Below are 69,370 nucleotides of genomic sequence, written 5' to 3'. Positions count from 1 at the left end.
AGCCATCTTTAACAGTCTTCTCGCTGAATATGATGTATTCATCACCTCTATCACAACAAGAAAGGATGAGTACATTGTTGCAGAAATGAAGGCCCTTCTTATGGCTTAATCATTGTGGCATATAATAAGAGAGAGTCTATTTATGCATAAGTCAATTACTTTGTGTTTTTGAGATCCATCTCATGAATCTTATCTTTGGGTGTGACCTCGTAGACTAGTAATGTAACATCCCTGCTTGAAGCCTCCATTGGACCCTTACACCTACGGAATGAATGACTCTTATACACGAGTACGTCACTCTGGCTGCTTCATGGACTGACGATTGACCCTACAGACCAACACGAGTGTTTCTAGCGTGCTTTGTCCTCTCTGGCACGCTTCCTGAGAAAACTTCTCAGGAGATCACCCATCCTGAAATTACCCTAGGTCAAGCATGTTTAACTGTGGAGTTCTTTCGTGATAGGCTACCAAAAAATAAGATGCACCTTGTTGATATAGGTAGTACCAATCAATCCATTTAAGCCATCTTTAACTGTGTAGTCCCATACCTACACAATCTCAGAATCATCCCACTTGACCTTTCCCAAGCGATGTGGGATTGTACATCTTACCCGGTATTTCTCCTTACGGATCACGGGACTACTGACTGTCACAAGTAACAATCTGCAAGGATTATAGATATCACGTACAAAAATCTTGTGTGTTTTTATTTTTTTGCACTGTTTCTTTTCTGGTTTTTATTCTGTAGTTACAATGTTGTGTTCTGTAGTTACAAAATAACTATTTTAGTATTACATTTATTATTTTGCATTTAATTAATTGATTAATTAAATAATAAATTAATAATATTATAATACTGAATTTTATAAATAATATATATTTTAACAACTTTAATATGAGATAAATGTAATTGAGTAAAGATAAAATACTTAAGCACATAGTAATAAAAAGATAATAATAAAAAGAAAATAATGTAGATTTATATTTCAATTTTAATATCTAAATACAATAAAAATTATTAACTATAAAGTCTAAATTTCAATTAAACACTATAACGACCAAACTTTAAATACAAAATAGTTTAACTCATAAATATAATTTATATAATATATTATATACAATTTTATTGAAAAATTTATAAATTGGTTTATTCGTGTTAATTGGGCGGTTTAAAATAATTTTCAAACCGCTCAATTTATTCATTGGACGGTTTGGATTTTCTTTGTATTATTTTAGATTGTATTTTTTATCGATTTATTCAGTTTAGTTTGGGTTGTTTATTTGGTTTTGACAGTTTATAAATTATTTTGAACACCCCTAATGTTATCATTTTGAGTTCAGAAGGTATAACAATGCATATGTCATAATTGTTGACAAAAATCTTAAATATCCCAACTCAAATACAAGAATTGTCATGTATATTGCATTTTCTATTTTTTTTTTACGTTTTTTTTTAGATTATTTTTATTTTTATAAAAGTTGTTTCTATTTTAAGATTATATTGTTTTTATTTCAAAATTATGCTGTTTCCATTTTATAAAAATTATTTCTATTTTAAAGTTTCTATTTTAAAAGTTTCCATTTTAAAATTATATTGTTTCCATTTTTATTAATAAATAAAAAATTAATTATAAAAGTATAAATAAAAAAGCTCTATACAAATATCCATATAGAATATGTAATAAATTAAGATTTTCAATAAAGAATTATATTAATACTCAGTAATTGATGTAAATAAAATTACTATAACATTTCTTTCCCATTTTATTTGGTCCAAAACCCAAAGGAAAATGCAATCAAGGAGGGTATTATGGTAATTTTAGTGATGATGACCATTGAGATTTTCTATTAAAGTTGGAACAATATGCGGGTCGGGATGATCCTATTGCTTCTCCTCTTTCTCTCTCTCTGTAAACTTTAGAGAAAACATTATTAGTTTAATTACTTGACAACAAAGGTATGCAACTAACTCACATTCTTTATGGGCTTTGTTTTGGATCAAAGAGTTAGAAAAATGGATTATGCTTGACTCTTTTGGGAGACTAGTCCTATAACTAGTGTATTGTCCCTCTCGAAATCTTCTAACACAGAAGAAGAGGGGAAATAATCAGCACCGCGTGATCTATTATTTTCAGTTTTCTTTTTAAGAAAGAAAAAAGACAATAATAAAACCTATACAAAAGAAACAAGGGGTTTTGGCTTTGTGAAGCTGAACTATGAAAATGAAGAAAATAGTGTTCATTTGTAGAAAATCTTTAGTTTTGGTTTAAAAGGAAATGAGTTTTGTATGTTTTATTTTTGATTTAGGTATGCCTAATTTATTTTTGTGATTATGATAGATAAAGATTCTGCACATTAGTTTGGGTAGTTTAAGATTTTATTTATTTTCTCTGTATCCATATATGTTAGTTTAAGCTTTTATTGGGTTGAAGTGTTATGCATTAATATATATGTATATGTGTTTGTTCTTGTTGTATTTGTATACACTTACTATGTAAAACCTTGTTTTTAAATACTTTTAGGGAGTGAATATGACTAAAACAAATACTACTAAACATCCTTTTATTTTATCAAGTTAGAAGAAGACACTATTAATTTTTTTTATTATATTTTTTTTAATACTGTCTATGGTCTTTATATAATGTTTTATACAGTATATATACACATATATTCTCTATCTAATATATTTATCTTTATTTTCAGATAACCATGTCTTGGCTGCGAAAAGCAAATTATGAAGGTTAGTTTTGTTTGAAATTAGCCTAAATAACATGTCTATGTATAAATATGTCTATATATCATATGAACAATATGAAAGAAGAAGATGGGAGTTGTGTTGTTGTATTAATTTCATAATTTTCTTTTCACTCTCCAATATATATTTTTTGTTGTGTTTGTTTTTGAATAATTAATAATTATCAGACAAGGATGAGGTGGAACAAGTTGTTGCAGAAGAAAATGCTGAGTTTATGAGACAGATTGTTGGTGAAGTTACAAATGATCTTAGGGTGAGCTTTCATCACTACTAATAATCAATAACAATAATATATAGAGAGTTTTATTTTATTTCTTTTTCTAAATAGTGTTTGTGCCAAAATAGTATTTTTATTATTATTAATTTGTCTTTGCAAAATAGTTTTTTCAACCCACTTTGGGAGACATCCTCCAAATCTTTTGATACATTATAGAGAGATCTTCTTAATTATGTGTTTTGTGTTATACTTAAATTTTGGAAAATGGTTAAAGTTTAGATTTTTATGCATTAAACTGAAAAAATTCAGAATCAATATACATAGTTCTTTTTATCAAAAAACAATTATAAATAAAATAGGTTTTCCTAGAGTAACACTAGAAGAAAAAAAGAAAGTACTCACTCTATTTTGACTGTATTTGCTATGTATATTTTATTTATCTTAATTTGGTTGGTTTTAAGTACTTTTGAGTTGGTTCTAGCTAATACATAAATACACATTAAATCTAAACTTAACTAAGCTAAAAAGTAAATTACAAGATAAAATCCAAACCTATATAGAGGTAATTTTCAAAATTAAGAATCTAAATTAAATATTTATCAGCTTATAAATTGATTGAAGTTTTTATGTTTTTTCTTTGAGAAAAAAATGAAGGCAATTAAGAGCAGATTTGAGTTGATACTTAGTGAAATGAGAAGCTTGGAAATGGCTATGTCGAAAAAGAAGAGATACTCTCTCCGCTTTTGCAAGCTAATTGTGGATGAGTTGAAGCGTTTTGAGGATGAAGCTTCCCACATTAAGAACTGGTTTGGTGAGATAGCTGAGAAGGTTAGGCTAATCGAACAACTTCAGCCAGCCTTCATGCAACAAAATAACCACTTTTGATTTTAGAAACTAACAACTTTTGTTGTTTCTCACAAAAACACAACTTCTTTTTTGTTGTCTTTGAGGGAAAAAGAAATAAAGCTTCAACTTTCTTAAATTTTGTGTTGTAATACCTTGGCATGGTATGATGGTGTTTTGAAATGCCTATATGCTTTAAACATTGTTGATCTTTTTGTTACTAAAAGTTTTGAAATACTGTAGAATTATATAATCTATACGTGTTGAATTTTAAATCTTGATTATATAAGCTATATTAATTATATTAATGTTTTTCCTTAAAAAATAAGAATATTTGGGGTAAAAATGTCTAAACTTTCCTCCAAACAAATAAAATGTCTAAACTTTTTATCTAATAGGGATTGTTTAGTATGTTATATAAGGGTCTTATTGTATTAAATAATAAATAATATTATGTTTGGATAAAGTAATGTATTGTATTAATTATTACGACTAAATTTTTTTTACAATGTATGCTGTATTATTTAATACATAACAAATAGTCTATGTTAGCTTGTATTATAATATTTACTAGGGGTATTCACGGATTGGTTTGGTCCGAATTTTTATAGTTTTTGAACCAAACTAGTATAATGGTTTTTTGAATATTAGAAACCAAACCAAAAAATTTCTCAAACCAAACCAAACCATTAAGAACGGTTTGGTTTAGTTTGAACCCACGGTTTAAGTGGAATTTATAATTATTCATATTTTTTAAGTAATTATACTATTTTTACTAAGTTTTTAATTTTATTTTTCAAAATATATATATTTAACATGATAAGTAATAGATTTATAACATATAAATAATGATATAAAAATATTTTCAAAAGTCAAACATAACATAAAAATTCAAAATTCATGCAATAAAAAACTTGACACACAAAAAAGTTCTAAATTATACATATAGTCATATATAAAATATATATACAAATTAATTATTTATTATAAACGGTCCGGTCCAGTTTAACCGTTAATTATTTATTTCGAACCGCAACCGAACCATTACGCCATAAACGGTCTGGATTGACCAAACCACCAAAAACGGTTTCCCCGACTACGGTTTATAATGGTTCGGATTGTAGTGGTCCGGATTTAAACCGCAGTTTTTCGGTTTATATGAACAGCCCTAATATTTACAAAGGATTCGGGATCAACACCAATCTCAAACCCGGACTCGGAACACAGACCTGGGACCCGGACACGAGACCTAGACTTGGACCCAAATTTGGGACCCATACTTGGACCTGGACCTAAGACCCGAACTCGGACCCCATACCTAGACCCCGGACACATGACCCAGACCCGGACCTGGACTCGAGACCCAGACCCAGACCTGGGACCTAAACCCGAGATCCTGACCCATATCCGGGACCCAGACCCAGACTTGAGACTCGGGACTCAGACCCGAATTCGAACCAGGACTTGGGACCCGAGACTTGGATCGGGACCTAGACCTGGACCCAGACCTGAGAATCGCGACTCAAGACCCAGACCCAGGACCCGAGACCCAAACCCAAACTTAGACCCAAGACCCGAATTCAGACCAAGATCCAAACCCGCGACCTGGACCCGCGACCCAAACTCGTGACCCTAGACCCAGAACCAGACCCAGACTCATAGTTGGTGTTGGGGTCAAGTGTATTGAAAATATATTATAACTATACAAAATTTATTAATACAAGTCAATCCCAAAGATAGTATTGTATTAAATAATACTAATACTAATACAATACAATATGGCATACCAAACAAGCCCTTAGTGTGCTTAATCTCGCATTCTAATCTCTCGAGGCTGTCAAATTTTGGTGATGTCATCTCTCTCTCTCTCTCTCTCTCTCCCCCCTTTATTCCTTACACCACACATGCCTAAGGCTACTCCATCTCACACCTAAATGTCTTTCACTTAATTCAAACACACTACCTAACCAATTCCACATATTCCCCCTATAAATAAGGAAGCTTTCATAGATTTAACACTTGGCTAAATTTTCGAAGTGTTAACCTCACTTCCTGAATGTTCACCCTAAAAAGTGTGATATCAAGGGAACATACGGCATATGCAAGGTTGTTGGAAGCATGCACGCCTCTTGAGGAACAAAAGTACAACATGTACGGGTAGTGGGGATGCTTTTTGTCTTATTCAGAGTATCCACTGACACCCGACCACCACTTCTCCACTACCTGCCTATCATGCTGATCTTCATAGTACAAAAGGAATTATGCCCCTTACTTTAGGGACCACATACACTTCAGAGCCTCTGAAGGTACAAATATAAATAATTAGTTTTGAAATGTTATAAGGGGTTCTTAAAAATTATTTGTGAAAGAGCTTGAAAAATTAATAGAACAATGCAATATATCTCATTCTGAGTTCCTTAACTTTTTTAATACATTCTCTCTAAGTTATTTGCATTTTATTTTTTCTAATTATTTAGTTGACGAGCTCTTACCGTCAATAATTTGGCGCCGTCTGTGGAAACGACAAGGCACAAAGCTACGTTGTTCCTTGAAATACACAATCATCATTCAAAGATGCTAAGGCGTTCCTGACATCTTCGAGACATCGAGGTCCCCGTATACAAAAATAAGCTAGTTGCTTGCAGGAAAGTTCACCCATTACCCCCTCACTGAAGTTGCCCAAGACTCAAAAAATCCAGACGCTAAAAACCAACCACCTCTAATAGGCAAAGATGCAAACCAAGGTGAAACACGAAAAGAGCCACCAATTCAGCAAGATGGGTTAATAATGTCAATCACTTCGTTGGAGGGTGGAGACTCCCAACCCCTGTGGCGACCGTCTCCAATAAGACACCCCACAAAAGAGGTCTCGATAGACATGAGAATCTCACGCCACAAGCCCGAAAAAGAAAATATAAATATTAAATTATCGTTCCATTTTTATTTGTTATTAGACTGAAATAAAATATAAACAACGCAGAAAATAAGTAATAGGACATAAATACAATATAAGTACTATAAATAAAAAAAAAAAATAAGTATCATGTTTGGAATTTAAATATGATGCATGAACACACTTAGAAAAACACATAAAATAATTTAAAAATTCCACGATAAGATTATCCAAAAATTAAAATTCTACCTTAGGGTCGGTCAAATTAATATCAAATAATCTACAAGACTTGTTCTTGTCTTTATTAATTGCAATTAAAAAACTCATATTTTTCTTACAAAATAAAGTATCGTTTATTTGGTCAAGTTATGTCCCCTAATGTCAAAGACACGGACATGACTTTGTGAGTGTAACTCATTATTTTAGATTCCATGACTTAACATAGTAGCGTCACCTTAAGGGTCGGTATCGCACTAAAATATATCCTTTTGTCCTATCCATAAAGGAAACCAATCTTGACAATGTATGGTTCAACACCTTCTTTAGGAGGACAAAAAATAAAGCCCTCTCTCTCTCTCTCTCTCTCTCTCTCTCTCTCTCTCTCTCTTCGTAACTCCCTTATCTACCCCAAAACCACTTCTCACTCTCTTTCTTTGTCTCTCTCTCTCTCTCTCTTTGTAACACACACTCTCCCCAAAATCACTACCACCATAACCACCACCACCACACCAAAACTCAACCCTAATTCCTTCTCTCCCATAATCATAACCACCACACCACCACCCAACTCTTCTCTTCCACAACCACCACCACCACCATTACAACATACCGAAACCACCACCACTACACTATCCCACTGAAACTCCAATGCAACCATCACCACCAACACCATTATATTTCTCAGATTTAAATCTAAAAAACACAAAAATATCCATTTAACCAGATTTATATCCTAAATTATTAAAAAAATAAAAACAAATTTGGAAAATCTATCCACCAAGTTGTGATTTAGAAAACAAATCGAGGGAGGACAATTGAGATCTCTGCGGAGAACGACCGAGATCTCAATTTTATGGGGTCAGTCTACCATTGGAGTTGAGAAGAACCCAGCCCAGATTCAACTTGTCTCATTCCAAACTCGACCGGACTCAAGCTAGATCTGACCGCATCTCCTAGATTCAACAAAGACTTGAAAGAAGAAGAAGAAGATAAGAGAGAGAGAGAGAGAGAGAGAGAGAGAGAGAGAGAGAGAGAGAGAGAGAGAGAGAGAGAGAGAGAGAGAGAGAGAGAGAGAGAGAGAGAGAGAGAGAGAGGTTGATCAGGGATAACATGATGCGTGTCTGGTGGGTTCCATCAGCGACGACATCTGGTTGTAGAGCTCACCGAGGCAAAAAGAGAGGGAGGCATAGAGATGAAATCGTTTTAGGGTTTTTTAGGAAGAAAGAGAAGGTATTTTTTTTTATGGGAAATATAAGTTTTTTTAGTTTTTATTTATTATATTTATAAATTCTTAAATAAATTTTATAATATTTAAATAACTAAATTATTAAATTTTATGTGGATCAATAAAATTGTGTCATGTATACACTACATGTGTACAATCTAACATTATACATAACAACTAAATTTAGATGAAAATTAAAAGGGCATTTTTTCATTTTTACACTTCAAAACAGTTTTTTTTTTTTTCGAAATTTTACATAGAAACCCCAATTGCAACTAGCGCTGCAACTTAAATTGCAATAAAAAATCGTATAAAAACCCCTATTGCAACTAGCGCTGTAACCACTTTAGAAACCCAAACCGTAAATTTGAAAAAAAAAATTAAAAAAAATAACATATGGGATAATTCCCCAAATTAAAATTGCTAACAATATCGTAATTTTAGGGGTTTTGCTGCAAAAATTGAATTATAAGAATTAAGTACAAATAAAGTAAAAATATTAGTAGTTTTGCCATAATTAACTTTTTTTTTAATATAATTATACGTTATGTTTTAAAGGGTAGAAGATATATTTTGTTTAATTTTTTTGTTTATCTTTTTCTTAGAATCACTCTCTCCTTCTTTTCTCCCCCTTCTCCTCTCCTTCCATTGTTCTCTCCTTTCTACCAAACATATAGTAAATTTTGCTCTCATTTTACTTTCTTCCCTAAAATTTATTTTTATTGTTACCTCTACCAACATAGGAGTAGGGCTACAACCTACAATCATCCTTACATATTTTTGTGTCTATGGGGTAGTTAAAGAAAGTTAAAAATAATTGTACAATCTTTTCAAAATATTACAACTTATATTTAATTTGCACCTTTCCTATTAACAAAAAAAACTCATTAAATAATAACAAAAAAAATTATTTTACTTGAAAAAAAAGAAAAAGAAAATATTTAACACACAAAAAAAAAATAAAAAAATAAAAAGAATTATTTCCTTCCTCTCTCTCGTTCGTACACAAAATTGATTCGTTTGTTCCCATCTTGGGGAGTGATGAAGGCACTTTACCAGACCGTTTCATTTCGAAATTTCCATTTATACCCTCCATTCAAAACCAACATTCATTCCAAAAAAGAGTCTGGTCAATGAGGGTAATCTAGTAATTTCGCTAATCTGGTTCACTCTCCCCTAGTGACCAGTGCTGCGATTACTCAAAGGCTGCTCATGCAAAATAAACCATTTCCCTCTCTTTCTCTTCTCTCTCTCTCTCTCTCTAGAAATATACAGAGAAAAAACGGCACCTGAAACTACGAACAGCGCGGTCATTTTCGTCTCACGGTACGCCAATTTCATCTCAAAGTTGGAGAAAAAGGATTTTTGTTTCGTTTAGCTTAGCTCGCTCAAATCCATTTTGTTCTTCATTTTTTTGGGGTTTTATTAGGGTTTAAGAATCATGTGTTTGGACGGCTCGGGGAGTGGAAATTTTCGTCTGTAATGCTTTTTGTGTTTTTGCATTTTCTTTCTTGGTGATTTGTTGTCGAGGAAATGAAACTGAAACAACATTGGTAGCGAAACCAGTGGTAAAATGGCTTTTTGTTTTTGTTTTTGTTTATTTGGATGGAGCCTTTTAGTTTAATTTTGCGATTCTGAGGTTAAGGATTTTTTCACTGATCTTGCATTTTTCAGTTTCATTTTCTCTTTAACCAAACAGAGATGTTGTTTCTTTCTTTTCACGCTAAATGTCTTTTTGTTTGCAGGGATTTGAAGTTGGGGTAGTGCATTTGCTCCTAGTTAACTTTTGAGGTAAATGTCGAATAAGAACTCTGATGATTTTGCTCCTTTTTTTTCACCTTTCCCTCTTTGCATGTTTATTTTTAGGCTTTGTTTAGAATTCTGATTGATTTTTTTTTTTTGTGAGAGAAAATATACAGGAAAGTTGTTTTGCCAAAATTATATGATAAGACTTTATTTTTATTTTTTATATTTTTAAGAAAATATCTGTTCTCTTTTTTCATATATTTATAGTTGCTCCTATTGAAAAAGAAGAAAAAGAAAAAGAAATATATGTTTATAATTGTTATAAATTTTATAAAATTATATTTGATTTCTCTGTATTTTTTTTTTACCTAAGCGCTTTCTCAGTTGAGAAAGATGAAAGGAAATTTAGTTTTTTCTCTTCTTCTTTATTGTTTTATTAGTTTTTATATTTTGGGGCTATATAACACATTTTATTAGAAAATACGATTATATATTATGGAGTTATGAACCAAATACATTGTACTATCTTGCCTTGCAGTAAATGTTTTTCTTTTGTTAATATGCTTTCTTTGAATTGATTTTACTTTGTGTTATTAGATATGGAGGAAGCCGCCGAGTTCTCAGATATTTCTGATGGAGAGATTATTGGTATCAAATTTAGTTTGGCAAGTCACAAGGAAATTGTGAGTCAAGAGCAGTTCACTAGTTTTTTATTTCCATTTTTTACATTTGATTGGTTTATAATAGAACTTTCTTTGTTCTAATATTAAATATTGATTACCATTTTTTTGGGTGTAGTGTACAGCATCTGTTAGTGGGTCCTCTATTACTCATGCCAGTCAGCTTACAAATCCCTACCTTGGCCTTCCTCTTGAATTTGGAAGATGTGAGTCGTGTGGCACTTCTGAAGCTGGAAGTTGTGAAGGTGTGTAATGATTTATTCTCATTCTTGTCTTTCTGACCTTCTGTTAACAGAAAAGGTTTCAAAAGAATAAAATGATGCAGTTGATAAGTTTAGTTTGACATGTTTACCATGTCTTAGAAGAGAAAGTTCGTGCACAAGTGACAGATGATAATTTTATAGCATATTTTGCAAAAGTATCTCAGTACATTATGTATTGTTCAGGTCATTTTGGATATATCGAGTTGCCAGTAGCGATATATCATCCCAGCCATGTTAGTGAATTGAGGCGTATGTTGAATTTATTGTGCTTGAAGTGCTTAAAAGTGAAAAAGAACAAGGTAATACACAAATTTGTTTTTTTTTTTTCCTGTTATTTGCATGTTTCTTGTATGTTGATTGTAAGATTTTATTTTTATTATTACATGATTAAACTGTTGAGTAAAAAAGTAATTTTGTGAAATAGCCTCTTTTTTTTTTGTTATTGCTTCGTTTTGATACCGAAAAATCAAAATACACAGAAGGTTAAGTGGCAAAAACTGTAGTAGAATTTTGTTAGGTTCATAAGTCTTACAAGTGCATATTTTGCTGTACTTTTGGTACTCCAGTCATGAGCAGTTGTCCTGGGCTCTTTCATCTTATATATACATGTAATTTTTTGCAAAATTAATTGTTTCTGTGATTATATTGTACATGCTATAATCTTACTGGATTGATGCTTTACAGTCTCCTGCGAAGAATGTTGGTATTGCCGAGCAGCTATTGGGTTCGTGTTGTCCGGTGCGTACAAGTGGTTGAATTTACTTTTCTACTTGTTTTGATAAAAAAATGCTATAATTGCCTGTTCTAAACAGGTTTCAAGATTCAATTTACTTTACTACTTTGGGAGATACAAATGCTATAGATACATGTCATAAACTGTTTTTAAGAGGTTCTTGGTTATTGGAGTAAATTAGTTTCAATTTAAGAAGTGTATTAACTTACTACTCTTTCTTCACCTTTCATAACTTTTATCTTTTTCTGTCTTTTTTTTTTTAAACAATGTTGGAGACAAATCATCTACAAATTTGTATTGCGGATGTCTTACTTGAGACGTTCAGATGTGTCTGATCTTAGGGGTGTCTTACTATCAGTAACTCATCGATACTTTCTTCAAATGTTTTTTAACTGCGTTTTCATCTTGAGCAGGAAGCCACACAAGTCTCAGTCAATGACATATATAAAGATGGATATTGGTACTTACAATTGAAGGTACCATCTAAGAAAAGAGTTCCCGATGGGTTTTGGAAATTTTTAGAAAGATATGGTTATCGGTACGGGGGTTCTCTTACTGAGGATCTTCCAAAACGCACTTTGCTCCCTGACGAGGTTTGTTCCTGTTCTAATATTATGTGTTCTTTGCTTCTGTTATTTAGGTCTAGTTTTTGCTTGTTTATGTAAAGGGTTCACCTTTCATGTTCCATTAAGTTTTTTTGAGATAATGTCGGGTCCGTGAGGGCCTTCCTCAGTGATTCTGCTAATCCTATGCATTTTTCTGCAGCAATGATGTTATTGCATTGAAGAGCCTTATTAGAAGTATTATTTCATTTGTACCTTAAGAACAGCTTGTATATATTTATAAGTAACGAAGTTGTATTGTTTTTTTAACACCATCTTTTGTATTCTCTCTCTCTCTCTCTCTCTCTCTCCCCCCCCCCCCCCCCCCCCTCCTTTTTTTTTTTCTTACATACCTTTTAAACATAAATATATATGTATCTATACATATATTTGTTTTCCATTTTATTTTCTAAATAATAATGTTGACTCTTTTTTTTCTTGTATTTGAAGTAAAATTTTATCTTGCATACATGCTAATGGAAATATAAATGATATGATGTATGTCTTTGTTTTGTTGATTGTAACAGTTTTTGACTTTGTGCTTATGCTTGTGCTGGAGTGCAGTGGTGTTCTTTAGTTATACCTTTTTTTTTAATTGTTCGTAATTACTAACAGGTACTCGAAATAATCAAGAGACTTCCTAGTGAAACAATAAAGAAGCTTGAGAGCAAACACTTTTTCCCTCAATCTGGCTACATCCTCAAGTTCTTACCTGTTCCACCAAACTGTTTATCGGTACCAGAAATTTCTGATGGCATCACTATAATGTCAACGGTACGACAATTGCAATATAACTAAATTGGCCAGCTGATTCTAATTGTAGACCCATTTCTCTACCCTTTTTAATTAACTTTTCATTCCTGTACATTCTTTCTTTCTAGGATCCTTCAATGGCGATGCTAAAAAAGGTTCTAAGGCAAGTGGAAATCATTAAAAGTTCAAGAAGTATACCGAACTTTGAATCCACTGAAGTTGAAGCCAATGAGTTGCAGATAGCAGTTGATCAGTATCTTCAAGCTCGGGGTACTGTGAAGGCGTCCCGTGGCATTGATGAGCGTTTTGGTGTCAACAAAGAAGCCAAGAGCTCTTCAACCAAAGTATGGCTAGAAAAGATGAGGACCTTGTTTATCAGAAAGGGTTCAGGCTTCTCCTCTAGAACTGTAATAACTGGTGATGCTTATAAAGAGGTCAACGAGGTTGGTATCCCTTATGATATCGCCAAAGGAATAACTTTCGAAGAGAGGGTTAATGATCACAACATTAATTATTTACAAAATCTTGTAGATAATAACTTGTGCTTAACCTTTATAGATGGTTCAACTAGATTTTCCTTGAAGGAGGGATCTAAGGGGCATACTTTCCTAAGAACTGGTCAGGTTGTACATAGAAGGATAATGGATGGGGATATAGTTTTCATCAACCGGCCTCCTACTACACATAAGCACTCGCTTCAAGCACTGAAAGTATATGTTCATGATGATCATATAGTAAAGATAAACCCTCTTATTTGTGGACCATTGAGTGCTGATTTTGACGGAGATTGTATTCACTTGTTCTATCCCCAGTCTCTTGCAGCAAGAGCAGAAGTTGTGGAGCTTTTTTCTGTAGAGAAGCAGCTTCTTAGCTCACATAGTGGCAACCTTATCTTGCAGTTGGCCAGTGACTCTTTGCTGTCATTGAAGATGTTGTTTGAGACATATTTTATGGACAAGGTATCAGCACAACAATTGGCCATGTTTTCCTCATCTTCTTTGCCACAACCTGCTCTTTGGAAGAAGGCTCCTTTTTTGGACCCACATTGGACTGCATTGCAAGTTCTACAATCTGCTTTACCTGCTTCATTTGATTGCTCAGGGGACAGATTCTTGGTTAAAGGAAGTGAAATACTAATCTTGGATTTCAACAGAGATGTAATCTCTTCAGTCATTAGTGACATTGTGACCTCGATTTTCTTTAAGAAAGGTTCTGAAGAGGTTTTGAAGTTCTTCAATTCTGTACAGCCTTTGCTGATGGAGAACATTTTTGAACATGGTTTTAGTGTGGGGTTGGAAGATTTTTCCATTTCTTTGGAGGCCATTACAAATATCCAGAAGGATATTCAGGCTATTTCTCCTCTGCTGTTCCACCTTAGATCAAAGTATAATGAGCTGGTGGAGTTGAATTTGGAGAATGAAATTCGGTCTATCAAAGCTTCTGTCACGAACTTTTTTCTGAATTCGTCAGCTCTGGGAGATTTGATCGACACCAAGAGCGATTCTGCAGTTAACAAAGTTGTTCAACAAATTGGGTTTTTAGGAGTGCAGATGTCTGACAGGGGAAAATTCTACTCCAAGACTTTGTTCGAGGATGTTTCCGATCTATATAGTAGGATATATCCTCCAAACGTTGATTACCCTTCTGCAGAGCATGGCCTTATTAGGAGCTGTTTTTTCTATGGTTTAGATCCATATGAAGAGATGGTCCATTCAATATCTACTAGAGAAATACTTGTTCGGTCATCAAGAGGATTAACAGAACCTGGAACTTTGTTCAAGAATTTAATGGCTATTCTTCGAGATGTTGTCATATGTTATGATGGCACTGTTAGGAATGTTTGTAGTAACTCAATCATTCAATTTGAATATGGAACAAAGGCTCAAAATTTATATCCTGCTGGTGAACCTGTTGGTGTGTTAGCTGCAACTGCCATGTCAAATCCTGCTTATAAAGCAGTTCTCGATTCCAGTCCAAGTAGCAATAACTCATGGGAGATGATGAAGGTAGTTGATCCTTTTTGGCTATATTTGTGTTTTCAGAAAGAAGTTAATGTGATTATTTATTGTGCATACACATATAGTTGTTATTTTATTTTTGCTATGAATGAGCATGTTAGGCCTCCAATATGTTCTGCCTATGCAAATAATAAGTTACAAGCTCGGGGAGGGGGGGTTGATAGAAGAAAGGATTTTCTATGTCTGTTTTCCCTTGTTTTATTCTGTCTTGCTGTCTGCCTTGATTGTTGGGAACATTATTAAACGTTGGTGTTTGGTGTAAGGTGTAACTTCTGTTTTTCATACTTTGTCTTCAGGAAATACTGCTGTGTAAGGTCAGTTTTGGAAATGAGCCTACTGATCGTCGTGTAATCTTGTATTTGAATGACTGCTATTGTGGGAGAAATTACTGCCAAGAAAATGCTGCTTATCTGGTGAAGAATCAACTGGGAAAAGTCAGCCTCAAAGATACTGCAGTGGAGTTCATGATTGAGTATGTTAGACATTTTCCTTCAACTGGTTATTTTTTCTTTATCTCCTACACAGTTATGTTCTCCATTTATAAGTTCTTATACATGTTATTGAATATCTTCATTCATATGTCTTAATACCACTTCTCCTTTGCTTAACCTCCGCGCTATAATAATACGTGTTGTTTCATTTGGGGAAAAAAATCACTCTTTTATCTTCCATGTATAATTGCAGATAGTTCTCATTAAAGCATCAAAAAGCTTTATACTTGTGTTGGCATTCCTGTTAAATTTTTCTTGTGTTCATTTTACTAAGTTGAAGTCTCCCACAATTGCAACTTCTCCCCAAGTATGCTGCTTAAGCCTATTAACTCATCTTGAAATAGTCCTGTTAACTACAGGCTCTCAATAATTCCTTCTAGAATCCAGGGCTTAAAAAAATTAAAAAAAATAAAAAAAATAAAAAAAAAATAATTCCTTCTAGAATCCAAAACCATAATCATTGCTCCTGTATTTCCCATAGAGGGTAGAAATATCCATTCTTTGGATCTTGATTTTTAAGTACTCCTCGATGCCTATGTTTTTTTGTTTTTTTTTATATGTCAATATTTCACCCTTTTATTTTGATCTTGGATCAATAATACTAGAAATATTGCTGTTAATTTGGAAATTAAAAAAAAATTGTCCTGGGTTTTAATTAGTACACCACCTTTTGTTTTTATTTTTTTTCTTCTGGAGATGTTGCTTTCTCATAACATTTTGCGGGAGAAGCTTAATGGGACACCACTGTGCTTCCCTTTGCCAATTCTTCCGTTGCCCAAATTCTGCAGCTCCCTATTTTGTTTTTTGTATTTTTGCCGCATTTGACCCTTGGACAGGATGCACCGTCGCTTGTCCTTTGGAAATGATTATTTGTCATTAAGTACCACTACAAGAAGTAGATGTTTAAGCAAAGTTACAGAATATAAGATTATATAATATTGTTCATCAGGGTGTCTCAGTTCAACCTTCTAATTGTGCTCATTCTTTATTAGTTTCTTGTTCTTTGGTACAGTTTATTCTTTCTCCATAATATCTATTTGGTGTGTTGATTAGATAATTTCATAGACAGATATGTTACGTGACTTCTATTTGGCTTAGCCATCTTCTCCTAATTCCAATTTTCTTTGATTCACAGATATAGGAACCAGGATCCCTCTGGTGGGTGTGAAGTGAATGCAGGTCTAGTTGGTCATATTCATCTCAATGAGGTTGGGACCTCTTTCTTCCCCTCAAATATTCTAAATTTAAATAACTCCTACTAAACTTATAGAAAATGATCTTGAAGTTGCTGTTACTCAATTCTTGAGAGATGTGTATAAGTGTTTACTAACTGATGCTGTATTAAACAGTCGATGTTGAAAAGGATGAATATTGGTATCAATGAAATACTTGAAAAATGCCAAGAGAATATTAATTCATTACGGAGGAAGAAAATTCGGCAACATTTAAAGACAGCATTGTTATCTGTCAGGTAAGTGACCATTTGATTTTTTTGGTGTTTACCATATGTACCTGGATGAAGTAGAGGATTTTTTATGACTGCTATAGAGATGTTTATATTTTTGTGGACACTGTTGAAGTTTGTAGTTTTTTTTTTCATATGTGAAAACAGTAGCAACAAAGCCCTTAAGGCATAAATAGGTGCATAGAATAGAACTACTCAAAACCAATATCCCAAAATCAATGTAGAACTTGTTACAAAAAACATTCCCAATCTCTGTTAAGTGATACTTTCTTAATTAGTACGCTGTCGACTGAAAGGTGGGTGAAACATAGATGAGTAATTTACAGACCTTGTGTTACTGTGTTTTCGTTGCTCTCCTTTGGTTAAGATCTACACATGGAAGAAGATGATTATTATGTAACCCTAGCTTTATCGGTTGGAACTGCCAAGTTATATGATCTGATTTTATGCTTGCATCCTTGCAGTGAATGTTGCTCTTTCCACAAGTCTCCAGATGAAACATCTGAAGTCCCGTGCTTATTGATTTCCTTGAAGGAAGATATGAGTCTTACTTTGGAGGAATCTTCACAGATTCTTGCTGATTCTGTATGTCCATTTCTTTTAGGAACGGTTATCAAAGGTAAGTTAAATACTCCTTTAAAGTCTGCTTTTTTACTTTTTATTTGTTTAATTTTGTTTTTCTTGTTTATTTTACCAATGGTATGGATTGTTGATAACATATACTCAGTGGTGCATGCAACTTGACTAACTTATGCTTTAATCAACTAGGAATTTAAGTATTTAACTCTTGCCACATAAAATTCCAATTACACAATATAAGATAAAACCTAATCTCAGTTCTAGAATATAGCATTTGAAGATGATATGACATATAATTTTCTTTCTCCATCTAACAATAGAAAGTCTCTTTTAATATCCCTCCAAAAAGAAAAGAATGTAAAATGTAGAAAAATATATTCCATTTAGCTGATTTGGCATTGATTATTTTATTTTTAAATTCATCCAAATGCCTTCGAAATTGCCATGTGAGTACTAAACTACGGACCTGAAATCATTATGATTTCTCCCATATCAATTTGCCATGTTATTCTCCCTTTATGATTAACGAGAATTCTATATATTTAAGGCATTTAAGGTTTCTATTGTCTTTATACTTTCATCTATTTTAAATTTCCTGCTGCCTGCAACCTCTGAGGTCCCAAGTTTCGAGTCCTAGAATTTTATAAACCGTCACATTTGGATGGTCATTTATTTTGCATCTTATGAACAAGCATTTGAATATTAGGAATCTATCAAATGTGCAGGTGACTCCCGGATTTGCTCGGCAAATATAACTTGGATTAGTCCTGAGGCAACAACTTGGATAAGACATCCGCACATTTCTGAGAGGAGGGGTGAATTGGCTCTGGATGTTGTTTTGGAGAAGTCAGCAGTCAAGCAAAGCGGTGATGCATGGAGGATAGTCCTTGACTCTTGCCTCCCTGTACTCCATTTGATAGATACCAAGCGATCCATCCCATATGGAATTAAACAAATCCAGAAATTGCTGGGAATTTCTTGTGCTTTTGATCAAGCAATTCAGGTAATCTTTTGAAGTTTCTTCATAATCTAGTTCCATCTATCTTCAGTAGAGATTTTCCTGTCGGTGAAGTATGCTGAATCAGAAGTATACCTGGTGGGGGAATCTTTCCAACACTTTTCTGTATGTGTTTTTACATGGTTCTCCTTCCCACACATCTTTTTTTTTTCTTTTTTATTATTTTTGGTCCTCGCTGATCTTAACAATTGAGTTATTTGGTAAATTTTCTTTCAATCGACCTTTGTTTTGCAATCCTGTGAAATTACGAAGTTTATTCCATGCAAACAAATTTCCCTAAACAATTTCATTAATTCTTGGTTGTAGCATTGCCTTTTTCATGCTCACTAAAGGGTTTCATAAAAGTGTTAAAAAATGGTGGTTTGAATAAACTCTTTACTTATTGTTGTCTGTAACTTTGGTTTCCTTGTTGTTCTTTTGATTTATAAATACCGTCTTTGTATACTGTTAAATAAAGATAGGTAGCTCTGGACCAGTATTGTAGATAAGTTGGTTTCCTGTCATAATCACAATATTGCTTCATTTGCAGCGCCTTTCGACATCAGTATCAAAGGTGAGCAAGGGTGTTCTCAAGGAGCATCTCATCCTCTTGGCTAACAGTATGACGTGTCCTGGAAATTTGATTGGCTTCAATTCTGGTGGCTACAAGGCTCTATCTCGGTCATTTAATATCCAAGTCCCATTCACTGAAGCGACACTAACGGTAATAAGTTGAAATTGCTAGTCAAGTTCGTTGAACAGAACATAGTAGTAACACTTTTAGTTCTACACTTAATCATTTTACATTTTTGTTACTTGTTGTAGACACCAAAAAGATGCTTTGAGCGTGCAGCTGAAAAATGTCATACTGATTCATTGACAAGCATTGTTGCTTCATGTTCATGGGCGAAACATGTTGCTGTTGGTACTGGCTCGAGGTTTGATATCCTCTGGGACACAAGAGAGGTATTTCATAATTTACTGCATTAGTGTTTTAAGCTTTTATGCTATTTCTGCTAGCTTTTAGAATAATCATTCTGTCATTTTCTCTTCTGTTCCAGATGGGATTAAATCAAGAGGAGACAAACAATGTATATGACTTTCTTGGTGTTGTGGGTGCTGCATCTGGAAAAGAAACAACTACTGGGTGTCTCGGTGAAGAAATCGAGGAGATTATACTGGAAGATGACGGTGAAGTTTGTGCATCACCTGAGCTCGAGTTCGACCAAGACAAGCCAGTCTTTGAAGATGGTGATGAATTTAAAGATATTCCAGATGATGATTGGGGTTTCAAAGCTACTCAGGAAACCAATAACGATGATTGGGGTTTCAAAGCTACTCAGGAAACCAATAATGATGATTGGGGTTTCAAAGCTACTCAGGAAACCAATAATGATGATTGGGGTTCCAAAGCAACTCAGGATACTGATAATGGAGGATGGGGCAAGGTATCATCTGGTAAAGAAGATAGCTCCAATAGTGGGTGGAATTCCAAGTCGGCTGAAAAGAATGTTGCAACTGAATCCACCTGGGGAGCCGCCAGTTCAGCTTGGGACAATGTTTCAACAAAGGAAACAACTGCTTCAGAAGATGACAACTCCAATTCTAGTGGGTGGGGTGCAAAGTCTTCTGGAATGAAAACAACAGAATCTCCATGGGGCAAAAGCACATCTAGGGTTGAAGTTGATTCAGACAATACTTCTGGTGGGTGGAATGTCAAGTCGTCTGAGTCGAAGACAATTGAATCCTCTAAAATGAAAACAACAGAATCTGCATGGGGCAACAATGCATCTAGGGGTGAAATTGATTCAGGCTCCAACTCTGGTGGGTGGAATGTCAAGTTGTCTGGATCAAAGACAACTGAATCTGCATGGGGAAAAGATAAAGCAGGGGCTGAAGTTATGTCCGGAGATGACCGCTTCAAATCTGGGCGGGGTACTTGGTCAGGAGGGAATAAACGAAATTCTGAGAATGAAGATGTTCCCTCTAGAAAACCCAATGACAACAGTTGGGATTCCTCATCAGCAGAGCATGCTGGTGGGTGGAATGCCAATTCTTTTGGAGCAAACTCAACAAAATCTGTGTGGGGAACCGATAAAGCAAGTGTTGAAGCTGTGCTAGAAGATGACCGCCCCAAATCTGCATGTAATGCTTGGTCTTCTGGGACAAAGACTACAGAAACTGAGAGTGAAGATGTTCCCTCTAAAAAACCCAATGACAGCGGCTGGGGTTCATCACCAAAGCAAATTGCAGAAACTTCAGATGCTTGGCTGTCACCGAGTGTTGGAGGCAGTGCTGAAAAACAACCCAGTCAATGGGGAAAACAAGGTGGGGAATCTTTCAAGGAAGGTGGCGCTGGGGGTTGGGGTTCGGATGAAAAACAACCCAGTCAATGGAGAGGCAGTAACGAAAAACAACCCAGTCAATGGGGAAAGCAAGGTGGGAAATCATTCAAGAAAGGCAGTGCCGGCCCTGCCGGGGATTGGGGTTCAAATGAAAAACAACCCGGTCAATGGGGAAAGCGAGGCGGGGAATCTTTCAAGAAAGGCAGCTCTGGGGGTTGGGGTTCAGATGAAAAACAACCCACTGATGAAAATCAACATAGTCAATGGGGAGGCAATGACGAAAAACAATCCAGTCAATGGGGAACGAAAGGTGGGGAGTCATTCAAGAAAGGCAGCTCTGGAGGTTGGGGTTCAGATGAAAAACAACCCATTGATGAAACACAACCTAGCCAATGGGGAGGCAGTGATGAAAAGCAACCTAGCCAATGGGGAGGCAGTGATGAAAAGCAACCTAGCCAATGGGGAGGCAGTGATGAAAAACAACCTAGCCAGTGGGGAGGCAGTGATGAAAAACAGCCCAATCAATGGGGAGGCAGTGATGAAAAACAGCCCAATCAATGGGGAGGCAGTGATGAAAAACAACCCAATCAATGGGGAAAGCAAGGTGGGGAGTCATTCAGGAAAGGTGGATGGGGCTCAGATGAAGGATGGAAGATAAAGAAGAACCGTCCAAATAAACCTTGGGGTAATGAAAACTCAACCGTAATTGTACAAAGAACTGCAACAGGACAAAGATTAGATCTTTTCACAACTGAGGAACAAGATCCCCTCTCTCTTGTGGAACCGATCATGCTTGCCATCAGAAGGATCATGCATAAGGACGGGTAAAATTCTAACAGTTCATTTTTTGTTAGATTCCGATTTGTATTAATTTATTTTGACATTATTACATGGTTTCCATAGGTACAATGATGGCGATCCACTGGCATCTGAAGATCAAACGTATATAGTTGACAATGTCTTTGCTAATCACCCGGATAAAGACAGCAAAATGGGTTGTGGAATCGATTACATCATGGTATGTTCTAATTCTCTCCTAAATAAATTATGTTGTGTAGTATAATAGAATGAATATAATCAGAAAACACATAAACTTGTATAATTTGAAATGAAGTTTTTATTGTTTCTAATCTAATCAACTTTTTTCAAAACATAAAATTAATGATATTGCAGGTGAGCAAGCATTTCCGTTTCCAGGACACCAGGTGCTTTTATGTTGTCTTAACCGATGGACATAAAGAAGATTTTTCGTACCGGAAATGCCTCGAAAACTTAGTTAAGAGCAAGTATCCAGACATCTCAGAAGCTTTTAATGGAAAGTATTTTCGAAAACCTGGAGGGAACCGGGACCGGCAAACCACCCCTGAACAACAATCTACCCCAGAACAGTTTTCTACCCCGGAACAGAACAATTCCTCGGAACAGTTTTCTACCCCAGAACAGAACTCTACCCAAGAACAGCAGCAATCTGAGGTTGAGAAGGCACAGTAGTAGGCACTTTGGCCACCAAAAGCATCCTATTTTTTTGGTGTTTTTTCTTGGAATTTCTCGAGGATTTTTATTTTTAATTTTTGCTGTCTTTTCAGTTTGTAAATCCTTGAGTTGAGATATTTTGCTGTCTGCTATTTTGATTGTATATATAGTGGCAGATGGCTGTGTAATTATCAGCATCGGTTTAGTGCTTTTCTTTGGGTTAATTTTTGCAATTTAATTGAATCTAAAGAGAAGAAGCTTAGGCTGTCTCTTCTGCTGTTTAATTGGAATTTAAACCCAGTTAATTAGTAAGCAAAAGAAGAGATTTGTTATTTTTTTTTATTATATCAAATTAACATTTTAAAGTTAATTCTATTATTGGCTGTAAACTTAACTAGTTAACATTTTCATTACTTTTTCAGGTAATGTGGTATCTTTAACAATAAGTTTGGAAAGCATGACTTTAAAACAACCATATAAATTCAAAGTGCTTCTTTTATAGCAATATACAAATAAAATAAACAATTAGTATTGAAAGAAGTAGAAGTAATAGTAGTAGAAAAGTAAATTAAAATCCCTTCGGTGGTGTTTGGTTGACAAAATCAGGGTTTTGAGAGGCCCTTAAAGAGAGACAATACTTAGCAATTTGTCTAAACTTAGGAACACTCCTAAGATCAACCTTAGTACCATCTTTAAGAGTAATGATAATATCACCCCATTCACCAATGAAACGAGGAACCACCTGAACGTCCTTTATCACCTCATACGAGAAATCACTCCTATCCTCACCCGTCAGTCCAGATATGACAGTCACCCGCAGGTTAGTGAATCTGTACCTGAGAAAGAAAGCTCTTGAAACCGCAGCTATTGTGAGAGGCAGCCAAACCAGAGTGAAACCCAGAACAAGGTTCGCCAAAAGGTCACCGTAATGAGCCCCACCGTCGAAGAAGATGGTTTCTTCTTTGTTGGTGTTGGTGATTGTTGGAGAGGATGAGGACACGTGGAGCCTTGTGAGTGGTCTGTTTAAGTTGGGAAATGATTTAGAGGTGAAGTTAGGGAAATGAAGGAATCTGGAAGAAGAAGAAGAAGAAGAAGAAGAAGAAGAAGAAGGAAAGAAGGATTGGGTAGTTGGAGTTGGAGTGGTCAGAGAAGAGAGCGTTGATGCCATTTTTTCTTTTGGAAGGTCTCTCTCTTTCTTTCTTTCTTTCTTTCTTTCTTATCCACTTATTATGAAAGTGGAACACAACAACATTAATAATAGGACTATTCATAACTTTTTATTATAATTTTTTGCTTAATCTCTACATAAATTACATGGGAATGTGAATATTTTATTTTTAAATTTTTTTGTTGATGTTATATTTACAATATTATTTTTTGTAAATTTTTAAAATTTTTTAAATAATTTATAGTATTAAAAATAAATTTAATATTTTTTAAACAAAAATATTAAAAATTCTATTTTTAACATAAAACTGTTGAAACATTTTCAAAAATTTACATATTATAACTATGCGAAATACAAAAAAACAAAAACACATAAGAAAAAAGAAGAAATAGATTTTTTTTGTTTGAATGAAGAAGAAATAGATTGAGAAAACATTAATAATAACTAAAATCAATCAATAAATTGGTAATTATATTAAAAAATATTATTAGGTATTGTTATAATGGTCTCTAACAAGTTGTATTGTGATTAATTAGCGAATTTAATAATTAATTAGATTAATAATAATATTAATAGATAGAGGAGTTGTATACTATGCTTTTTAGTATTTCTCTTTATTTTAATAAAAATTATAAAAAACCGTGTGATTGGTGCTCGTAACAATGGTTAAGCTCATCATGTGTACACGTGTCCCCACGTGACACAACCTAGTAAAAATACAAAAAAGAACTGGGAAAGTAGACTGTGGACTTAGCTATTTAGAATTTAGAAAAAACAAAAGAAAGAAAGAAAGAAATGGAGTTAGTGGCGATCCACACTATCAGTATCATATCAGCCATTGATATCCTCCCATAACTTTTCCTCTTTCTCCTTCATTTTCCTCTGCATAACAAGAGAAGAACAACACAGAACAGAATCCATCCATTGATGAGTACTACTTCTTTAATGGGTCACCTTGTTTTTCCATCCCAAACTACCCCTAAGCTCTGGGAAGACCAATCTTTCATCAAGTGGAACAAGAGAGACCCACATGTCACTTTCCGTTCTCATGAATCGCTTGAAGGTATTCATATATTTTTATATATTTGTTGTCTACAAATTATGTATGTTTCCCTGTGAAAGTTCGTTGAATTGAATTCTGAGAAAAGTTAGTCTACAAATTATGTATGCATTGTTCCAATCTAGGTAACTCTTAGACCACATTTGTGATTGAAAATAAAGATTAAGCAAAGAAATTTGAAAGTGAATAATTATTATTATTATTGTTTTGAGAGTTGTTACCCAAACAAATATGATCCATTGATCCTGGTGTGTAGTGAAAAATATTATGTGTTTTTTCTGTTTAGAAATAATTCACTACATTATCTTACTAGTTGCAGGTTTATCATGGGAAAAGGTTAATTTTGGTTGACTTTTCCTGCTATGTTATATGCTTATTTTTCTTATTTTTGTGCTTTAGAATGGGAATTGTTGTTGTTTTTGCTTTCATAATTTTGTTTTTTTTTCCATTGATGGCCGGTTAGGATCTCTTAAATACTGGTATAAACAGAATAAAGTGAATTACTTGGTGGCCAACTCTGCTGTTTGGGATGATGATGCTGTGCGTGCAGCTCTAGAGAGTGCTTCCTTTTGGGTCGAAAATTTGCCTTTCATTAAATCTTTGTCTGGGTATTGGAAGTTTTTCTTGGCTTCAAGTCCTAATAAGGTTCCTCAGAACTTTTTTGATGGTTCATTTCAGGATTTTGAATGGAGTTCTTTGCCTGGTATGCATACCTATGTAATCTCTTTGTTATTTGTTAATTTGATAGGATATACCCTCTTTTATAATAGCTCTCTACAAGCATTGTTAGCTAATCTTTCTTTACATGCTATTTAATAATTTATTATGTCTCTGTAATGGGATGGGACAGTTCCCTCAAACTGGCAGATGCATGGATTTGATACACCAATATATACGAATACCACATATCCGTTTCCACTTGATCCACCTTTTGTCCCTGAGGAAAATCCTACTGGCTGCTACAGAACATACTTTCATATTCCTGAAGAATGGAAAGGTAATGTTCTCTTCAATGCACGCCAAATCTACTTTGAGTGAGTCTTGCTTGACCCTTTTCTCCTTATTTATTATTGTGAAATCATTGCAATGTGCAATCCATATGTAAAATACACAGTTAATATATTGATATTAGCTATCTGTTAATTCGCTTTTCGATAATGTTTGTTTATACTATACAAGTATACACGGCATAGTTGATGTATAAATGCAGAAACATTAACATTAAACTGGCTTTACATCATCTGATATATTTATTACAATTTGATAGGTCGTCGAATATTCTTGCACTTCGAAGCTGTTGATTCAGCTTTCTTTGCTTGGATTAATGGGGTCCTCGTAGGATATAGGTAATAAATAGTAAGGACTTTATTTTACCAACTACTTGTTAAGGTGCAGTACGTTTTCCTTTCATTTATGTAGTCTTCTGGGTCAAAACTTCCCAGTCAGATGTATTAACAAACTATCTGATTTTGTGCTAGGTCAGTCAAGATAGTAGACTACCTGCTGAATTTGAAATCACTGATCACTGTCATGCTTTTGGTTCGGAGGGTAGTAAGAATGTTCTAGCTGTTCAAGTACTTAGATGGAGTGATGGCTCTTACCTTGAAGATCAAGATCATTGGTGGTTATCTGGAATTCATCGTGATGTGCTTCTTATAGCAAAGCCACCGGTTTGTATTGTCATGAAACATTTATACAATCTGAAAGTTGACATGTAACAGTGTGTTGATTCCTTACACTGATTGCACATGTTTAAATATTGATTCCTATATATTGGCAGCTGGATCCATATTGATCAGTGCCACGGGAGTACTGCAAAATAAAAATAACATAATTTCTGATCTGCAGGTATTCATTGCGGACTACTTTTTCAAATCAAACTTGGCTGAGGATTTTGCTTCTGCAGACATTGAGGCAAGAGTTTATTACCATTCTCTGTTGAATTTGTAATACCATATGAATCAGTATGAGATGTTTGACAATTTTTTTCATGCTTCTACCTTGTGAAGTTATTCTTTTAATTGTTGTTTCTGTCATATTATCTATGCTTATGTAGATTTCTTTTGTTTCTTAGAAAATTTTCATCCTATTCTCTTTCAATTGATTTTTTGTTTGCAAGTGTAGAAAATAGTGATTCGAATTGTGTGTTGATTTCATAGAATAATACATATTTATATACAGAGTTAGGAGACTAAATATCTACTAAATATCTACTAAATATCTAACTCTCTTACAGTTAATATACATCTAATATCTAACACTCCCCCTCAAGCTGGAGCATAGATGTTAATCATGCCCAGCTTGTTACAAAGATAATCAACCCGCACCCCATTCAAAGCCTTTGTAAAAATATCTCCTAGTTGTTCTCCAGTCTTCACATATCCTGTGGAGATCAGACCTTGTTGAATTTTCTCACGAACAAAATGACAATCAATCTCAATGTGCTTAGTTCGCTCGTGGAATACGGGATTCGAGGCAATATGAAGAGCAGCTTGATTATCACACCATAATTTTGCTGGAATAGAAGTCTTAAACCCGAATTCAGTCAAAAGCTGATAAATCCATATTACCTCACACACAGACTGGGCCATAGCTCTATATTCGATTCGATCGGATGCAGATACAACATTTTGTTTCTTACTCTTCCAAGAGACCAAATTGCCCCAACAAATACACAATATCCCGAAGTGGATCGTCATCTACCTTGGAGCCCGCCTACGCATCAGAAAAACACTCAATCTGGGTATGTCCATGATCCTTGTAAACTAAACCTCGTCCTGGTGCTCCTTTTAAATAACATAAAATTTGTTCTAATGCTGCCCAATGATGAATTGTTGGAGAAGACATGAACTGACTGATAACACTAGCAGGAATGCAATATACGGATGAGTCACGCTTAAATAATTCAACTTTCCAACTAACCTCGCGATATTTCTCGGGATCTTCAAATGGTTTCCCATCACGTGTAAGATGCACGGATTCATTGGAGCATTGCGGGGTTTTGATCCCAATTTCCTGTCTCGCTTAGCAAATCAAGTACATACTTTCTTTGAGACAGAAAAATACCTTGTTTACTCCGAGTAACTTCAATTCCCAAGAAATACTTGAGCTCTCCTAAATCTTTCGTGTTAAACTGGGTGTGAATGAAAGACTTAAAGGATGAGATGCCTTCAGTATCACTTCCAGTAATAACGATGTCATCTACATACACAACCAACAAAATGATACCACCAGTTGATCTTTTATAGAACACAGAATGATCTTACTTATTTTTCAACAAACCAAATCTCTCAACTTGACTAAATTTACCAATCCAAGCACGAGGACTTTCTTTCAAACCATATAAAGACTTGCGAAGACGACAAACTCACCCTAACTCCCTTGAGCCACAAATTCAGGAGGTTTGCTCCATATACACTTCTTCCTCAGATCTCCATGAAGAAAAGTATTTTTAATATCAAGTTGATGCAAATGCCAATGATGAGTAGCTGCCATGGAAATGAACAGTTGAATCGTATGTGAGTTTAGCAACGGGGAGAAAAAGTATCACAATAGTCCACTCCATAGGTTTGAGCATAACCCTTGGCAACAAGACAGCCTTTAAGCGAGCAAGCTGTGCGTACGGATTGAATTTAACCGTGAACACCCATTTACACCCGATGACCTGTTTTCCGGAAGGTAAATCAACCAAGACCCAAGTACCATTCGCAACCAAAGCATTCATCTCTTCTATCATTGCAGCAAGCCAACCAGGATGAGACATCGCTTCTCGAACAGTTTTAGGAGAGATGATTATAAGACACAAAAGAAGTAATAGGAAAAGTACATTGGCGTTTACCTTTACGTAGTGCAATGGGAAGATCATCTGAGATTTCCGGATCTGATGACGAAGATGCAGGTGCAGGACATGAAACAGGAGGTGGAGGAGGGGGGCGCCTGGTGTAAACTATAGGAGGCCGAGGGAGTGGTGGAGGTGGTAGAGGTGGTGGAGGTGGTGGAGGTGTAGACATTGTGGGGGTGACGACCGAGGCAGGTGAAGGAACAAGAGACCCGCCAGAACATGTAACAGGCGCATAGGATGTGACAGAATAAACCAACAAATCATCATCCTCCCCCTGACTAGTAGAAGTAGTGGAAGATGAAAAATAAGGTGTATTTTCTACAAAAGTAACATCAATAGAAACAAGATATTTGTTGAGATCAGGACAATAACACCTATACCCTTTCTGAAGACGAGAATAACCAAGAAAGACACACTTTAGTGCCTTAGGGTCTAATTTGGTGACAGATGGACGGACATCGCGAGCAAAACAAACACTACCAAACACTCGCGGAGCAACTGGAAATAATGACTTATTAGGAAAAAGAATTTTAAATGGAATTTCACCATTAAGAACAGAGGATGGCATGCGATTAATAAGAAAGCATGCCGTGGAAACTGCATCGCGCCCAAAAAGGTTTAGTGGACTTTCATTTGAAACAAGAGAGCACGTGCAGTTTCAAGAAGATGTCTGTTTTTACGTTCTGCAACACCATTCTGAGGTGCCGTATCAACACAAGAAGTTTCATGAAGCATGCCATTAGAGGTCATATAAGATTGAAATTGAGCAGACATGTACTCTTTGGCATTATCACTTCTCAAAGTACGAATAGATACATTAAATTGAGTTACATTAAAGTACGAATAAGAAAATTAAAAATTCTTTGTATGTTACATTGTATAGTCAATAAACTAACAGATAAACAAAGCTGCAAATAACTGATACATAGCATGGTGAAAAACCACATGAGGTATCTATTTAACAGTATTTATGAGACTTTATCCAAAAATTGTTGGGCTGAGTAGCAGGAAAAGTTACTAAAAGCACCATCCTAAAAACGCCGTGTTTTATTTTTTATTATTTTATTAACATACACTTCAAAAATTGTTGTGGTCCTTCCTTTGATACACTTCTCGCTTCTTGTTGATATATATATATATAAATATTTATATATGTTTATATATAATGTGGTTGGTATTATGGTATTAGTTGTTTTCCTTACTTTCATGATGATAAGAACTAATTAATTGCAATAAGTTGAGATTACATTGCTAACTAATCATTTTCACTATGTCTATATGGGAAACAGTTTAACCTGTTGCTAACATGTTTTCCAGGTTGAGGTGAAAATAGATAATTCGCAGGCAACGCCTAAAGACACACTTCTTTCCAGATTCACCATAGAAGCTTCCCTTTATGATACTACCAGCTGGTACAAGGGTGATGGAGATGCTGATCTACTTTCTTCTAATGTGGCTAACATGAAGCTCAAGACTAAAACTGGTGCAAGTCCAGGCTTTCAGGGTTATTGGATTGGTGGGAAAATAGATAAACCCAAGCTTTGGTCTGCAGAAAAAGTGAGGAAGCTTTTGAAATTCTTTTGCGTATTAAATTTTTTAAAATTGTGTTTAAAAGATAAAACTAAACCTAAAATCATTAGAGATGTGAAAACTCGGAAGAGGCTACCATTTTAGATGTTCGAGATTTCTACAAGACGAATAACGTTGTAGTTTGTTGGAATGTTCAATTAAGCATCATTTGATGTGTAACTCTATGGAATATTTATCCTTTTGTGTATTTGTGCAGCCTGATTTGTACACTCTTGTTGTCCTCCTCAAAGATGCTTCTGGCAATGTGGTTGACTGCGAATCATGCTTGGTAGGCATACGACAAGTATCAAAAGCTCCTAAGCAGCTTCTTGTAAATGGGCAGCCAATCGTGATAAGAGGTGTGAATAGGCATGAACACCATCCACGCCTGGGGAAGACCAACATAGAGTCCTGCATGATTAAGGTAACAACTGAATTTTATTTATAAAAGTAACATAAAGTTCTTTTCGAATTTTATTTTATAACCCATTGTTGTCCTTTTATGTGTTCTTACATTTGAATATTTTGCATTCAGGATTTAGTTTTGATGAAGCAGTACAACATCAATGGTGTGAGAAACAGCCATTATCCCCAACACCGTCGTTGGTATGAGCTATGTGATATATTTGGCATGTATATGATAGATGAAGCCAACATTGAGACACATGGTTTTGATTATTGTGATCATGTGAAGCATCCTACTTTAGAACCTAGCTGGGCTGCTGCTATGATGGACCGAGTCGTAGGCATGGTTGAGAGAGACAAAAATCATGCCTGTATTATCTCTTGGTCCTTGGGAAATGAATCTGGATATGGACCAAATCATTTTGCTTTAGCTGGTATCAATTTTGTCTCTACACATTTTTTTTTCTCGAAGAAGTATATATTTGTGTTTCTTTTCCCTTTCAATTTGTAGTTTTAGTAATTAAATGAAGACAATGCTAACAGAGAAGAACTAGCAAAAATAGAAAAATGACTCCCAACTGCAAGATTAACTAAGGAATACCAATGTTTTAGTCATTAAATTACCTTGATTTTTTCAGGAAATTAAAATTTTAAGATCTCATTTTGTTCTCATCTGGGATACAATCCTTTAATGTTTTTTTTATTATTATTTTGTTATTGATGTTTTCGAAAGAAAATGCTCCCTGCTTTTTCTTGATTAGTTTATCTTAAATTTGTATGCTTCAGGTTGGATTCGAGGAAAGGATCCCTCTCGGTTGGTACATTATGAAGGAGGTGGTTCAAGAACCTCATCCACAGATATTGTATGCCCTATGTACATGCGGGTTTGGGACATAGTGAAAATTGCAAATGATCCAAATGAAATTCGTCCACTGATATTATGCGAGTATGAGTTTGATATTCAACTTTTTTTTTTTCTTGTCATCAAAAATAGATGAAAGCTTCATTCATTCAGAAAAAAAGCAAACAAAGAAAGAAATAGATGAGAAACCCGCCCTTATCTATGCTTAAGGTTTCTAAAAAATTGAATGGCAGGTACTCGCATGCAATGGGAAATAGCTGTGGTAATATACATGAATATTGGGAAGCAATTGATAGCACATTTGGTCTCCAAGGCGGTTTTATATGGGATTGGGTTGATCAGGTTTTGAATCCTTACCTTTAGAGATATTTACACAGTTTCCAATTCATGATCAATGTTTTTTCACCTGCTTTCTTTGGTCAGTTATTTCATTATATTCACTTCCAATGCTTTCCTGATTCTTTGCGTCAAAGTCCTTTTGTTTCCCCCTTTCAACCCCAATCGTAATATGCTAACAATTTTGTGCTGCTCACAGGCTCTACTGAAGGATACAGGGAAAAATGTCAAACGCTGGGCATATGGAGGTGATTTTGGCGATGTTCCTAATGATTTGAACTTCTGCCTGAATGGCGTTACTTGGCCAGATCGAACTCCTCATCCTGCACTGCATGGTAACTTGACGAATTATTATGTGTACCATGTAAATAATTGAATTATCATGTGTACGTATACATATAACATAAACTATATATCAGTTTTCTTACATGGTTTTTTGTTGTTTGCAGAAGTAAAGTATCTCTATCAACCAATCAAGATTGCATTTACCGGAGGTTCATTAAAGGTAGTTACACATTATTCTTTAAGCTTCATCATATTCTCTTTGAAAAGTTTTTAACCTATTTTAAACTTGCAGATAACAAACACTCATTTTTTTGTGACAACCGAAGGATTGGAATTCACCTGGGCTGCTCACGGGGATGGATGTAAACTTGGATCTGGAGTTTTATCTCTCCCAGTAATAGAACCTCAGGATAGACATGATATTGAATGGGAGTCATCTCCATGGTATAATTTGTGGCTCGTATCATCCGCAGAAGAGATTCTAGTAACGATAACGGCTAAGCTTTTGGATTCCACAATCTGGGTTGAAGCTGGTCATGTCATCTCGTCTGCACAAGTCCAGCTGCCTGCCAAAGGAAAAAATACTAAACATGTAGCCACTCTTTCATTTATACATCTTATTTTGGTGTTGATACTGAATTTTGCTTTTTTTTTATTTTATGTATATATATATAAAAAGAATTGATTATAAGTGTGGCGTTAAACCGTCTATGTTTTTCAGGAGATTAGGGCTACTGATGGTACCTTTGCTAATGAAATTCTCGGGGACACGATTAAAATGAGTAAGGAAGATTTGTGGGAGATAGTGTTTAATGTTCAATCTGGAATAATTGAAAGCTGGAAGGTACAATGGTTTTTCTTGTGTGGAATGTTTTCTTTTGTATTCATGTACATCTAAGGGTATTCTTTGCTGTATTATCTCTTGATAATTTAATTTTTCGAAAGGCTTGAACCCGAACACACTTACCTTTGGATGAAAAACTTGCTGTACATATGAATGTTTTGGATTCTAAACACATTTTACTAAATGATAGGTTAAAGGAGTTGTTGTGATGAGTAAAGGTGTATCGCCATGCTTCTGGCGAGCACCAACTGATAATGACAAAGGAGGAGAATCCAGAAGTTACCTTGCACGGTGGAAGGCTGCTCAGCTCGATACTCTTCAGTACATAACCGAAAGCTGTTCTATACAGAATGTATCAGACCATCTTGTGGAAATAGCTGTTGTTATTCTTGGAGTTCCAAAGGATGAGGAGGGTTCTGCCTCTAATTTGGTAAACAAAACAGCTTTAATTAAAACTGAGGTTGTTTACACAATCAATGGCTCTGGTGATGTCATTATGAACTGCAATGTAGTACCAAAATCTGATCTTCCACCTTTGCCTCGTGTGGGAGTTGAGTTTCATTTGGAAAAATCAATTGACCAGGTAAAATGGTATGGAAGAGGGCCATTTGAATGTTATCCAGACAGAAAAGCCGCTGCCCAAATCGACATCTACGAGAAAAGTGTGGATGAGATGTATGTTCCCTACATTGTTCCCGGGGAATGTTCAGGCAGGGCTGATGTTAGATGGGTGACTTTCCAAAACATGAATGGTATTGGCATTTATGCTTCGAAATACGAAAACTCTCCACCTATGCAAATGAGTGCAAGTTTCTTTTCAACGGCGCAACTTGACCAGGCAAAGCATAATGATGATCTTGTCAAAGAAAACAACATTGAGGTAATTTCCTCTATTTCTTTCAAGATGAAAATAATTTGAATACCAAGAAAGTTTGGTATTGAAAATAAGTTGATGTGTTGTTATTGTTACAGGTTCATCTAGACCACAAGCACATGGGGGTGGGTGGAGATGATAGTTGGTCGCCGTGTGTTCACGACGAGTATCTCATCCCCATTGCTCCTCATTCCTTCTCAATCAGGTTCTCTCCAATAACACCAGCCACTTCAGGTCTGGAAATCTACAAATCCCAGCTTCAGAAGTAGTTGATTTCAAGTTTACTAGTGTAAAACTGGAAATGGCTCTAAATTTGTGACCACTTGACCAAGATCAAATCACTTGGTATCATATGTTGGATGTTGATGCATTGCATTTGATTTTGGTTAGTAATAAGAAAAACATAATAAGTTGTGCTTTATATTTGATCATATATATATATATACACTAGAAATTGCAACTCATGTCCATTCCATTACCTCGAACATTTTTTTTTCTTTTTCAAAAAAAGACATGTAAATTTATAATGCATTAAATTGATCGACATCTAGCTAAACTGTATTTCTTAAAATAAATAAGATCAAGAACGATAAAAAAAAAATGTACACAATGACAATGATGTTAACTTGTTAGACCATCTCTAATGCATGATGTAAATATTGTGTTAAATTTAGTATAAAAAATGAACAAATTTTATATTTAGCACAATATTTACAATTGTGCTCTAATACACAATAACATTTTAAGAAGTAAATTGATTTAAAAAACAAAATATCATTAATGATAAACAATAAATTAAATAATTAGGATTTTTGCCCCTTGAACTTTGACATGTACCAAATCATACCCCCTGAACTTTTAAGGTTGTTGAAAATGCCCCCTGAACTTTTAAGGTTGTTGAAAATGCCCCCTGAACTATTGAGATTGTTAGATTTAAGGACTTTTGTCTAATTTCATTTAATTTTACTATTTCAGTGATTGCTTATGTACTAAACCATGCTCCCCAAATTTTGATATCTACCAAATTATGCCCCTTGAACTTTGATATGTACTAAATTATGACCCCTAAACTTTCATTCATGTTAGACTTTTTTAATAAAATTAGAAAAAAGTTCTTAAATCCAACAATCTCAATAGTTCAAAGGGCATTTTTAATGACCTTAAAAGTTCAGGGGACATGATTTGGTATATGTCAAAGTTCAGGGGACAAAAATCCTAATTAGCCTTTAAAAAATTACTAATGGTAATATTGTAAATAAAATGTATTTATTAAAGTATTTCATTAATGATTGATGGTAAAAATGTAATTAAAAAAATAGTACTTATTGTGTGCCAAATTTAACACAATGTTATATCTTGTGCCAAATTTAGCCCAATTTTTAACATGTGCCAAATTTGACACAACTTATAGCACATTATTGGAAAAAAAATTTGAGAAATTTACACTAAGTAACTCTTTTTACTAATATTAAACATTTATACTTGCTCTCTCTTTTTTTTTTTTTTTTTATATTTTTACATTTTAGATTTTTCTTTAATACTCTTATAAAGTTTAAAAATTACAATTATACGGTTCACTATTTTTTCTTCTTCCTTCTATTCACACAGCAGCAACCTTCTCCACCCTTCCATCTCGCTTCCAGTCGATCTCGTCTCCAGCCATCTCGTCCCCAGCTCGTGAAACCACTACTCAACCTTCTGTCATGGTCTAGGGAGAAAGAGGCACACTTGAAGCTTATTTCCTTCTTGGTAAGTCATCTCTCTCTTTTTCAAACTTCTTTTTGCTGCTATTAAGTTGTTCTTTTCTTGTTCTTCTTCTTTCTTTTTTTTTTCTTTTCAAATTACATTAATAAAAATTTAAATTTGAAAGTTTAATAAGAATATTGTTTTAGTGTGATTGTTTATTATTGATTCTACTCATTTGTCCTCAAATTTTGTAAATTTTTTCTTCTTCTTTAAGTTGAATTTTTTGTTAATATGTATATAAGGGCACACCTTCTATGTGTTTGACAAAATGCCTAATATAGTTATTCTTAATCACTAGCCTAAAGAAAGAGAGCATATTTAATTGTGCTATTGTAATTTTTATTCTTCTTTAAACTGAGATTTTCATGTTGTTCCTCTGATGTTATTTATGTTCATTTTGATGTTATGAATTAGTTAATTTATCAATAAATTTGATAGTGTTGTTTATGTGTTGTTTATAAGTTGTTTATACGTGTTGTTTTGCTACATCGCAAAGCGAAAGAAAAAACTTTCATTCCAAATGTTGAAGTACTTCCAAGTTGATTAGGATAGACTTTGTGACAATTTCTATTTCTTTGGTAGAATGAAGTAAGTTGACCACATTGAGAGTTTACAAATGCTCTATAGTTGTGTGTGTGTGTGTCAAAACACCCATGACATGTGTTTGGTGAAATGCCCGAAAGAATTGAATTTTCACTAACATAAAGAAATAAAACATATTCTTTATATTTTTTCTTCTTCTTTAAGTTGAACTTTTCATATTGTTACTTGTTATTTTTGTTCATTTTAGTTTTATAAATTAGTCAATTTTTATTTATAGATGTTTGATAATTTTGTTGATATAGTGTTGTGTTAATGTTGTTTATAAGTTGTTTATATATTATTTTTGTAAATGCTTTCAATGATTATGTTGATATAGTGTTGCGTTAGCGTTGTTTATAAGATGTTTATATGTTATTTTATAAATGCTTTCATTTTTTATTTTGTTTGTTTTGCTATTGCAGTTGAATGCATGAAACTTGATTTTCAGTGATGATGTACTTCAATGTTGATCAGAATAGGCTTGTCGTCCATTTTTATTCCTTTAGTAGAATGAAGTGAGCTGCATACATTGAAATTGTACAAGAAAAGATTCCAATCTTCCAAGAAAGTTCAAGCTATTGTGTATGAATTAGTGATTGAGAAGTGTGCTTAGTTTTGGTTGTGTGCTGAAGAGCACTATTTTTTTAAGAAACTTTGTTTTTGTATATTTTTTAAAACTTTTTTAATTAATTTTATATGTATTTTTCACTTGATATTGAACATTATAATTTTATTTAATTTGTTTATATAGTTTAGTACAAAAAAAATTATTATTATATTTTTAATTTATACATTAAGTATTTGTAATTATATATTCTTTTTTTTTTTGAGAAAAAAGACGATAATTGTTAGTAGGTTTTTTTTAACTGTTGACAATATTTTGCTACGATTTAAAAGTATAAAAATAATTGTATATGTAATTTAAGTAACCTACAATTTTTAACTACTATAATTTAACGTACAAACAACGTGAAATCAACATATATAAAAAGTAACGAAATTAAACAACGTGTTTAAAACTTGAAAACAATTGTAAAACAACAAACAATGTTATTACTAAATATAAATAATTTTTATTCATATTTACAATCTCTTTCTATCAATGCCCCCACTTGATTAAAAATACACATGATGTATATTCTATTATTTATTTTCTATGTCTGAATATGTAAGAGATAAAATAAATTTTTATTTTAACATGTAAAACTCTATTTGCTTTAATTGTTGAACAACCACTGTAATGTATAAAAAATCCATAACAAACTTTACAACAATATGAAAATAACTTGATTTTATTTTCAATGAGAAATAAGATGTCGCAAAAATAACACAAAAAAACTTCACAGAAGGTTTTCTTTTAGTTGTTTACTTGTTGATGTATGGTTTGATTTAGCTGTCAAAGTATCAATATTAACTAAAATAATATCTTTTGAAATTGATCATCTCCTTAAAGGAGATAAAAGTTGTTTAGTTGTTGTTTCTGTGTTGTTGTCAGGTTGTTGTACATCTGAGTGTACTGAGTGATTGCTATTTTCTTTCATTATCATATTATTGCACACTTTTATTTGGGTAGCTGCCAAAAAAAATTGTGATTCTGTGTTGCTGAATGCGTACACACATAATGGATATTGCGTGAAATTAGTTTCCTTGGTTAATAGCTTTATGTAAAACATCAAACTTTTGTCATCCTTGAATTGGAGTGGTTAGCAACCTTCCTTCAGTTGGTATTTTAGTTGTTTTTGAGTTGTTTCACTACTGTTGCATTGTAGTTTCTCCATTATTATTGGTACTAGTTCAACAAAAGTACAATCTCTTGATACTAGTTCTCCACTTAATTCGTAATCAACATAATGCTTGTTGTTATCTTAATGACTATTGCTTTGTACCAAAATTTGCAGAGGTTTCATAACTGAAACTAATGTATCAATTTTTCAATTTTGTTAAGCAACCATTTTAATACATGAGAACAATGTATAAACAACTAATTTGTGACAGTTTTCAGTAAATAATCTTAAATATATCACTCATCTCTCTCTCTTATTTTGTCAAAAGCCTATAAAATTAGACCCCTAAGGATCAACCTTAATGTTTCAGCAACACAAAAAAAAAGCCACCAGATTTCTTGCCGCTCTTGCTGAAAAGCAAAAACAAAGAAAAAAGAATAGAAGATAAATTGTTTTTATTTTTTTTTTATTTTTTGTTAAAAAAAAACTAGTTGTTTCAGATCTGTAATTTTTCTTCTCTTGCTCAATATAAATAAAGGGGCCTGAACTAAAGAAGAAGATAATCGACTTATTGCACACATAAGGGCTCACTACCTAAGGTGTGCCAAGAATTTTAGGCTTTGTTAGATTAATTACCTACCTGATCTCAAACATGGAAACATCATCAATCTTGTACGATTTTTGCTTTACGATTGTACCCTTCTCATTAACGATTTTTTTTTTCAGATCTGAAATTGTACCTTGGTTGAGAACAAAAATGGAGGAGATGGGGAAGTTCTGGTGCGGCTGGAAACGAAGGAGAAAGAGGATGAAGGGGACTGTTTTGCTCAGTCCGTATTTTTGAAAAAAAAAGTTTTGTCTTTCCTTTTTTGTTTATTTTTTCATACTAAGATAAAAATGTAAATTTTGGATCTAAAAAGCCTATTAAGGAAAAAATCCCAAAAAATTTATTGAAAAGTGTTAAAAAATAATAATAGACTATCTATTTAGCACTCCATTAGAGATGCTCTTAGGGTGTGGTTCATAGCAACTTATGCAATCCCATTAACGGAATCGACCATGGTACCTTTGATTTCATTTCAATTTTTACTTTCCCCATCAAATTTATTGACCAATTTCTCAGTCCGATCAACTACTTGTTAGTTGCAACTCCACCAACCAGTTCAAAAAGTGTTTTCTAATTATTTGTTCATTTTGAAAAAAATAAAAAGAAAAAAGAAAACCTGATTTAATGATATTGAATTTCAAAGAACTGAACTACATCAGTTGATCTCATCTTTCAACCTGCTCTTTATTGATTGCTTCTTTTTTTTATAAGAAAAAAAATCAGCCTGAGTTGCTCAAATTGGTAATCTCTCTAGAGTTGTTTGGTGTTAGTTCTTTGAAGCTCTGAAGCTCCGACACATCTTAATTTTCTTGTTCTACACGAAAGCAAGAAGAAACCATATGATTGAAAGGTTTTTTTTCTCCCCTAATCATGCATTAATGAATATTTAACCTTTTAACATTATTTTTATATTCTTACTCTTCCCCATCAATGAACCAATTCAAATTCCATCAGAAAAAAAAAATGACCCAACTGAAACAGCAGAATGTGGTAAAAAAAACTGTGGTTAATGGTGTCATCAACACATAGTCATACACATCAGAATAAAATAATTCCTTAATATAAATGATGATTATAATTTATATGTACATCAATGTCCACATCCTTTCTTTCCCCACCATATCCCAATTCCTTTTCACCCCTTTTATCTCAATCAAAAAATAATGATTTATGAGAAAATGGTTGCAATTGCAAGTTACAAAAAGGTATCTAAGAGATGCCATTTGAGGCAATGTTTCTTGAAATTAGGAATTGTTAGCAGACTTCATAAGTCAAAGTATGTCCAGCAATCTGATGCGTCAGCCTCCGCACAATAGGCAATGCATAATGAATCAAAAGTGCATATTTCTATGTTCAAACTCTCTATCTACAATCCCTGGAAGGAAAAAGAAAATAATATATTCGAAGTGAAGACCAATAAATTTGTATAAGCTAGAGAAAGAATATAAAGTACTCAAGTTGCCTCCTACTAGAATTATCAATTGCTAATGTGGCGTAATTCAAACATTAAAGAGATTCTTCTACTGCAACTATGTCTGCGGCCAATAGCCGCATCAACAAACTGCCTAAGAAAATGAAATTTAATTGTAAAGCAACAAAAGGGGCATATTTGCAGGAAATGTTAGCCAAGAAAAAAAGTTCAGGGGAATTTTTGCCACACTAAAAAATTCGGGGGGTAAAATTATACAAAGAACTTACTATTTACTCCTATTTACTCTCATAAATTTAGTCCCAAAGGGTTAGATTTCTGCTATTCCTCTCTAACTGCTACATGCATAAACAGCCATTTGTGGTTAAGAATGAGATTTAACACTAAAACCAATAATGATTCATGCTAAAAACAAAACTAATAGTATAGTTCAGTGATGAGAGTAGTAATCAGACAATATGATCAGGGCACCACATTATAGTAATTAAGAGTCAAAGATGAGGACTTTTTTACATTGTTAGTTTCGAGGAAGATTATGGACTAAGTTTCTAGAGTACTCCACAAGGATAATTTGAATTTTGGTGTGCGAGCATGCTGTGGGTTATTTGATTGGACAAAGTGGCAGGATTTTTAAAAGGTAAGAAGATTTACATGGAGTACTTTTGGGAAAGAATCAAGCTGTGGGATTCTATATGGCTAAAGAGTGTCGAAAGTAATGGTATCGCTTGATGTAATATTTTATGTTCCTTAGTTTGATTAGAAGGAACAACGAGACAACTTAATCCACAAAACTTCAAGCAATATCTACAAAAGTTAACAAGAAAGCATAAGAAATTATGCACAAACCTTTTTATGTCTTAGGATTTTTCCGCACAAACCCAATATGAGAGAGATAATTACTCTCAGCGAAATCGTGCAATGAGCGATGATTTCGAGTACCTTCAGAATCAGTCCTTCCAAACTGTTGCTTTAAAAGTTTTCTGCACTCTTCAGGATCCTGAAAGATAAACCAATAAGACAATAATTTTCTCCCATCAATTTTTGATTATATTATATATATATATGGAATATATCAATTTGGCCACAGAATAAAAAAAATGAAATAAAGATACCACGTTTACAAATTCCTCAAAAATTAAAAACTAATCTTCGGTTTTTCAATTTAGTCCAAAAGAGTCCTTGAATATATTTTTTTGAAACATTAGATATCCTTAACTTATATCCCTTAATATATTTAAATCTATATCTTGTTTTAAATATTCTACTAGATGATCTTCTCACCAACAGAGGAAGAACCAAAAGAAATGATAGACCCCGAGATTAGTAGAATATAATAAATAAGTACATGGGTCATTGTAATGAGAGGGGGCAGTGAATGAGAATGAATAGGATACCAAAAATATGAGGGTAGAAGAATGAGGGGGATATGATAAGAATTATATTGTAAGTGAGCTTATCAATGGCAGAGTCATCCAAAGAGTTTACCTGTAAGAAAGTCAGCATTTGTTCTTCTATGGTACCTCGCATTGCTAAAGTTTCTACTTGAATAGGACGTGTAGCACCCATGCGATGAGCACGACTGATGACTTGTTCCTCCATACTAATCAGGTCCAAATCAATAGAATAATATTACAAACAAGGATGAGAATATATTGCACAAAAAAAGAAAAAGAAAAACATTGTTTCTGAAAATAGAAATACAAAATTATTTCTTTTGCATAAACAATCATTCTAACAGTCATTATAAAAAACTTGAAGTACGAATATAACCTTTTGTCCCATATTGGTTCCATCAAAAAGACATGTGACACAAAGCTCAAATCGAGACCGAGTGCAGCACTTCCATCCATCAAAAGCACCATGCAATTTGAATCATACTGAAACGTAGCCAACGACTTCATCTGAACCAAATAAAGGGAGTTAGCAATTTAAAATAGGGAAAACAAATAAGCATTAAAGAATAATAATAATAATAATAATAATAATAAGAAGAAGAAGAAAAAAAAGGATAACTACCTTGTTGCCAGCATGCATTGGGCTATACATCCCAGCAAATTTAATATCAGCCATGGTTAGCTGGAAACAATAACAAGTCAAAGATCTAATCGTACAAATGAAATCCATAAAAAATAAAGAAAAACAGAAATATTTTCAGTTTAGATTGTTTACCTGTTGCTCAATAACATGTATATGCTCCAGAAACTGAGAAAATACCAATACTTTATCTTTAATTCTTTTGTGAGTAGAACTCGTTCTAAAACTACCAAAGTCTTGTGTCCGTTCATCAAATTCATTCATTCTAGAAGAAGAAAGTAAAAACTCAATATTTTGGTTGCCAGTGCCACCGTCCATAGACTGATAGACCTCCCTGTTAGCGTCCTGTAGTTCCTTCAGCTTATGTATAAGATAAGAAACTTTACTGCTGGATGTTGATTGCCAATCAGGATCCCAGTTGTCCTGCATCAAATGACATGTATAAGTTAGATGCAGCAAACAAATTAGAAACATGAAAAACTAAATTTGGTTGTTTTAAAAGTGAAGAATACACCATTAAGATAAACATGCCTGTTTATATGATGGTTGTAACTCGATAAGATCTTTAGGGACATCCCACTTTGGATTTCGATTTTCTGGCCGAGCTAAGGTATCAGGAGTTTGCATCTCATATAAATTGCCACAACCAGGATAAGTGCATCTTCTGCTGTCCAATTCAACACAATCGAGGCACAAAAGATGCCTACATGGCGTAATGACAGGTAAACGGCACCGCTCCCCACACCTAAAAGCTCGTCCAGTTATTAATAATCCAGAAAATCAAAGAGGAAAACAAAGGGAATCAAAAGATCAATAATGACTTACCTGACACAGTTTCCACCATAAAGGAGGTTATACTTAATGAAAGCATACTCTTCTGACATGGGATCAAGACCCTCTTCAACTAAAACATCCATAGTTTCCTGAATATCTTCACCGGCATCTGTTACTTTTATGTGCCCTGCCACACAGCAAGATAGCCTAATATTTTTAATAGTTGTGCTCCGGGACTTCCACTGCTTTGGATTTAACAGACTTTCAACATGAGAAGGATCATTCCAATCAGCCAGTAGAATATTACGCCGTACTGTAACTACTAGTTCATTGTAACTCCTTGCATGTGCCTCAGTAAAATCAACAAATGTAACCTTTTTTATGCAAGGCGGAATGTTCTTCAAATCTACTTTTCGAGCACTAATCATGCACCTGCGAAGTAAGTGCAACAGACGAGAGCGTCCTTCTTCCATCTCTGCCTCAAAAGGCCTAAGAATTCCAGCTTCCCATGACTTTTGATTCAGCCCATAAGCTTCCTCGTGAAGAAACCTAAGCAACGGTTGAAGGTGGGATAGATGACTGTTGGGTGTGTTAGGAGTTGGTGTTCCTGTTAATATCCAACGGTTTGAAGCAACTAATGAAACAGCCATTTGCAGTTTGTTTGTCAAGCCAACACTAGAGCCGAGGGTGTGTCCCTCATCTAACATGACCCTAAGCCAATGAACCTGCATTAGGACACTTCTCTTACGGGTTCCCCATTCTGCACTTAAGCGATTGAAAGTAGTTATGACAACATCATAGTCCCAGGCCAGACTGTGTGCAGAAGGCTTTCTGTTATCAGTCCAAAGATAGATTCGTAGCTGACCAGGTCTGACATGCTTCTGAATTTGGGTTTTCCAATGATCAACTAGATTTGCAGGAACAACTATCAGGGTTGCTCTTGATACATACAACCTACTAGTTGAATCCAGCGGCTGAGAAAGAGCAATTTTCAGAGCAGCCACATCAAAGACCAAGTTGCGAAGGTTTTGTGGGTAACACCACCTAATAATACGTTTTGTGACTTCTCTTCTAAGACCAAATGATTCAAATATTTTCTGAAAACCAATGGCATCTTCACCTGACTCTACACACGTGCTAATGAAAGGGCCTCTAAGTCCAATTGTTTCCATTTCTGACAGCTTTTCTGGAGAAAGTGTAATTAACCACCTCAAGGCTGTCTTGGTTGCAAAATTCATCAAGAACCTATGCTCCTTGAGCACATTAGCAAAGAATAAAATATTCTGTTCCTGCCCTCCAGAGGTTCCTTTGGTGTAGAATCCTTGTAAAGATAATATTGGCTCGCCTTTGTCCCATGTTTCCTCTGGAACAGTACAACTCTGATATAGAGGGTCAGTATTCATGCTACAAAACCATGTTATATTAGCATCCGACGTGCTGCTTTCCAGAAACCTCCGCCACTTGCTACAAGCATCACACTGAATCCAAGTATCGTTACAGTTGTCATGATCAGTAGTTACTTTGCTAGGCTTCTTGGACATGTTCGAAAGTTCATATGACAAATCAGTATGTTTTTCCCAAGAGACTTGTCCTGCTCCATCCAAAGTCTGTTTACCTTTGCGAGAATTCAATGCTGCTTTTTTTTCATTTAAGTGACCATAATCTTTGTCTTCAGTAGAAAATAGGCTTTTCCTGACGCGACTCAAGTTCCTTGTGCAACGAGTCACAGGCAGTGCTGGCTCAGAGCAAGTAGCTCCTGGGGTTTCTTTTTGTTTATTAGAGCATAATTCCTTAACTCTTGCATTGTGCTCATTAGGAAAACTTGGCCTACCTCTTTTAGATGAGCAGTAGCCAAGCTTCTCACCACCTGTGTTTGCTTTATTATTCACAACCCTCTTTCCTGGGGTCACAATACTGCCAACCACATAATCATTATTAAGATCATAATAGCCACATGCCTGATCACCATTGTGAGTACACCTGATCACATTTACACCATCTGGTGGATCTGCTGATTTCCCTTGTGTCTTGAGGATGAGGGAAAGTGCTGTTATTGTCTTGCCTAAGCCAGGTTCATCACAAAACATCCCCCCACGAAAATCATTGACAGTAGGTGGTATATCAGAGACTATTTCACCAGTAATAGTGCTCACGTGAAAAGAAAATCCGTCTTCAGTCGTGAAAGCAATGTAAAGGGGATGTGGCATGACTTCAGCATGCTGCTCACGGTGTAACATCCACTGCACAGCTGCCTGCTGATGAGGAAACAATTTAAGTTTCATACACGGCATGATTAATGCAGTCAAGAATCTTAAGTTACGACAGGTTACAGCAGTCCTAACTAAATCTGTTGGGCCAAGAAGAGCTAGTATTTTAATCAAAATGTCATCAGATAGTTCCCATATGCCAGATCCACTATAGTCACCAACAGGTTGTATTCTGTAAGAATTGGGATATCCCATCTCCGTAATGCTAGGTAAACTCTGAAAAATTTCATGAAGTTCAAACAGTTTTTTCTTTGAAGTATCAGTGACATTATAATGCAACTCGCATCCAAGAACATGACAATCAGAGAGATTCCACATCCCCCTACCAGCTGCTAAGGTATCTTTAACATAATCTACATTGGCAATCATCAATCTTCTTTGTTCCCAGTTACAACTGCAAGAGAAACATTCTTGAGTTGATTAGTTAAAACAAATATTTTAGACAAAAAGTGATAGAAAGAACAAGATGAAACTTGTTCCATTCAAGTATATTTACGTGACAAATTTGAAGAGCAGGGCAAGAATGATCAGTACAGGTGGGTTTAAAGGCTCTAATTGTATTTCAAAATTAGATAAGAGATGACATATTAGTTTCGACTGACATTGTGACATATGATAACTTTCCTGGAAGGTTGGAACAATATCAGATAATGTGGAAAGGGAAATCGGTGAGTGAGCTAATAGCAAAAGCCATTGAGAAATTTGGCAAGGACGGTGTCTCAGAGAAAAACAACAACTAACAAAGAATTAATAAAGCTTAAATTAAAAGAAAGATTATTGAAAGAACAATTTACACGACAATCCTAAAAAAGTAAGTTTTTGACCAAGTGCTATAAAATCAAGTTTCCAAGACAAAGAATTGGTTTGAGTTTGAGTATGAGTATGAGTAGAAGCAATTTACCTCAAGTGTTTGAACACAGCACCAGCAACGGAACCGCATTTGGGGAACTGCCAACCGGACCAAAACTCAATCGGAAGATAAACATCGACGAGTAACACTACTCTGACCTCTCCTGCAACTGAGGTTGAATTCGAAGTCGAAACGCCATTGAATTCCTCAGCCCACACCATTCTCGCATCAATCTGCAAACATTTATTTGTCAACAATGCGTAAATCTGTTCCACTATACTCATACTCCCATTCACCATTCCAATGCTTCTCTTCCTCTTCCTCTTCCCCATCCCTACAGGAGTTCCGCAACTTTCCTCTGAGCCAGACAATTTAGTTTCTGGTGAATCGACGGGGGACAAAACGACGTCGTCGGACCTGAAAACGAGGTGGGAATCATGGCGGAGGATGTGAAATCGAGTGCCGAGAGGAGGAGAAGGGTGAGAAGAAGTGAGAACCGTGCAGAGATAACCACAGAGCTTGTGATTGGGAAACGATGGGTGTTCTTCTTCTCCTTCGTTGTCCTCCATCGCCATAGCCATAGCCATTGTTGAAAATTCAATTCTTCCGTTTTCAGAATCGAAAATAATAATAAAAAAGAAAAAAGATTTTATAATTTTGGTAATGTAGGGTCACGTGCGTTTTGTTTCTTTGAGGAAAGAGGGGCACGTGGTTTGAGATATGGGAATTCGATATTTGCAATTGCAACTATTGTCACTGGCTATTGGAAGAATCTGATTAAAGAGAAAATTAAGAGTGTCAGAAGAAAAAAAGAAAGTAAATTGATCTTTATTTTTTTATTAATTTTTAATTTTATAATATATATTTTTTAAATTTTGGAGTCTTTGAAATGATTTTTTTAAAAATAAAATATAAAAATCTACATGGACCAATTACAAATTAACACGTAAGTAGCTACTGATTTGACACTTGGCAATAAGTTAAAATTTTAACTTTTTAAAATGCAATCGAAAAAATGTATTAAAGTAAATTAACGAGCCTCTCCTATAACATATAATAGACATAATATGTAGAAGGCTCAATTGAAATCAACAAAGAGCTTTGTATATACTCCATAACAATAATCGAATCATAAGGTATGGGATTTTTATGTGAATCATCATCAAAAAAATTTATTAACAAAATAATCTTATATAACAACTATTTTTACACTCTGCAATCATAAATTGAACTTATCTTACAAATTTTAGTTTTAGTATTTGACTTCAAAACACTAATGGAGAAAGCACAAATTTTAGTATTTGCTCCTCCTACTGCTACTTTTTTCTTTTGTCATTATGTGCTTTTCTTTCAACTACTACTGTACTATTATTATGATGAATACTTTGATAAAGTCTCCTTGCAAAGTTGACAAGTCAAAATATAGAATAGTTGACAATTCTCCTTGCAAAGTTGGAGTTGTTATGTCTTTCCATTTTTTCCATTGATTTCCATTCTAGAGAGAGAGAAGATATGGCAGTAGGAGAAGCTTTTCTATGTGCATTTCTACAAGTTTTGTTTGATTAATTAATTAGCTTCAGTTCTCGTGAGTTTATAGGTTTCATATATGGAAAGAAATATGATGAGTTGCTTGAAAAGTTAAAGATTACACTTTTGAGTGTCACTGCATTGCTTAATGATGCTGAGGAGAAACAATCTCATAGCCCTGCAGTGGAGAAATGGCTACACATGGCTAAAGTTATATGATGCTGAGGACATATTGGATGAGCTAGCTACTGAGGTGTAGAGTCTAGACTAAGAAAGATTATTGAATGGTTAGAATTGATTGCCATAAAAGGGATGGATAAAGTAAAGAGTATTGGCATTGAACTTTATGGGGATGGATTTCAATCTGTCCTACCATTTCCATCTTTAGAATCCTTGAAATTTTGAGAATATGTTAAATTATTGAAAGCAGCAAAGAGTTTCATCTCTTACAAAAAATTGAAATACAAAACTGTCCTAAGCTAAAACAATTGCTACATCGCTTTGTTGCCTTGAAAAACATGAGTATTATGGGATGTGAAGAACTAATAGCTCTTCCAAGGCTGCCAACAAGTCATGGAAACTTTCAAGAAGCCCAAGAACATCCTTGCCTCCTAGAGCTATCTATATGGGCATGTCCAAACTTGAGGCAGTTACCTACCACTCTTCCATCATTGACAATGCTTGAGATAGATGGTTGTCAAAGCTTGAAAGAATTGCCCAAGCTTCCTTCAATACACGACGTAGAGTTAAAGCAACGCCAAGCAGCGGTACTGGAAATATAGTTGCGCTCAAGTCATTTTCCCACTTGCGCATGAGTCAAATTCTCGATCTCACAAGTCTACCAGATGGGTTTTTCCAAAACTTGACGGCTCTTGAAGAGTTACACATTACGAATCTCAACCATCTCACAGCTTTGCCTAACAAGATTGGCTTGCACAAGCTCTCAAGTCTTTAAAGGATGGAAATTTCAGGATGTCCATTACTAGAAGAGTTGCCCCAAAGCTTGCACAAACTCCCGTCTTTGAAAGAGTTGAGGGTTTGGAAATGTCCTTTGCTCGAATCCTTCCCGAGTACAGGATTGCCTTCCCCACTTACAGGCCTTGAAGCTCTCTCTGTCACTTGAATACTTGACTGTTGAAGGTTGTCCACTTCTTACACATTTACCAAGAGATGACCTTCCTAATACACTCAAAGAATTTGAAATACATGATTGTAGGATCTTGAAATCCCTTCTTAAAGATCTAATTCATGGCAATTCTCTTGAATTTCTCAGTATTGTTGGTTGCCATTCCATTACTGACCTTCCTGCTTCTCATCAACCCATAGTCCCCTCCAACATGATAGCAAACCTGAAACAATTGATCATCAACGATTGCGCGAATCTGAAGCTTTTACCAAATGGTTTACAGAACCTAATACATCTTGTTCATATTGAAATAACTGACTACCTTTGATGATGCTAAAATCTCTAAGACTGTCCAATTGTTGGAGTCTCAACTCCTTACCAAATCATATGCACAACAACCTCACATCTCTTGAAGAACTATCCATAGAAGGTTGCTCAAGTATTTCTTCATTTCCACAGGGTGGTTTGCCTGTTAATCTGATCTCTCTGTCAATCTTGGATTGCGAGAAGCTTAAGCCTACATTCCAATGGGGGCTGCACAGACTCACTCATCTTACAAATCTTGTGTTTGGAAGGTGCAAAGAGTTGGTGTCTTTCCCTGATGAATGGTTGTTGCTTAGCACTTTATCCTCTCTTCAACTTCAAAGACTGCCTAATCTTAAAATGCTTCCTAAGGGTATTGAAAACCTCTCATGTCTTGAGGATTTGGAAATATGGGAATGTGACAACCTTCAGACATTGCTTGATGATCAGCAGCCTAAGATGCTTCAGAATTTTAATTTCTAGGATGAACTTTAATTATGAAAAGAATTTGAAACTTCAATGGTATTATTTTTTTGTGATAACTAACTATGAATTTATAGCTTCTTCTTCTTCTTTCAATATAATTATTTGAGCTACCTTTGTCTATGTATTCCCATCACAGGCAACTTATTTTTGTTGGTTTAGTGTTGTTTGAATTTGTGTTTAGTGATCTGATTGACTTTGAATTCTAGCTCTTTGATGTACAGATTGAGCTTATGTTCTCTTTTAGTATTTTGACACTCACAATGTAGCTTGAGCAAAACATATTCTGGCATAAAAAAGAATCATTGAATTTTATACATAACTAATTAATTTGGGGTGTAATCATTAATTCTTGGGATGCAAGTATTCCTTATGAAAATGGAACAGTTCTTTTTATTTTTTCCTTAATTTGTATGGACTCTACTAATTTCTATCATTCCAAAATTTAATAAACAAATTAATGGGATTCAATTGATTCCCATTCCCCTTTATAATGAAGAATTACTGGGAGTGGATTTCAATCATATAAGAGAGGTGGAATCAGTAAGGTAGAATAACGGAATGAGAAATGCTAAAAGGCACCAGTGGTGCCTAACACCCTCCTATGTGTTAATATTGGGCTAACTAAATATCGGGACCCATATAATTTAATATAATAGCCTTTAGGAAGTATCGCTAGCCAATCACAACGCGACATGTTGAGAAGGTACTAGGCACTACTGGTACGCCTAATAGCAATGCTCTAATGGAATTAAATATCATTTTTTTTTTTTGAATCAAATGGAATTAAATATCATTAATAATATTTAAAGCATAGAATAAAAAGTGAAATTATCGTTATTAGAAATAAAACTGATAATAATAAATGAATATAAATACAATTAAAGGTAATGAATATGATGTATATGAGAGAGGGGAATTCGATTGACAAAAAGCGACTAAAAGGGTAAGAAGCATATTTATTGGAAGAAAGAATAGCAAGTGAATATGGTAATTACATAAGTAATCGCTTAGAAAAAACAGTTAAATGAAATCCCACCAAGATAGGCCCAAAATTAGGTTAAGAAAAAATCATAAGATTTTCCGCTAAATTAAGGGAAGGATTTTGAAAAACAATTAACTCCATTACCACTCATCACAACTGTTTAAACATATTGTAGTACATTATCTATAAAAAAGGGTTGTAATAATAAACACACTGATTTTCAATTGATTTAGCAAAAATTCATGAAAAGACAAAACAAAATATAAGTTCTTATCCTTTAACAATTAGATTTTAAATGATAAATAGCATATAATTTCGACTGAGAAGAGAAAATATACCTTGATTAGAGCCCCCAAATCTTCAGGGAAGAAGGAACACAAGAAAAGGAAGGTTGAAAAGAGCAAAACCAGAATAGACATCTCTATGATTACATAGAGTAAAGGGTCTATGAAAATACTTTCAAATTCATTTGTTTAGTAGGAACAAACTAAAAAGTTAAACAGGAAAAGTAGATGTAAACATCTTAATTAGTTCAGATTATTCTGTCATAGTTATATTAGTACAACTAATATAACTTATTCTGTCATTGATAAAGAATAAATGAAAAGCAAAGAGAATACTTCCAATTTCATTTGTGCAGTAGGAGTAAATTAAAATATGAAGAAGATAACAAGAGGTATACATCTTCAATAGTTCATTTTATTCTGTCATTACTAAAGGATCAACAGGAAATGAAGGAAGATTATTAAAGCTTATTCATTGATAGACAATGAAAGAAAATTATAATGATATTCTATATAGTATAAAATAAACAAACCACAAAATTACAAAACTTGAATCTGTCAAAATATAATCAGATAAGATAAAGATGATGATAGCTAAGTTAACTAGTATGTAGAGAATACCATTATCATCATTACAATGGCTCCAGAATAAGATCAAGAAAAACGAGTACTCTATTTTGCTTACTCAAAAATCAGTCTTGTAACAGAGAAAACATACCCAACAAACAATAACATTGAGAACACTGAATTTTACTCTTAATACGAATCAAAACAAAGAACAAAGCAACACAAACAGAGTAATACACCAAAATCAAATCCGAAGCAAACCCATATCCAGACCCTTTTTCTTCATCATCAAATTTCATAGATAGCACCAGAAGAAGTAATCAAATAAAAATACTAATCTCAGTACCCTAATGAATCAGTTCAAACACACCTATATATAAACAATCCATATCCATCCACTTAAAATTAAATATAACAATTTGGGTTTTATTCAAAATCAGTGATTAAACATGTCCAACATTTCAATTCAATATCTTAAATTTCATTTGTAATAAATCCAAACAAAGAAACCCTAAAAATTTATATAATTGAAAAATTGAGAGAAAGGAAGACTAACTATAAGAATAAGTACCCCAAAACCCTAGAATCTATCTCTGCATCTTTAGATATGAGGTTTGACGACGTCCATGACGCTCTTAATCTTAGGAGCATAGAGCTGGTAAACCAGAGCCTGCCTCTTAGCTATCTCCAGCTGAGCCTTTCCATCAGAATACGCAGAGGCTACAGCAGAAGGCTCATTGAGCTTCTGGGTTTGGCGGAAAGCGTCAACTGTGCGGCGCTTCGTGTACTCTCTGATGTTGTAATCGGTGAACTGCCGAGCTGTGCGAAGAAGGGATCGGAAGAGAGCCAAAACCTCGGCTCTCGCTGGTGCTGCTGCCATTGTTGAGTTGAGAAATAATATAAGTTGTGTGATATTTTAAAGGAAAAATTTCATTCTCATACCAATTTTATGAAATAATTTCAATAATACCTTTTTTTTTTCTACTATATAATTTTAAATGAGGTTTTTTTTTTACAAAACTATTGAATTTTGAGTAAAATTTTACAATTTTACTATTAAATGAACAATGCATAAATTATTAATAAATGTTCATATAATTTGTCCTCAAAATTGTTAAATCTAGAAGTACTCATGTCATGAGAGATATCTTAATATTATAAAATATTGATTATTTAAAAATGATAATCGTGATGAAAACGGTACTCTAAATCTAAAAAAGACTTCATAGAGAAGTTAGATATAACATATTTGATTATAATTGAACCCTTCAAGTGGTTGTAGGTACCTATAAATGATTCACACATACTGTGGAAGAATTATAGAAAATATATGATCATAGATAATATACGGTAATATTTTAAAAGTGATAACAATAATCTTATGAGATATATTATCACCAAAATAATTATGGATCATATGTGCATGAGGAAGAGACATATTCATGTTGCACTCTTTTACCTTAGCTTAAGTTTTGTCCCACTTGGTTTCTTGACTAGATTTTTAACGAGACAACTTGCAAATAATTATGAATATGAAATATATATTACACTCTTTAGTTCAGGTTTTGTCCCACTGGGTTTTTCTGATAAGGTTTTTAACAAGGCAACTTTAAATCATGTTAACATACTCGCACTTTATGAAGCAAGCGAAAAAATGTGTGGGAGTGAGATCATTGACATAGCATATTTAGAAAACATATGGATTGCACTCTGTAACGAAGTATCAACACAAACAATACTCTATAAAGATAATACCGCTTGCATCGCTCAACTAAAAACAGAGTACATTAAAGGAGATAGAATTAAGACACATTTCACCAAATTCTTCTTTATACATTTCAAGAGAATACATATTGGTGTCCAACATATTCAATTAAGTGTCAATCTTGCAGACTTATTCACAAAGTTATTACCAGCATTAACATTTGAGAAGACGACATACAAGATTAAAATTCGTCGATTAGAAAATCTCCATGAATGTCTGAATGAGGGGGAGTTAATTTATACTGCACTCTTTTTCTTTTTACCAAATTTTTTTAGCAAGATTTTTAATAATAAATTTTTTATGGACATCCAAGGAAGAATGTTATGAAATATTATATATGGATGTCCAAATCACCAAATTAATTATCACTATTAATGCTTGGTTGTATTTTTCTTTATTACATTAATTTAGTTTCCCATTCTTTTAGTCATATTTTTGTATAAATAAGAGTTCACTTTTTTGAAATAAATAATTAAAAAATTCTTATTCAGTTTCTCTTTTTATCTTAATCTTTTTCTTCTTTTCTTATTATCTATTTTATACTATTTTATAATATATAAGACTTTTTTGTAATTAAATACAAAAATATTATAAAATTTTAAATATTTTTTACGGTTTTTAAGAATTTATTTACATAAAATTAAAATGAGGAGTGCTACCGTCAACCTCCTGTTACAACCTATTAATCAATCTCTACACCCGAAAACATATGTACGAAATATTTTTTTTCAATTTTTTTTTCACGAAGGTGTTTGTTATGCTTACAACATCATCCCTATAAAATTTTAAAAATTTTCGAATAGTTTACAGTGTCGAAAATACGTTTGCAGTTTTTTGAACGCGTATGGTAAACTGGAATATCAAGAACTCTGTTTTCGGTATTGTAAACTATTCGAAATTTTTCAAAAATTTACAAGGATGATACTGTAACTATAACGAATACCGCTATGAAAAAAAATTAGAAAAAAATATTTTGGCATGTAATTTCGGACGTGGTGGTTGACTATGAGGTTGTAATAGGAGGTTGTAAGTAGCACTCCTCAATTAAAATACAATCTTTTAATGTATTTTTATGTTGTACTCTTGTTATTTTGTAATTTGACACAAACTGTATTGGGATAAGTTGAGGAATACCTCTTTTTTGTATCCATTAATCAAAAATATCCTCATATTATATTTCATTAAAATTTACCAATTTTTATGAGTGAGTTGTCTAATATACCCTTGTCCTCTGCTTAAGTGTAACACATGATTTATATAATCTAAGGGGTATAACGGGGTCATCATTTATTAAAGTGAGTATATTTTTAAAGAATATGGAAATAAAGGTAAAAGTGAAAACAAATAAAGTAAAGTGAGTATACCAATTTCTACGAACGTATTTTTGCGTTTTTCTGAAATTGTCCCTATTTGTTGGTGATGTAAGGAAATGGGAGCCCAATGGGCTTTTTGTGTGTTTAATAAAGGCGAGCCCAACCAAGTTTATTTGAGTTTGATATATAACACGGTAGCTTACATTTGAAGCGGAAACTAGCCTAATTATAAAGCTAAGTGAAACTATATAAATAAGGACTCATTCTCTCATACTAATATATTCTCTCAATCCTCATCATCATTCTCTTCTTATTTATACAAAAAAAACTAATAACAACATGGCATTGCAAGGTACCTTAATCCCAACTTTTTCTCTTTTGATCTTGATTCTCTACTTTTCATTTTAATTATGAATATTCTCCAATAGTTTCTAATCTTGTTTTTTTTTTTTTATTATTAATATTCATGCAGAGAGCACAGATGAGTCCCCAAAAACTTTTAGCATTGGTAAGGACAATTCCCTTTTATTCCCTTTCCATATTTGATTTTAATTATGTTTTTTTTTTTTAAAAAAAGAAGAAAAAAAAATGATTTCAATTATGTTAATCTCACTATCATAATATATACAGCATAGAATATAAATTTAAACATATTTAGTGGCTTACATATTTCAGAAAATGTTAATGCCAAAATTTACTTAGATGTTATTTAATTATTTTGTTACACCTTATGATAATTATTAATTAAATAAATAAATACTATTTTAAAAAATACACATAATATAAAATTAATTTGGAATCAAAAGGAGAAAAATATTATTTTTCAAAATTATCAAGATAATAGAATTTATACATACACCATATCATGGATGGACCCACGTAAAGACGAGAGAGAGCAGTCAGTCGCTCTTCTAAAAAAAAGAAAAAGAGTTATTTGCGGCATAAATACTTAAGTTTAACTCTTAATTGTAAATAAATACTTAAGTTTAATTTTTGACGGTAATAATACTTAGTTGTAATTTTTAAACTTTTATAGGTACCTAGCTGTTAAGTATTAAGTAAATTACCAAATGTCAATTTTTAATTAGTGCAAGTCATCAAATTTTTATTTTTTTTTAAAAAAATAACTTAAATATACCAATAAGAAAATGACACGTGGATAATCACTTAAAATTTAACAATCAACTACCTACAAAGTTCTAAAAATATAACTTAGGTATTATTACCGTAAAAAAATAAATTTAGGTATTTATTTGCAATTGAGAGTTAAGCTTAAGGATTTATGCCGCAAATTACTTAAAAGAAAATTATATAATTTTGACATATTGATTAAACTATCTTACACATATTTTAGAAGACAATAATTCAACTCTTAGTAAAATTATCTATACTTTTAATATTTAGTTTACTTTTTACCTTTCTACCGTTTCTCAACTTTAATTTTGGGTCCCCTACTACACCATATTATAAAAATATTATTATGTAAAATAATGACTTGTTTGTATTGTTTGATATGTGATGTAGGTTCTAGTTCTAGAGCATCATTAGTACCAAACACTTCAACTCCAACATTGTTTGGTACAAATGATACTATTAATACTACTCAATCAAATTCAACTCCAACATTATTTGGTACAAATGATAGTACTCCTTTCTCCTCAAAATCCTTTGTTGCTACTAATACTACTCAATCAAATTCAACTCCAACATTGTTTGGTACAAATAACACTACTCCTTTCTCCTCAAAATCCTTGTTGGGTAATACTAATACTACTCAACAAAATTCAACTCCACTATTTGGGTGTGGCTTTAACTTTCGTAGTAGTAGTACTAGTCCTTCTCATGGTCATGGTCAACCATTTTTCTTCAATGGTCAACATCCCATGCCCATACAACATTTTACTCAAGATTGGCCCTTCCCTTTCTCCTCCTCCAAACCCTTTGGTACTACTACTCAACAAAACTCAACTCCACTACAATTTGGGTGTGGCTTTTGTTGGAAATTATTTTACCAGGATCTTAGATCTACTCACAAGTATGTTTATTAACATCCTAAATAAGAACTTTCTAAAACGATAAATTAAACACATATAAAGTTTAAGAAACCTTACATTGGGTGCAGCGGAATAATATGACTCCTTCCGTTCAGATATCTAGCCCTTGATTCCTTTCTGTAGCAGAGCATTATCAATATCTGAACCTGGATCTCTTTCTCTGAATCTTTTATGCTGAAACTCCTTTGCTGATGATCTTTCTTCACGATCTTCCTCACTATGATTGAGGTATCACTTGCTGTGTGTGGGCACTACTCATACACTAAGAAATTTCGAAATTTCAAGAGGGAAGAGAAAGAAGAAGTGGCAGCTAAAGATAGGGAGAGAGAAAGGCTCAGGTTTTTCTCTGAAGGAAAAATAGAAAATTTTAGTGTAATTTTCCTGAAGCCTTCACTATCTATTTATAGCATTCCACTAGGGTTAGGTTTGAATTATTTGGCATTAAAATAATGAAAATATCAGTTTAAATTTCCTACAAAAGTGGCAGGCCATACACTTAGTGGATTGGGCCTTGCTTTTTGCAATTTTGCAATTTTAACACCTTTTGTATCTGATTTTCTCAAAAATGCCAATTTCCTAATTCAACCATTTAAATGCCAATTCTAACTATTTAATAACTATAAATAATTATTAAATAATATTGTCATTTATCATATTCATTAATTGAACCATACAAAGTATCATAATTAACAAATATGCCCCTATAAACTCTTTCTTTACAATTTCGCCCTTACTTAGTGAAAATTCACAAATAGACATAGTCTAATTTGAGAATTATAATTGATTAATCAAAACCAATTACATGAGTCTTACAAGCAATATTATCTCAACTAGTGGGGGGACCATGGGTCTATATAACCGAGCTTCCAATAAGTAGATCAAGAATTTAGCACTAAAATTCACTAACTTATTAATTCTTCGTTGAATCCACGCATAGAACTTAGAATTGCACTCTCACTATATAGAATGCTCTATATGTTCCACCATATAGACACATCATTAGTTATCCATTGTTATAATCCTAATGTGATCAATGATCCTCTATATGAATGATCTACACTGTAAAGGGATTAAATTACCGTTACACCCTACAATGTATTTATTCCTTAAAACACTTGACCCCGTATAAATGATATTTCAGCTAATGTGAAATGAGTACTCCACCATTTATGTTCGTTTGGTCAAGCTCGAAGGAGATCATCCTTTGCTTACTATTCGCTAGAAGCTATAGATTCCATGTTTATGCTAGCGCTCCCACTCAATTGCACTACCGTGTTCCCAAAATGTACGTATCACCCTGACCTAAAAGTAGGCTTAACTAACAAATCAAAGAACACGAATAGCCTTTCAAGATTGAGCCTAATCATATCAGGATTAAGATCATTTGATCTAGGATCAACTTAGGCGATATTGACTTGAATAGATATTACGGTAAGTTTAATAAATCTAAGTCAAAGTTCAATATCGGTCCCTTCCGATGCATACTCCATGCATCCAACCTGAGCTTTACTTTAACCAATGTTCTGGAAAGAACATAGTATTTCTCCAAATACAAGTAAACTCTGTTGTAGATTATCATATCAAGCAAAACCCCGTGTCTCGATAAATCTAGGAAACTTTATTCACATAGTCATGTTTACTTTCCAATGTGTTGACGGCACAATAAACAGGATCAAGTATGTGAAAAGGGTTTCAGATGAATTTATACATTATGTACATATAATCATGAAATAAATCATGTGAACCATGCAACATTAAATGTTATTTCTGATCTATATTAATAAGTAAATCTGATTATATTGAAATGAGTTTTATTTAGGGCATAAAACCCAACAAACTCCCACTTGCACTAATATAAAACAAAAAGTGCGTTTCAAATAATCTCAACACCTTGATATACAAATCAAGTGTAGTAGTAGTAAACTCCTCGTAATAGGATCTGAAAGGTTGAATTAACCACAACCTTTTCTCCACCATTACTCTTCCTTTAATCACAAAATCATTGATAATGTGAAATTCCTCTCTATATGTTTACTCTCTTGGGATACTGGATTCTATACCTTTGGCAACTACTTTTGGTTAATCAGGAAATTAACACTAGTAGTTTAAGGCAATTTGGAATGGTGCCAAAGATGTATAGAACTTTCCTTAGACTGAATAAGTACCTTTCCTGAAGCTTTAACATTCAGTCTCTCTCTGGTAGACCTAGAGACTTCAGATAGGTTTTTAAACTTCTCCAAAATCACTATTCCACCCCAGAGTAACCACCATCTTATCAGAAAGATTTTCTAGCACTAAGGCAAATTTCGAAATCTGATATGGTGTAGTCTAAGAGTTTTTAAACACACTCTTATAGACTAACATATAGTTCCTCTTCTTTATCTTAAGATTTACTTGATTGTCTTCCAATGTTCTTCTCCTGGATTAATCTGATACCTACTCATTACTCCCACTCAACAGCAGGTGTCTGGTCTAAGGCATACAAAAGCATATCTAAGACCTCTCACTGTTGATGTAAGAAATTCTTTCATGGCTTTATCTTTTCTGGAATAGTCAAGACTTTTCCTTAGATAAATAAAATCTATACCTAAGAAGTTGTGAAGCTTCTATAGATTGCCATTAGAAAGAAAATGCTTCAGCATCTTACTAAAGTAAGTTGCTTGCATTAGAGTAAGTAATTACCAGTTATACCACAAGCCATAGGTTTAGATAAACTCAAACCTATAATACTAGGAACAAGAAGTTTTGTTAAGTCCATTGAATGGACTTATAAACAAAATTTCCTTTTATGTCCTTGTAATAGAAAACTTTAGGTTACTCCATGTGAATGGATTAAACCATAGTTCTATTGGCTTTCTTCTTAGTTTCTTATCTTGACAATCCATTACTTGTTTAAACTCACAATGGATTTTAATCACTAGTGTCTCCCAAATCATAAGAAGGTGAGTTCCTAGAAACTCTCCCACTACGACAAGGTACCGTGAATTATGTCTAAGAAAACTAAATGGTATTGATCTCTTCGGTTGTGACAAGACAACAGAGGCAGTGGGATCATCATATGTCATATAAGATGATAGAACACTTTTGGAATCAAGAATTAAATATCTCCTTTATTTGCTAGTCATATAGTCATTTTCTTAGAAAAGTAGTATTTGTTTGAACAAACACTTTCTTATCTATTGACAATGGGATGGTCCACCCCTAATCACTTAGAATAGCTAAGAAACCATGGTTAACAGTTCTAGCTTTTCTTAAGATTTTGATTAGGTCATCCATGAATCTAGTAATGATTTACATTAAGTATACAACCATTACATCATTCTGAAATTGTATTACCATAGAAGGATTTAGGCAACGACTAGTAACTAATCATCAACATGCAACTCGAAATTTCTGGGGAGGTAAGTTTGGATATAATTCAAAAATCAATTTAATGATCTTTGAACTGCATATCTACTAACTATTTCTCCACCCCTATCAGTTCGCAAGATCTTTAACCACTTACCTTAATGGTTTTAACCATTGCTAGAAATTAATGAAATTTTTCAAACATTTCAAATTTCTTTGCATAAGGTATAATCTAGAGTTATCGTTTTAAGAATACAACGAAAAACTCATATCCACCCCTGAATGTACATCCATCTGCGAATGAGATGAACTACTTTCAGTGGATATAGGCATATTAACTCTTTGCAGAGATTGATCTTGTCAAATCCATTATGAACAAGATACAAATGCCATAGATTAAAAAAATGTGGTAGTGTCTATTGATGATATAGGTTTAGTTACATCAAAGAGTTCTTAGAATAGTGCAAGTGGATCCTGGTCACGAATCACCTAACTCATATTCCATACGCTTTTAATCCATTAATAGAAGATGGATATTAAACACTTGAGAAAGTGTAACTGTATTGTATTCTGGAATTAGAAATATAAGAAAATTTCTATTTGGAATCTAAAATTAAAGTCAAAGACTTAAATTCAACCAAATATAATGAGTAATTCTTTCTTGGACCACCACTACTAATACAAACTCTAAGTCAGATTTGCCCATACAAGTAGGAGATTTCTAAGATTGAGGATTTATATCAATTGGGAATAGAATTTCGGGATTATAATCATATGCGTCATATAAAATGACATGAAATGATTTATAGACCATTCATCCAATGATATATATGAAAGCTAATTCGAAATGAATAAGCTAAGAGGAATTAGGATAATTTCGTTTAAAATAAGAATCCAACGATGCTTCGATTAGCGAAAGTCAAAGTAATCTTATTTATATAATCTTCTTGTTTCATATCGTAAAAATACTAGTCTAAGGTGTCATCAATTGATGAACAGCTAGATGTCGCATATACAATATTTATCTTTCGAGATCTAACACTATTATGTATGTCTAATGGTGAAAATCCACTGTGGATTTATCTCATTAGATAAACAAGCCAAGTTAGACCAACAATGAAGATTCGAAATTAAACTACAACTTAATAACAGAAAATAACATGGTTCAATATAAATTCATACACAATTCAGAAATTATAAGCATATAGCAAGTAGGAATGACAAGTGAAAATACTAAAACTTACAATCCTAAATAATTTCCAAGGTTTTCAACAAACTGATATCAGTGTCCCGTTTAGGCGAGAGTCAAAGCTACCATTCATTGAATAGAGTTGTCAGCTCGTCTAAAATGTTAAACATTCTAGCAACCTTTTATTCGATCAAGATTGGAATTCGGCCGTTGTCCCGTTTAGGCGAGAGTCAAGGCAATTCTATCTTATGAGCTTCCACCATTGTTTCATAATTTGCAAGTCAAGTATGGTCGCCACCATTAGGGTGATCCATACCATACAAAACACTTACAAACTACTTATCATGCGAGGTTAAACGGTGCGAAATTGCTAATGAACGTTCCTCCATTAGGGAGGATTACTCACTAAAACAAACGCGGTGTAAAACCCACAATGGAGATCGAATGTCTCTATAATAAAGCTCATTATTTGAAAAGAGTTGTATTTTCTATTATTCTCTTTATTTATTCTATTTATTTTAAATATATATTTATTTAATTAAAATTTCCAATTTAGAATGAAAAATTCTAAATATAAATTTTAATTTAATATTTATAAATTTTACTTAGATGGATATGAAAATAATATGAATTATTTCCATCTTAGTAATAATTTCCAATAAATATTTAGAAAAAATATTTAAGTTGTTACAAAATTAATTTAAATTAATTTACAACTCAAATTTAATTTTCTATAAATATATATTGCATTTCGAAAAATTAAAGTATATAAGAATACAATTTTCGAAAAATGCATATTAAAATAAAAAATAAATCCTGGAAAAATTATTCTAATTTAATGTTGGCCCAAAATTAATTAATAAAATTAATTTACAACAAAAAATATAATTTTCCTATTTAATTAAATATATAAGAAAAATTACAAATATTTAAGTATGATGATGAAAATCAACTTAAATATTAATTTTCTATTTAATTAAATACACTAGAAAAATACTTCAAGCAAAAATATCACCTATCTAGATTTTCCTTTGACTAATTAATTCTATTTCTAATAATATACTTTAATTCAATTTATTTTAAATTAATCAATAAATGAAAAAATCATTGATTTAAGTTGATCCAAGAATTAATTAAAATAATTAATTTACAACTTAATCTATTTTTCAAGATAAATTCGAAATTCTAGCATTTAAGAAATGCAATTTCGAAAATTGATTAATAAAATAAAGAAAATATATTTTGAAAATTATTTAAATTTAGTTGAAAAAATAAATTTCAACTAAAAATAATTTTCTATTTAATTAAATGTCATGAAAAAGAAATATTTAAGTATGATGATAAAAATCAACTTAGATATTTAATTTTCAAATTAATTAAATGTATTAAATTCAAGAAATAAATAATTAAGTGTAGAGAAGGCTTAATTATTAATCTCTAGTTTAATACTAGGAAAAATATACTTAAAATAAATTGTACCAAAATTAATTATTTAAATAATTAATTTCACAATTTATAATATTTTCCTATTTAATATTAGAAATAATAAGTAGTCTAGAAATAACTATCTAGAAAATATCTTATTTGACTAAGTATCTTTTCCACAAAATTTGAAAAAATATCTAATTTAAGTTGTACTAGAAAAATCTAGAACTTAAATATTTTCAAATTTAAATTTAATTAAATATCAAAAATTAAGTTGTAACCACTTAATTTGAAAATATTCCATTTTAAGTTAATATTTGAAAAGATATTAACTTAAAAAATATCTAAAGAATCTTAATAACCAATGCCTAAAATTCCTCAACTTAATTTTGAAATTTTGAATTCAAAAGATATTCAGATTTAAGTTGGTTAGTTGAAGATAACTAAATATCAACTTAAATAGGAATATTTAATGAAAAATTTAAATTAAGTTCCAGAAAGAATCTAGATGGTTATAATTCTATATTTAATTAAATACAAGAAAATACATATAGTTTAGCTTAGAATAAAAAATAATTCTTTAAACTATATTTTTCTTAAATTAATTTCAAAATAAATGAAATTAATTATGTTGCTAATCAATTTTAATTAGGTTAAACTAGTGTAATTAACCTAGTACAGTCATTCAAATCAGGCAAATGGGCCTTCACAATTGGGGTGGTTTGTGTGAGGGGGTGCTGGGTTCAGTATGTCGTACCCACTTCTATGGCTCCCAACTCTCACACAAGGCCCAAAAGAGAGGAATTTAACCTTAATAAGAACAACTGTTATTAATTGAATAAGCCCAATAACTAAATGGGCCTAAATAAATTCTATCAAGAACTATGATAATTTATTTTAGCAACAACAACCTATATGTATCTATAATCAAATTAAACACATAGGCTCACACAGGCACACTTTGGATGGGTCCTATCATGTTGCTAGGTCATACACAGATGAAAGAAGATTGTAAAATTTACCTGTTACAAATTATTAACTTGACCAAGGGAGCCATCAGATCATTAGATCTGGCAAAAAGTAACCATGGCTATTTGCAATCAAGTAATAATAGGTTTTGAAAACTTACAAACAAGCTAAAACACATACTCCTGCAACAGGGTTAGCTGGATAGTTGGAAGTAGGATTTATTTAATTTTAAATAAATAATTTCGAATAAATAAATAATTAAATTAAAAAAAAATTTAATATTCGAAAAATAATTTAAAAAAGAATTAATTTCGGAATTTAAAATTAAATTTCGAAAATAAAAAAATTTAAAATTAAACCTACTTTTTATCTTATATCTATTTAAAATTACATGATTATAAATATCTATTTTAAATTTAAATAAGGTCAAAATATCTAAAAAGATTTAATTAAAAAATCTTAAAAGATAAGAATTTTTAAAATATCTTAAAAGATATTATAAATATCTTTAAAAGATATTATAAATATCTTAAAATATCTGACCTTAAATTTAAAAAAAATATAATCAAATTTAAAAATAAGATATATTTTTAAGCAAAAAGATAAATACTAATTCTATTCAAATTCAAATTACACTAATATCTTGAATTAAATTAAAAAAAATTTAAATTAATTCAAAATGATAATTAGAATTGAATTAGGAATAGAAATAGTATATATACAAAACCATACAAAAAATTGGAAGTTAATTCCATGAAAAAGTATGAAAAATTGAAGAAAATTGAAAAAATTCGAAACTGTACGGACAGTTCTCATGATCGTGAAACTATCAAAGACAAATTTCCGATTTTGTCAAATCTTCAAAAAATCATAACTAATTCAAATAAAATCCAAATTGAGTTCTGTAAAAGGCTAACTTGCTTAATTTTTTCCATACTATCCAATAAAAATAATGCCAGAACCGAAATAACAATTATTTTTCACGAAAATTTCACAATCATCAATCAATCATCAAATAACACTCAATACAACATGATACCATCCAAAGAACATACAAACAATCGTTTTAAAGTCCAAATTACATGTAAGTAAATCAATTACCATGGCTCTGAGGCCAGTTGTTGGAAATTATTTTACCAGGATCTTAGATCTACTCACAAGTATGTTTATTAACATCCTAAATAAGAACTTTCTAAAACGATAAATTAAACACATATAAAGTTTAAGAAACCTTACATTGGGTGCAGCGGAATAATATGACTCCTTCCGTTCAGATATCTAGCCCTTGATTCCTTTCTGTAGCAGAGCATTATCAATATCTGAACCTGGATCTCTTTCTCTGAATCTTTTATGCTGAAACTCCTTTGCTGATGATCTTTCTTCACGATCTTCCTCACTATGATTGAGGTATCACTTGCTGTGTGGGCACTACTCATACACTAAGAAATTTCGAAATTTCAAGAGGGAAGAGAAAGAAGAAGTGGCAGCTAAAGATAGGGAGAGAGAAAGGCTCAGGTTTTTCTCTGAAGGAAAAATAGAAAATTTTAGTGTAATTTTCCTGAAGCCTTCACTATCTATTTATAGCATTCCACTAGGGTTAGGTTTGAATTATTTGGCATTAAAATAATGAAAATATCAGTTTAAATTTCCTACAAAAGTGGCAAGTGCCATACACTTAGTGGATTGGGCCTTGCTTTTTGCAATTTTGCAATTTTAACACCTTTTGTATCTGATTTTCTCAAAAATGCCAATTTCCTAATTCAACCATTTAAATGCCAATTCTAACTATTTAATAACTATAAATAATTATTAAATAATATTGTCATTTATCATATTCATTAATTGAACCATACAAAGTATCATAATTAACAAATATGCCCCTATAAACTCTTTCTTTACAATTTCGCCCTTACTTAGTGAAAATTCACAAATAGACATAGTCTAATTTGAGAATTATAATTGATTAATCAAAACCAATTACATGAGTCTTACAAGCAATATTATCTCAACTAGTGGGGGGACCATGGGTCTATATAACCGAGCTTCCAATAAGTAGATCAAGAATTTAGCACTAAAATTCACTAACTTATTAATTCTTCGTTGAATCCACGCATAGAACTTAGAATTGCACTCTCACTATATAGAATGCTCTATATGTTCCACCATATAGACACATCATTTGTTATCCATTGTTATAATCCTAATGTGATCAATGATCCTCTTTATGAATGATCTACACTGTAAAGGGATTAAATTACCGTTACACCCTACAATGTATTTATTCCTTAAAACACTTGACCCCGTATAAATGATATTTCAGCTAATGTGAAATGAGTACTCCACCATTTATGTTCGTTTGGTCAAGCTCGAAGGAGATCATCCTTTGCTTACTATTCGCCAGATAGAAGCTATAGATTCCATGTTTATGCTAGCGCTCCCACTCAATTGCACTACCGTGTTCCCAAAATGTACGTATCACCCTGACCTAAAAGTAGGCTTAACTAACAAATCAAAGAACACGAATAGCCTTTCAAGATTGAGCCTAATCATATCAGGATTAAGATCATTTGATCTAGGATCAACTTAGGCGATATTGACTTGAATAGATATTACGGTAAGTTTAATAAATCTAAGTCAAAGTTCAATATCGGTCCCTTCCGATGCATACTCCATGCATCCAACCTGAGCTTTACTTTAACCAATGTTCTGGAAAGAACATAGTATTTCTCCAAATACAAGTAAACTCTGTTGTAGATTATCATATCAGTAAAACCCTGTGTCTGATAAATCTAGGAAACTTTATTCACATAGTCATGTTTACTTTCCAATGTGTTGACGGCACAATAAACAGGATCAAGTATGTGAAAAGGGTTTCAGATGAATTTATACATTATGTACATATAATCATGAAATAAATCATGTGAACCATGCAACATTAAATGTTATTTCTGATCTATATTAATAAGTAAATCTGATTATATTGAAATGAGTTTTATTTAGGGCATAAAACCCAACAGCTTTAACTTTCGTAGTAGTAGTACTAGTCCTAATTATCATGGTCATGGTCAACCACTTTTCTTCAATAGTCAACATTCTCAACATCTAGATCACCCCATGAGTTCCATGCCCATACAACATTTTTGCAATAGGTGTGGACACAAATCTTTCTTGGAGCTTAAAGAGATAGATGGACCAAATTGTTTTGAAGTAAAAGAGCTTCTTAACTCAATATCAAGCATGCCTTTTTACCAACATAAGTCTCATGAGGAATTTAGATGGGAAGACTACAACCAAAAAAAAGGTACCTCACTCACTCACTCACTTATCAAGTCATTTTATTATTTTTTTTAAGAAGAAATAAATCACTATTATTGATTTAGAAATGTCTTTATGAGTTCATTTATTTATTCATTTTATTATGTGTAGGAAAATGCCATGTAAAGAAGGGTACAACTACAAGTGAGGTCCTCATAAAAGTGAGGCATCCAAGCCGTTTTTACATCTTACTAAAGAAAGTCTTATCATTTGTGGCCATTTTAGTCATTGGTCGACTACTTGTGCTTTATCTCGAGGAATGACTTCTTTCTTGCATTGCCACGTGTCCAATCAAATGATTTATCTACCAATTTCAAGTTACCATTTTTCCAATTGGGTTGTTTTTTTTTTTCTTTCTAGATTTTATTTATTTTTATTTAAGAAAAACAAGTTAATGTAATAAAGTTCCCGATTTCAGATCTTTGTGTATGTCTTAGTCTTTGTGATTTTCTATTTCGGATTTTGTTTTGGATGAATGTAATAATATCTCAAGAATTTTTCTAGCCACAGAAAATAATAGTAGAAAACAAAGAAGTCTATTCTAGAGTTGGAATATTTATAACCAGAAAAATTGGTTTTGCATAAAAAATCTTTGTTACCATGGGACCTGGTGACATATGATGAGTCATGGGTCATTTTGAGCAGAGTCTTCATATAATTGCATAAATTAAACTCAAGAATAGTTAAAGATGAATTGTTAATGTATGACATGTTAATTCTGCACCAGAACTTTGTTGTATGATTATTGCTTGCTAACACTACACTAAACCAAATTTATTGACAAATAAATGCAATGACCTAACCACCGACTGAAATTAAATATCAACAATTCAAAAGTTGTTCTTAATGATAGTTAGTAATGTCATTCAACAAAAGGCTGATAAAACTCTAAATTAGATTAACAAGCTGGTCAAAACAGGACCAAATAAATAGACAGAAATTAAAAAAAACCACATTGATTGGAATCAAATAATAATATTAAATAGCAGATATAAACATGAGAAGTGACCCAAGTTTTAAATCCTTCAGATTACACATTGTTGCTCCACACAACTCCAAATTTTTATGACAAAGACACATGGTCGGCTTTAACCCTGTGCAAGTTGTGCAATTGCACAGGTTCCAACCTTGCACAGGGCCTAACTAAATAAAAGCTAAAATATTTATCATTTTTAAATTTAAATCCTTTTCAGTTTATTTTTTTTTATTTTTTTAATTAATGACCCACCTCTTTATACCTAGAATCTATTCCAATTTATGGTAGTTTACTATTTATTTATTTATTTTCAATCTTTTATATTCCATTCAATATATGTTTGATAGTGGAATATATATATAATATCTTTTAGTTGTTTCAAAAATTGATTAATAAATATTTTTTTTCATCATATATATTTAAATATTTCTATTCAATTTTAAATTTTTCATTTAAAAAAAAAAAGAAAAGAAAATATCAAAAGAGAAAAAAAAAAAATACACACACGATTATATATATAAATTAATGGCAAGATTTTATTTCTTTTAAAAAAAATTATCAAATATGAATGAAATATTTTTTTTTAACTAAAACTTCTAGAAGTAAATTTTTAAACTTGATCTACCTAAAAAAATAAATAAATAAATTGAACTTAGATTTTAATTATACTATTATTTTTAGTAAGGGCCAAATTTTTAAGATTAGAACAAGGCCACTAAAATGTTTAAGAAGACCCTGCAAAGACATAAGATGTTCACTATAAGATCAGCTAATTTATTTAAACTTAAATAACTATGATACAACAATTTATCTAATTTTGGTTCCATAACCAAAACAATGTACAAAAATATTATAAATTTCAATAAAGAAGAGCAAAAAATTAAAGTAAGGTTTGAATTGAAATAGCCAAAAGTTGAGAGATCAAACTTATTTACACCAAAAAAAACTATGACTTGACATGTGAACTTTTAAAATGTATTAAGATATTATATCTAAATCTGAATACTGAAACGAAATAGTCTGTTTGTGTTGCTTTGTTCTTTGTTTTGATTCGTATTAAAAATGGATCTTCAATTAAGAGTAAAATTCAGTGTTCTCAATGCTATTGTTTGTTGGGTATGTTTTTTGTGTTACAAAACTGATTTTTGAGTAGGAAAAATAGAGTACTTGTTTTTCTTGATCTTATTCTGGAGCCATTCCAATGGTGATAATCGTATTCTCAACATAACTTGGCTATCATCATCTTTATCTTATCTGATTATACTTTGACAGATTCAAGTTTTGTAATTTTGTGGTTTGTTTATTTTCTACCATATAGAATTTCATTATAATTTTCTTTCATTGTCTATCGTTGAATAAGTTTTATAAGCTTTAATAATCTTCTTTCATTTCCTGTTGATCCTTTAGTAATGACAGAATAAAATAAACTATTGAAGATGTTTTCCTCTTCATATTTTAATTTACTCCTGAACAAATGAAATTGGAAGTATTCTCTTTGCTTTTCATTTATTCTTTATCAATGACAGAATAAGTTATATTAGTTGTACTAATATAACTATGACAGAATAATCTGAACTAATTAAGATGTTTACATCTACTTTTCCTTTTTAACTTTTTAGTTTGTTCCTTCTAAACAAATGAATTAAAAAGTATTTTCATATACCCTTTACTCTATGTAATCATAGAGATGTTTATTCTGGTTTTGTTCTTTTCAACCTTCCTTTTCTTGTGTTCCTCATTCCCTGAAGATTTGAATGTATTTTCATATACCCTTTACTTAGTAATACAAATATCAATTTAATATAATTGAATAATTATATTAAATACTTACTTTCAATATTAATTTAAATTTTGAATAATATAATACGAATATTATGCAAGTAATATAGGATGATGTTTACTTTTTTTAATATATGGTAAATTTTATAATTAATTATATGTGATGATAAACAGAAAATAACAAAAAAGGCATTGGTAAGTACCTCCCAATCTAGCAAAATGTATTTTTGTTTCTTGATAAAATTCAATGATTCTTCTTTATGCCAGAATATATTTTGCTGAAGCTACATTATGAGTGTCAAAATACAAAAAGAAAACATAAGCTCAATCTGTACATCAAAGAGCTAGAATTCAAAGTCAATCAGAGCACTGAACATGAATTCAAATAACATTAAACCAATAATACAT

At 32.8% G+C, this 69,370-nt stretch overlaps 7 protein-coding genes and 1 pseudogene across 8 annotated transcripts; 4 read left to right on the top strand and 4 right to left on the bottom strand.

Moving 5' to 3' along the window:
* The first annotated feature begins 9,084 nt into the window (after positions 1–9,084).
* On the top strand, positions 9,085–23,519 carry LOC115703950 (DNA-directed RNA polymerase V subunit 1). Of its 2 annotated transcripts, none has more exons than XM_061108575.1 (19): positions 9,085–9,478; positions 9,898–9,943; positions 10,496–10,581; positions 10,697–10,823; positions 11,025–11,140; positions 11,526–11,579; positions 11,988–12,167; positions 12,792–12,950; positions 13,058–14,935; positions 15,244–15,419; positions 16,574–16,646; positions 16,788–16,909; positions 17,368–17,522; positions 18,208–18,485; positions 19,030–19,203; positions 19,305–19,445; positions 19,541–21,648; positions 21,728–21,842; positions 21,998–23,519. In XM_061108575.1, the coding sequence occupies exons 3-19, from the start codon at positions 10,498–10,500 to the stop codon at positions 22,313–22,315; spliced, it is 6,258 nt and encodes a 2,085-aa protein (XP_060964558.1). In that variant the 5' UTR covers positions 9,085–9,478; positions 9,898–9,943; positions 10,496–10,497; the 3' UTR covers positions 22,316–23,519. The 2 variants fall into 2 exon arrangements, with proteins under 2 accessions (XP_060964558.1, XP_060964559.1); XM_061108576.1 differs by lacking the exon at positions 9,085–9,478 and adding an exon at positions 9,576–9,720.
* Positions 22,775–23,465, bottom strand: LOC115706689 (uncharacterized). Its single transcript, XM_030634405.2, has one exon. It carries the CDS (start codon positions 23,463–23,465, stop codon positions 22,866–22,868), a length of 600 nt encoding a protein of 199 aa, XP_030490265.1. The 3' UTR covers positions 22,775–22,865.
* Positions 23,520–23,632: 113 nt separating the features above from the next.
* On the top strand, positions 23,633–34,005 carry LOC115704857 (uncharacterized). Its single transcript, XM_030632067.2, has 17 exons — positions 23,633–24,528; positions 24,989–25,228; positions 25,376–25,522; positions 25,793–25,871; positions 26,009–26,195; positions 26,374–26,439; positions 29,684–29,923; positions 30,153–30,359; positions 30,471–30,774; positions 31,127–31,286; positions 31,436–31,544; positions 31,738–31,873; positions 31,988–32,043; positions 32,116–32,415; positions 32,545–32,667; positions 32,858–33,547; positions 33,640–34,005. The coding sequence occupies exons 1-17, from the start codon at positions 24,393–24,395 to the stop codon at positions 33,808–33,810; spliced, it is 3,351 nt and encodes a 1,116-aa protein (XP_030487927.2). The 5' UTR covers positions 23,633–24,392; the 3' UTR covers positions 33,811–34,005.
* A 5,233-nt stretch (positions 34,006–39,238) lies between these two features.
* LOC115706070 (F-box protein At3g54460) lies at positions 39,239–46,260 on the bottom strand. Its single transcript, XM_030633587.2, has 9 exons — positions 45,606–46,260; positions 42,489–45,098; positions 42,195–42,408; positions 41,799–42,086; positions 41,646–41,705; positions 41,400–41,530; positions 41,115–41,229; positions 40,476–40,626; positions 39,239–39,575 (listed from the first exon to the last, which is right to left on the bottom strand). Exons 1-8 carry the CDS (start codon positions 46,139–46,141, stop codon positions 40,480–40,482), a joined length of 4,101 nt encoding a protein of 1,366 aa, XP_030489447.2. The 5' UTR covers positions 46,142–46,260; the 3' UTR covers positions 39,239–39,575; positions 40,476–40,479.
* A 4,974-nt stretch (positions 46,261–51,234) lies between these two features.
* On the bottom strand, positions 51,235–51,740 carry LOC115703680 (uncharacterized). The gene has a single exon (XM_030630919.2). It carries the CDS (start codon positions 51,707–51,709, stop codon positions 51,431–51,433), a length of 279 nt encoding a protein of 92 aa, XP_030486779.1. The 5' UTR covers positions 51,710–51,740; the 3' UTR covers positions 51,235–51,430.
* A 2,375-nt stretch (positions 51,741–54,115) lies between these two features.
* On the top strand, positions 54,116–57,567 carry LOC115708349 (uncharacterized). Its single transcript, XM_061110872.1, has 4 exons — positions 54,116–54,259; positions 54,380–54,415; positions 55,432–55,902; positions 57,533–57,567. Exons 1-4 carry the CDS (start codon positions 54,247–54,249, stop codon positions 57,565–57,567), a joined length of 555 nt encoding a protein of 184 aa, XP_060966855.1. The 5' UTR covers positions 54,116–54,246.
* Positions 57,568–65,914: 8,347 nt separating this feature from the next.
* Positions 65,915–66,760, top strand: LOC133033611 (uncharacterized). The gene is made up of 2 exons (XM_061108574.1): positions 65,915–66,193; positions 66,319–66,760. Exons 1-2 carry the CDS (start codon positions 66,007–66,009, stop codon positions 66,468–66,470), a joined length of 339 nt encoding a protein of 112 aa, XP_060964557.1. The 5' UTR covers positions 65,915–66,006; the 3' UTR covers positions 66,471–66,760.
* Positions 66,761–69,348: 2,588 nt separating this feature from the next.
* LOC115708346 (putative disease resistance RPP13-like protein 1) overlaps positions 69,349–69,370 on the bottom strand; it is a 4,842-nt pseudogene continuing 4,820 nt past the window's right edge.

This window comes from Cannabis sativa, chromosome 1 (genome assembly GCF_029168945.1).
Source record: "Cannabis sativa cultivar Pink pepper isolate KNU-18-1 chromosome 1, ASM2916894v1, whole genome shotgun sequence".
Classification (NCBI taxonomy): Eukaryota; Viridiplantae; Streptophyta; class Magnoliopsida; order Rosales; family Cannabaceae; genus Cannabis; species Cannabis sativa.
Note: the sequence above shows the minus strand (reverse complement) of the source record. Positions and strands in the feature narration are given on the sequence as shown.

Bases quoted from the DNA above. Each gene is read 5' to 3' on its own strand.
- LOC115703950 (XM_061108575.1), top strand. From the start codon at position 10,498: ATGGAGGAAGCCGCCGAGTTCTCAGATATTTCTGATGGAGAGATTATT. The intron at 10,582-10,696 runs GTGAGTCAAGAG...TTTTGGGTGTAG, and splicing joins TGGCAAGTCACAAGGAAATT to TGTACAGCATCTGTTAGTGG. The intron at 12,168-12,791 runs GTTTGTTCCTGT...AATTACTAACAG, and splicing joins GCACTTTGCTCCCTGACGAG to GTACTCGAAATAATCAAGAG.
- LOC115706689 (XM_030634405.2), bottom strand. From the start codon at position 23,465: ATGGCATCAACGCTCTCTTCTCTGACCACTCCAACTCCAACTACCCAA.
- LOC115704857 (XM_030632067.2), top strand. From the start codon at position 24,393: ATGAGTACTACTTCTTTAATGGGTCACCTTGTTTTTCCATCCCAAACT. The intron at 26,440-29,683 runs GCAAGAGTTTAT...CATGTTTTCCAG, and splicing joins TTGCTTCTGCAGACATTGAG to GTTGAGGTGAAAATAGATAA. The intron at 30,775-31,126 runs GTATCAATTTTG...TGTATGCTTCAG, and splicing joins AAATCATTTTGCTTTAGCTG to GTTGGATTCGAGGAAAGGAT.
- LOC115706070 (XM_030633587.2), bottom strand. From the start codon at position 46,141: ATGGCTATGGCTATGGCGATGGAGGACAACGAAGGAGAAGAAGAACAC. The intron at 45,099-45,605 runs GTAAATTGCTTC...TTTCTCTTGCAG, and splicing joins GCTGTGTTCAAACACTTGAG to TTGTAACTGGGAACAAAGAA. The intron at 41,531-41,645 runs GTAGTTATCCTT...TATTTGGTTCAG, and splicing joins CAATGCATGCTGGCAACAAG to ATGAAGTCGTTGGCTACGTT.
- LOC115703680 (XM_030630919.2), bottom strand. From the start codon at position 51,709: ATGGCAGCAGCACCAGCGAGAGCCGAGGTTTTGGCTCTCTTCCGATCC.
- LOC115708349 (XM_061110872.1), top strand. The intron at 54,416-55,431 runs GTAAGGACAATT...TATGTGATGTAG, and splicing joins CCCAAAAACTTTTAGCATTG to GTTCTAGTTCTAGAGCATCA. The intron at 55,903-57,532 runs GTTGGAAATTAT...ACTCTGTTGTAG, and splicing joins ACAATTTGGGTGTGGCTTTT to ATTATCATATCAAGCAAAAC.
- LOC133033611 (XM_061108574.1), top strand. From the start codon at position 66,007: ATGAGTTCCATGCCCATACAACATTTTTGCAATAGGTGTGGACACAAA. The intron at 66,194-66,318 runs GTACCTCACTCA...TATTATGTGTAG, and splicing joins AGACTACAACCAAAAAAAAG to GAAAATGCCATGTAAAGAAG.